At 43.3% G+C, this 63,660-nt stretch overlaps 4 protein-coding genes, 2 long non-coding RNA genes and 1 other non-coding gene across 13 annotated transcripts; 4 read left to right on the top strand and 3 right to left on the bottom strand.

The window, feature by feature from the left end:
- The first annotated feature begins 7,980 nt into the window (after positions 1-7,980).
- On the top strand, positions 7,981-8,057 carry trnaa-ugc (transfer RNA alanine (anticodon UGC)). Its single transcript has one exon. It is a non-coding gene; the product is annotated as a tRNA-Ala (tRNA).
- A 1,330-nt stretch (positions 8,058-9,387) lies between these two features.
- On the top strand, positions 9,388-15,778 carry LOC139559664 (phospholipid scramblase family member 5). Its single transcript, XM_071375860.1, has 8 exons — positions 9,388-9,501; positions 10,596-10,953; positions 11,108-11,185; positions 11,380-11,572; positions 12,646-12,757; positions 12,949-13,048; positions 13,189-13,247; positions 15,464-15,778. The coding sequence occupies exons 2-8, from the start codon at positions 10,599-10,601 to the stop codon at positions 15,488-15,490; spliced, it is 924 nt and encodes a 307-aa protein (XP_071231961.1). The 5' UTR covers positions 9,388-9,501; positions 10,596-10,598; the 3' UTR covers positions 15,491-15,778.
- Positions 15,779-15,912: 134 nt separating this feature from the next.
- Positions 15,913-26,874, bottom strand: eif4e2 (eukaryotic translation initiation factor 4E family member 2). Of its 3 annotated transcripts, none has more exons than XM_071375861.1 (8): positions 26,769-26,874; positions 24,059-24,203; positions 18,758-18,892; positions 18,534-18,638; positions 17,928-18,080; positions 17,691-17,827; positions 17,506-17,582; positions 15,913-17,282 (listed from the first exon to the last, which is right to left on the bottom strand). In XM_071375861.1, exons 1-7 carry the CDS (start codon positions 26,786-26,788, stop codon positions 17,534-17,536), a joined length of 744 nt encoding a protein of 247 aa, XP_071231962.1. In that variant the 5' UTR covers positions 26,789-26,874; the 3' UTR covers positions 15,913-17,282; positions 17,506-17,533. The 3 variants fall into 3 exon arrangements, with proteins under 3 accessions (XP_071231962.1, XP_071231964.1, XP_071231963.1); XM_071375863.1 differs by having other exon boundaries at positions 24,089-24,203; XM_071375862.1 differs by having other exon boundaries at positions 17,145-17,282; positions 17,523-17,582.
- Positions 26,875-27,151: 277 nt separating this feature from the next.
- On the bottom strand, positions 27,152-45,955 carry capn10 (calpain 10). Of its 4 annotated transcripts, XM_071375941.1 has the most exons (15): positions 45,839-45,908; positions 39,507-39,657; positions 37,577-37,698; positions 35,697-35,919; positions 35,309-35,440; positions 33,157-33,353; positions 32,706-32,938; positions 32,300-32,441; positions 31,551-31,717; positions 31,109-31,371; positions 30,762-30,964; positions 30,274-30,529; positions 29,764-29,963; positions 29,596-29,641; positions 27,152-28,298 (listed from the first exon to the last, which is right to left on the bottom strand). In XM_071375941.1, the coding sequence occupies exons 5-15, from the start codon at positions 35,315-35,317 to the stop codon at positions 28,269-28,271; spliced, it is 1,746 nt and encodes a 581-aa protein (XP_071232042.1). In that variant the 5' UTR covers positions 35,318-35,440; positions 35,697-35,919; positions 37,577-37,698; positions 39,507-39,657; positions 45,839-45,908; the 3' UTR covers positions 27,152-28,268. The 4 variants fall into 4 exon arrangements, 3 of the variants coding, with proteins under 3 accessions (XP_071232042.1, XP_071232039.1, XP_071232040.1); XM_071375938.1 differs by lacking the exon at positions 35,697-35,919 and having other exon boundaries at positions 39,507-39,617; positions 45,839-45,955; XM_071375939.1 differs by lacking the exon at positions 35,697-35,919.
- On the top strand, positions 45,398-47,358 carry LOC139559710 (uncharacterized). Its single transcript, XR_011671812.1, has 2 exons — positions 45,398-45,466; positions 46,312-47,358. It is a non-coding gene; the product is annotated as an uncharacterized lncRNA (long non-coding RNA).
- Positions 47,359-48,137: 779 nt separating this feature from the next.
- On the bottom strand, positions 48,138-49,774 carry LOC139559709 (uncharacterized). Of its 2 annotated transcripts, none has more exons than XR_011671811.1 (3): positions 49,641-49,774; positions 48,999-49,076; positions 48,138-48,881 (listed from the first exon to the last, which is right to left on the bottom strand). It is a non-coding gene; the product is annotated as an uncharacterized lncRNA (long non-coding RNA). The 2 variants fall into 2 exon arrangements; XR_011671810.1 differs by lacking the exon at positions 49,641-49,774 and adding an exon at positions 49,227-49,367.
- A 5,052-nt stretch (positions 49,775-54,826) lies between these two features.
- ccl20a.3 (chemokine (C-C motif) ligand 20a, duplicate 3) lies at positions 54,827-56,060 on the top strand. Its single transcript, XM_071376410.1, has 4 exons — positions 54,827-55,030; positions 55,176-55,290; positions 55,470-55,547; positions 55,656-56,060. The coding sequence occupies exons 1-4, from the start codon at positions 54,943-54,945 to the stop codon at positions 55,735-55,737; spliced, it is 363 nt and encodes a 120-aa protein (XP_071232511.1). The 5' UTR covers positions 54,827-54,942; the 3' UTR covers positions 55,738-56,060.
- The last annotated feature ends 7,600 nt before the right edge of the window (positions 56,061-63,660 follow it).

Below are 63,660 nucleotides of genomic sequence, written 5' to 3'. Positions count from 1 at the left end.
CAATTACTAATCATTATGAACACCAGAACTAGTTGATGGGTTGAAACAAAAGCCTGCACAGAGGGACAGCAAAAGAGGTTTGGGGCTCCTAAATCAAATCAAGTTTATTTGTCATATGCACAGGATACACAAGGTGTACACAGTACAATGAAATGCTTACTTACAGGAACACCTCTCAACTTTGCGACAGCTAAAACAGAGCTGGCAAGGAGCATAGGCAACAGCTGTATCAACATACTGTAGGCCTATAGCTCTGTACCACCACATGAAGGTATAAACGCTGGTAAGAATGTTGGCGTCTAATTTTCCTGTTGGCATGGCTGTTAATTGGAGGAAATTCAGTTGGTATTTGGGAGGAATGTCACGGTGTGGATCAGTAGCCTATAGGTTTTCTGAGAGTGTGGCAGACGCGTTATGTAATAACAATGCGTTAAACGAAGCTTCAAAAATATTGCTTTCAGACACGTTTTGCTCAGTTCAAGGTGAATGAATAGACAAATACTTAGAATGAAAAGAGCAATGTGCGCTACAGTGTGTTGCCCTCAGGGAATCTGTATTTTGAAATGAATGTTTTTGTTTTTCATGGGGGGGTAGCTGTTTTTGGGGGGGGAATACAGTATACATTAATAGATCATTTTAGTTCTGTGTATATTTCTATACCATTGGGGAAAGTATCCAAAGTATTTTTGCTTTAGCTGACAAATCAAAGCCAGTGTGTTTACCTATTGGAAGTGTGAAGGGTCCAATGCAGCTATTTTTATTTCAATATCAAATCATTTCTGGGTAACAATTAAGTATCTTAATGTGATTGTTTTCAATTAAAATGCCATCTACCGAAGCGCCCGCTCCATCATCGTCAACTACTTCCTCTTCGACTGGCAGAATTTCACCATGTTCTTCCGGTGAGGGCATCATACACACTCCCAATCAGAAAACCCAAAACATCCCCTTAGCCAAGACATACCCCCAACCTCTTCAGTGATTTGAGGCGTCGGGTTACTACCTGTAAAAGCCTCGGGGTCGATCACCACCCACTCCACAAGCTGGTTGTCCTCCTCTGTGAGAACTAGTTCTATCTCGTTAACGTTGTAGGTCTGGGAACTGAACACAGGGGAGACACAGACATCCATAGACAGTCATAGTCATCCATTACTGTTTACAAGACAGCATGCTGAAAGGAGACATTAGCATGTTTGTTAGGAGTATTGTCCCTGACCTGGCTGACAGGGAGAGATTGAAGAAAGACCGTGAATAAATCTGAATATTAAAGTACCTTCCTTTCTTAAACTGTTATTTTCTTGGACTGTTTAAAAAAAAATAGGATCAGGTGGATGAATGCAAAAACACAGACCTTACATATCAGTAAGCTGTCTATCATGTTGACCAACTTGGTCTTCCTCATGTTTGTTGTTTAAATTACTGTGTGCTCATTGGCAGGCCAGGTAGAGGCATTATCCGTATCCTCTATATATTCCATTTAAAAAAATAAAAAGTTCTCTCAACATCCATAGTAGGGTTACTAGGATATTTTCCAGGGGAATATGGGGAATTGATGGGAATTTTTGGTTACACTGTACCTACCCTGCACTTACAGTTAAGGGTTGAACAAGGATGTTGACATGAAGCTAAGGTTAGGGTTAGGGTTAAGGTTAAGGTTAGATCTAGGGTTAGGGTTACTGCTGTCAGTACAGTACAGTGTTACAATGAGCAGTGGCGGACTGTCCGTCGGGAGCACTGGCCTGAGGGTCGTTTTTGCCTGCCATGAATAGTCAACTTGACCAGCGATAATATATCAAGCAGGAATGAGTTGACAGAGAATCCACACATCATGCGTGACTCTCTCGCTGCAGTGTCCCCGCGCCAAAAATGACATCAGGTCTCTCCGCGACGCACATAGCAACCGTCTACCTGCTTCTCTAGCGATAACATTTTAAACAAGTCGCACGGCAAAATGGATGGTCAGAAAAGGAAAGGTGGAGCAGAGAGAGAGAATAAAAAAGAGAAAGGCCCTTGCCACAGACGCTGCAAAATAAGCGACATATTCGCCAGTAAGGGACCAGGTCAGTCAAAAACACACACACGACACCCAGAATGGCTAGCTAAGTAGCCTAGCTAATAATAGTGACACAGCGGCCGGTAGGCTAAACAGTTTGCACGTCTTACGTCTTCGTGGAGGAATTATATCATAGCAATGAGTGCAACATAGCGATCATAATATGACATTGAAGGCAATATGTTTCAACTAGTAAAAAATAGTAAACCTAGACTATGGACTTCCCAGCATTCGGTCATGACTCATGCCACATAAGCTGGGGAAAGTGCACCTACACTGTACAGCGAAACAGGCTACAGTAACGTAACCATAATACATCCATGAATGTAACACAGTAGCCTGTGTGACACAGCACAGGCAATGACAAAGATCATTAGCGCCATTAGTACCAGCCTTACAAGTTACTACAATAATATACAGCACTGGGAAAAGTTAAGAGGCCACTCCAAATTAAGAGACCACTTAATTTTTTACAGAGCTGTATTAATGTAGCCTACTGATACACTAATGATAGTGAGTACGATAATAGTATTTTCTTTGCAAAGGTGGAGAAGGAAGCAGCAGCAGCCCTAGAAAGGTGAAGAAGGAAGCAGCAGCAGCCCTAGAAAGGTGGAGAAGGAAGCAGCAGCAGCCCTAGAAAGGTGGAGAAGGAAGCAGCAGCAGCACTAGAAAGGTGGAGAAGGAAGCAGCAGCAGCACTAGAAAGGTGGAGAAGGAAGCAGCAGTAGCACTAGAAAGGTGGAGAAGGAAGCAGCAGCAACACTAGAAAGGTGGAGAAGGAAGCAGCAGCAGCCCTAGAACGGTGGAGAAGGAAGCAGCAGCAGCACTAGAAAGGTGGAGAAGGAAGCAGCAGCAGCACTAGAGCTTCAGGTGCTCCTGCAGAACTGGAGATGGTGGTCAGTTCAGAGTCAGACTCAGAGCAGGAACCTTCAGGTACAACTCAAGAGCACAAACCTAAACATGTAGGCCATGATTTTGGAATAAAAAGTGCTTTATTTATGAGATTATCAGTAGGACTGTAATCGGGGGGGGGGGGGGGGGGGGGGCATACAATCGATGACTGCACAGGTAATACAAGTTTACGTTTAGGTTATTTACAATGTTAATCTCATTCTGCAGAGCAACCAGATGTGCAGAGAGAGAGAGAGAGAGGTTCAGAGCCCAGTACAGAGAAAATAGAAAGGGACAGCGAAAGCACTGAAAATCCATTTGATTATTTTGCCCGTCCTCAGTCCAAGGATTTTGACTTATTTTTTCAGTACCATCCAAAACAAACCCTTCAAAGAGTACTTCCCAATGTATTCCACTCCAAAGATGGCACAAACAGAAAATGGCTGACATACAATGAAGTAACTCACTCCTTGTTCTGCTCAGTATGTCTTGCATTCGCAAAACCTTCAGCCAGTGATAGTGCATTTGTCAAAGGAGGCATGCAGGCCTAGAAACATGCCCATCAGAGAGTACAGGAACATGAGAGAAGCAAGACCCATAGAGAAAGTGCAGAAGCCTTTTTCCTCAGAGCCAGCAAAGCAGACATCCGTACCCTTCTGAGTGATAAGGAAATGTCAGTTCAACGAGACCAGGTCAGAAAGAGGAGGCAGGTCATGGAACGTGTGATTGGTAAATGTGAAGTTATTGGTAAATGTGGGCGTAGCCACAGAGGACACAGACACGAAGCTGCATATAACTTGGAAAACATGGCCGTCGATCATGGCAAGTTTCTTGAGCTTATATTGTTGCTAAGCAAATATGATGTCTGCCTACAAGAGCATGTTAGTGATCGCATTGAGAAGAGCAAGAAGCAGATGGGTAGTAAAGGAAGAGGGTTCTTGGTAACTTTGATGTCCAAAACAACAGCAAATAAAGTCATTGAAGTCATCAGAATGTTGATTCAGCAGACAATTGCTGTTGAAGTGAGAAAGGCAGGGATGTTCTCAATAGGAACGGACCCAACACAGGATTTAACATCCAAAGACCAGTGTGCAGTAGTTCTGCAATATGTCACCGATGTTGTCCACGAGAGACTCATTGAGGTCATTGACTGTGAGTCATCGACTGGACAGTACTTTGTGGACCTTGTGAAACCGACCCTTGAGAAGATTGACATAGATATCAAACAGAGTGTTGGTAATGCAACAGACGGAGCAGCTAATATGCAGGGACAACACAGGGGCTTCTCTGCATTGCTTACAGGAGAGTCTCCTAACCAAGTACACATATGGTGTCACTCACATGTCCCCAACCTTGTGCTAACTGACACCACTGGGGTTGTTGTGGCAAGTGAATCCCTTTTCTCACGACTGAATGACATTGCAGTGTTCATTCGAGATTCCTACAAGCGCATGAAGCTATGGGAGGAAACCAGTGAGGACAGGAGACACAGACGGCTTGATGTAATTGGTGAAACACACCGGTGGGCCGGAGACAAGGCCTTGAGGAAAGTACTTGGAAGCTTTGCAAAGCCTGACCGTGCACTTTACACAGATGTGGTCATCACTATGGAAAGAATTGAAAAGGATGCGACCATAAAACCTGCCATCCGAAGCAAGGCCCAAGGATACAAGGATGCTCTCCTAAAGTATGAAACCATACTTACAGCTGAGGTTTTTCTCAGGATTTTTGAGCAGATGTCCCCTCTCTCTAAATACTTGCAAACAAGTGGCATGGATATCGTAACAGCACAGCACTTGGTAGGATAAACTGAGAAAGTGTGCCCGAGACTTTGAGGGTGTGAAGAGGGCAGCATACGACTTTGTTGAGGGGGCCAATGGCATTCTGGAGGAGCAGCAGGACTGTGATGCCGAAGCTCAGACTGCTCTCCCAGAGAAGAGAACAAAAAAAAGAAGAGAAAACCAGGTGAGTTGGCAGAAGACGAGCCCATTGCTAATGCAAACATGGATTACAAAATCAAGATCCACAATCTGGTACTGGACACTGTTGTTGAAAGTATTCACCGCCGTTATGCAGCAAATGCAGTGCTGTGTGCAGATGTCTCCTGCATGAATCCGAAGCCTTTTCCTGAGATCAGAGAAAAGGGCTTTCCAAAGACAGCCATGAAGGAGCTCAGCAAATGCTTACTGGAATTTGATGAACATTCCGCTGTTGCGGCATTGCAGGCTGAACTGATCAGCCATGCACAACAGTGGGAAAGACTGAAACAGTCAGCATTGGAGGAGTACAACCCCAGGGCCACCCCCGCCAGTGATAAATCAGGGGAAGGCTTTGAAGATCCTGATGAAAGTGTGGAGTTGGTGAGCAGAAGTTGTTCCACATGTTAAAACTGCCCCCAATATGTTGCTATCTTCTCCTGTCTCAGTACAATCTGCTCACGGGTGCGTATCACATCATTGGTTTGGGCTACAAGTTCCTCCTCACCCTATCCATCACTCAGGTGGCTTGTGAGAGGACCTTCTCCACCCTGAAATTCGTGAAGAACCGCCTAAGAACCTCCCTTACTCAAGAGAACCTTGAAGTGTTCCTTTTGATGGCAACAGAGAAGGAGATTCTTATGGGACTTGACAAAGATGACATCATTGACAAGATGGCGGAGAGCAGTGAGTTAGTGCGCCACCTACTGGTTTACTAGTGGTAATTACTTACTGGTTTCTCGTAGCTATGCTACGACTCTTCCTTAACAGACTGACAAGGGTGAAAGAAAATTTGCTGTGAGTTAAAGCTTTTGTACAGAGGCACGTTTTTTGGACTTTCGTATCATACTTGCAGTTATGTAGCCAACGTTCAATTTCATTGACTCAGTGTATAGATGTGTTTATTTTTGTGTTGTTTGCTTTATGGACACCAGTGAGTGAACATTGTAATCTGAAAAAAATTGTGTAGGAGTGCTTTTTTGACTTTTGTATTATACTTACTTACATCGTTGTAGCTTATGTTCAAGTTCAGTGAATGTGTGAAGTTTGTTGATACTTTTGATATGCTTGATGCTTGAATATGAAGATAATCATTTGAACATTTGAGCTAACTCTGTATATCTCATTCTCTTTTTAAGAAGTGTAGGCTAATTGTTTTGTGCGTCTAGCCTTGTACATTTGCATGTGCTGTGATTGGTGTATTCCTAGTGAGTTTTTGAGGGTGCACCCATATCCATAGCATACCTTGAAAACTCAGTGTTCAGATAGGCTACATGTTGGTCATTCCCAAATGTTTGTATTTTGTAATGTGGATAACTTTCTCCCCAGATGAACATAGTGGCCAAATGTATAACTACTTTTGTACCCGTTACATCAACAAATAGGGTTAGCCTACAAAATGAGCGGTCTGGTGGTTTGCGTGAACAGGGTGGCTTGGGATGGAGTCAAATTCCGGGCCTGAACTATTGTTTCAGTCAGCCCCTGACAATGAGTACTTACAATACTTGTTGCACTGTACTGACAGGAATAATTACACATTAATAAGGACAGTGTAATGTAAAATGTTTCCAAATTTTCAAAAAAATTGTATCGGTTGATTCCTTATCACTATAGCTCTCTGTTTGACATTTGACCCTAGATATCGGTCTGGAGGGGGGTACGACCCAAGAATTGGGGGCTATCCTGGCCTAGGCTTCACCGGAGGTGGGCCAGTGTTTGGCATCCTACAAACATATCGCTGAGAGTGCCCGGCAACAAAATGACTTAGAGAGTGTGAGTCTCCCAAAGTGTTGCGCCCACCTGGGTGATGCACGGCTACTATTTTGTGCCAGAAGATGTGGTTCCTGGTTGGACGGGTGATTGACAGGGTGTGCTTCATCCCCATGGCGCTGTCGTTCCTCATGGGTACCATTGGAATTTTCCTGACGGGGCATTTAAACCGGCCGCCCTCCGTGTCTTTCCCTGGTGATACCAGGAAGTGCCTTCCTCCAATAGGGAATAACATCACCAATCCCTCTAGGAATGAAACTGGAACAAATCTACTGGGGTAACACTATATGAAAGGGCATGACATATGCATTAACAAGGAGGCATGTCATGAATGGGGTTTAGCACAGGTTTTTGTGGCTAGAGAATGCTTTGAAAGATCTATGGTTATGTATGCACTGGGGGTCTGAGACTGAAACTAAACCATGTGGGTCTGCCACAGGTTCTGCAGTCTATGAGTTTGCTCATTCACTGAGATGAGAAGGGTTTTGGCAGTAGATATCCGTGCTGTATACAGAGGGCTTGACCATAGGTACTGATGCCTTATATGCTAGAAGCATGATATGTGTGATTCAGAGCAATGGTTGAAAGTGTTTTTTAACAGAGATATTACCACTGAGTAATATGCAAAAATTGTATCACACTGTTACAATTCCAAGATGGCGTAGCAGTCGGACATGTGTTTGTCTTGTCCCATGTAAATAGTCTGTTTCTTCTGGGGGGGTATTTTGTATATATTTTAATCTCACTTTCCATCTACGATCTAAATATACAGTACTTTCCTGCAACCCGCCTCACCCAATGTGGTACGGATCTGCTATTTTTATACTTTATTACTGGAACCTCCATCAGCAGCTAGCCTGCTAACTAGCTACTAGCTCCTAGTCATTGTTAGTCACTGCTCGAGGTCTTCACCTTTTAGCTCGCACACCAGCCAGCCTCAGCTCGGTCAATAACTGCCAGTTTCCACAGCGCAATATCAACCCAGAGCATATCGGACTGCTTTTCTCTACCACATCACCGGATTCCTGCCGCAAGCTCTGGACCATTACACTGGATCATCGCAGCTAGCTAGCTGCAACCGAGTGGCTATTGTTGGCTAACGCCTCTGTCCCGAAGCAAGCACCAGTTAGCCTTGAGCTAGCCTTGAGCTTGGCCCATCTCCCGGCTAGCCGACGAGTATACCAGCTAATTCTTGGGCTACAATACCTCTTTTGCCAATTGGCCTGGACCCTTTATTGTCGACATGGAGCCTCGTCGATCAATCACGACTCGTCTGCCGACGTAATCGTCAGGTCCCGTGTGGCTCAGTTGGTAGAGCATGGCGCTTGCAACGCCAGGGTTGTGGGTTCAATTCCCACGGGGGGACCAGGATGAATATGTATGAACTTTCCAATTTGTAAGTCGCTCTGGATAAGAGTGTCTGCTAAATGACTTAAATGTAAATGTAAATATGTGGTTTCAACAGGCTTTTCCATTGCGATGTCGCCGAAGACCCATCTGCTATCTCCGGCCCGCTAGCTTTCTGAACGCCGTGTCTCCCGCTCGCCTAGCATAGTAGCGACTACCGAATGGCTCCCTGACTCACCTATTGCTGCTCATTGGACCCTATGATCACTCAGCTACACAGCTGATGCCTGCTGGACTGTTCACTAACAAGGTACATCATTTTGTTTATATGTGGGACCTCGAACTCAGGTCCTGTGTGTACCTAACTGACCCGCTCTGCCCATTCATCGTCATTTACCCATTGTTGTCTTAGCTCTCCTGATCAACTCCTGTGATTGCTTTATGCCTCTCTCTAATGTCAACTGCTACTACAGTTAGTTCTTATTGTTTTATTTCAGTATAAAGCACTGCTTTGCTTTATCTTGGCCAGGTCGAGTTGTAAATGAGAACTTGTTCTCAACTGGCCTACCTGGTTAAATAAAGGTGAAATAAAAAATAAAAAATAAATATGTACTTACTTATAGGCAACCATCATTCTTCATGTTTTTTGTAAAATGGTTGACTTTATGATTTTTATTTTACTTGAAATCTAGTGTGTTGAACATGCAGTGTTTTTTGTTCAAATATGAACTTTGTCTTATTAAAGGTAATGGTATAACAACTTGTTCTTATTAAAGGTAATGGTATAACAACTTGTTCTTATTAAAGGTAATGGTATAACAACTTGTTCTTATTAAAGGTAATGGTATAACAACCTGTTCATATTAAAGGTAATGGTATAACTACTTGTTCTTATTAAAGGTAATGGTATAACAACTCTTTGTGATAGGAGCCATGTTCACACTTTCAACAACATCATTTCTAGAAATCAGCCAAACCTCTATGTAAGGATCAATGCCGTTCATCATAACCAAATGCCAACCAATCACATTTGGGTTGTACAAATTCCGGAGGCATGGAGAGAGATGGGGGGTGTCTCCCTATACGCCCTCTCTCACACAGCCATCCCCCGATTCTCTCCTACCCCCCTCACCCCCACCACCCACCCCCTCTCCCAGAAGCAGGATCTCAATTACATGGGTGAGTGGTGCCTTTCTGGCCCAACAAAAGAAAAATCCGGCTGGTTGGGATGGAAACTGGACGGGGGGAGACAGAGTCAGAGAGACCAGTGGGTTGAGACCCCCCCCCCCCCCCCCACCCCTCCATAACACTCATCCTCGCAAACACACACACATACACACACCCACACACACTTGAATGCTAGATAGAAGCCTACTTCACCCATCCCTTTTTCAAAAACCCAGATGCTTGCCTACTAGACACTAGACACTTCTATCAAGAGATACCAGGGAGTGGACCTTAGACGGTAAGAGCTTGAGAAAAAGTTCCATCTATATTAATTGTAAACCACCAACACTGTACATACTTTGCTGTTATGTAACTTATCATGAAAATAATGTTGTGGAGAATTTTTGATTTATTTGATCATATGAGGAGAAAGACAGACATGGAGAGGTTGTTTCGCACGCCATTGAATAGCGTTGGAACACTTGTTGCTTCTGGAGCGGAGTACACAGAGCTTTCAAATAGAGCGTGTCACCACTACTGTTAAAGGAACAACTGTGCAATATGCTACACTTTGCTGTGAGTCCATGGAGTCAGACTATGTGCAGTAGGTTTCAGACACGGGTTCTTATACCTCTGTAGTTACACTAATTACTCAAGTAGCAACAGAAGCAATACCTTAATACAATGTTGTTACTCGAGTAACTACGGTGTAACTACACAGGTTTGAGAAACACGGAGTGTGAAGAGCAACTTAAAGTGTCACCAAATACGAATCAACGGTGACATATTACCATAGAGTTGAGTGTCTGAACCAGAGGTATTGTAGATTGCGACAGGTTTTCAATAGGAGATGGATGTAGTGGTTTCAGTGATGCTGTGGCGTGAATATGAAATAGCCAGGAGCTGGCCAGTGTGTTGCTTCCACTCCGTCTTCAGAGAGCTGAGATTGTTCCGGTGCCAGGGATGTGTTGACTGTGGAGCAAGAGGCAGACACATGTACAAAGACAGTTGTTTTTTTGTTAATTTTGGGGTCTAATCCTTTGGATTGTTTGAGAACCTGATGTAATTTGCAGATTATTGGGGTTAATAGTGTGATGATATTGCGATAAAGTGAGTGATAGACAATTCCATCTCAATTCCAGTCAATTCTGAAAGTAAACCAAATTCCAATATTTCCTCATTGAAGAGCATTGATGACAATTGGAATTGGAATTTCAGTGTACTTCCTGAATTGAGAATAGACTAAATTCAAATGTAATTGACCCAAAGAGAATGATAGAGGACTCTGTCCCATTTTGGCGTCTGTGTGCGCAGAGTCCTCTATTTATATCTATAAATTAGCCCCAACCTTGATCAGTAATTCCTGTCATTACTTCCTGCATCCTGTCCCAGACTATGTCAGCAGTGACCGCCCAGCCCCTCCCCTTCGGCCGTCTGGAGAGAGAGAAGCACATCGAGAGGTTCTTCAGAGCCTTCCACAGTCGAAGGAGGCTCTCCGCCGATCCCCAGAGTTTGCCTTGCTCCATACCCCACCACGGGCCACCTGACCTGGGCTCAGAGGACCAGCAGCTGGGCCTCGGCCCTGGAGGTCCGGGGGGTCAAGGGGAGAATGGCCACGTGAGGCCCAGGGCTTCTGGAGGGCCAGAGATAGCAGGGGAGCATTGGTTGAATGGTGCGGGTGGACAGGAGGGTCTGGCTCTCCTGGACGCAGTCAGCCAACTACGTATCACAGCTAGGCCAGAGCTGCAAGGTTTGTGCAACTTCATGTGTGACATATACAGTTACATCAGAGGAAAGAATGATTTTCTGCCAACAATTTGCCTATTGATTCTATGAGACACGGTATGATGTGTGTATTCGTGATAGTCCTTCTGACCTGGTCATGTCATGCTACTGTGTTCCAGGTCCACAATGTGTGTCCCGCAGGACCTACAGCATTGCCACCGGGGACAGCAGTGAGCAGCTCTTTGTGGCTGTAGAAGGTACAACAATAACAGTAACATGCAGCCATTACACTTATAGATCCTGAATGTGTCTGCAGACAGACAGAGCTGTGGCCATATGATAGAATAGTATCTATAGAATAGAATATAATTTTATTGCCCATCTGGGATGGACATTTTTCTAGTTACCATTTCATTATTGAAACTGGGCCCTCTGTGTTTCTCCTTCTCAGAGAGTTCCTGTATGTGTCTGCAGTGCTGCGGCCCGGCCCGGTCCTGCTCCCTACAAGGTTTTGACCGCCAGGCCCGCCAGGTCTTCCTGTTTGAAAGACCCCTCAGGGTGGACGCGTGCTGCCTTGGCTGCTGCTTGATGGAAATGAGGGTCTACACCCCCCAACGGCAGCTCTTAGGGAGCGTACGGCAGAGGTATGTCTATCCTGAAATCAACCTCCAACCTCTACCTCTCTCCCAGAATATTTCTCACATTTATCCCTACCCCCACTCACTCCAGAATCAAAACGCTGTGCAACGGACAACGAAAAGAGTGTTTGTTAATGTTCAGATAGTCCCTCCATTTCAGACTGTTTCTTCTTTTTGAGGCTTGATGAATACGACCCAGGACTGTAAATAGAATGGGTGGTGCTCCTCTCTCCTCACTCCCCACTCCTGCCCAGTCTCCAGGGAGGCTAAACTGGGGGGAGTTAGCACATAGCACAGCTGTCTGGATGGATGGAGCCAGGCTAACCTAGGTTGCTGGTGTCCTGGGTGGGGAGGAATGTGGCTTCATTCCTACTAGGAAAAACAGCTTTGTGTCTGGCGGCTGCGCCTCTTGTTTTCCCTCATTACATCACCGTTTCCACACCACTCAATCAAAATGGTGGCTAATTTAGTGGAAAAAATGGAAAAGACTAGGCCTAGTTATTTTTGACCAAATGCCCACCCCCTCTCCATCGTTTCCTCTATTTCTCTCTCTCTGAAATGCCCAAACCTCTCTCTATCGTTTCCTCTATTTCTCTCTCTCGCTCTCTCTGAAATGCCCAAACTCTCTCTTGCGTTCCCTCTCTCTTTCACTCGCTCTCTCTCTGAAATGCTGACCCTCTCTCTCCCAAGTATTTCTCTATGGTTAGAAGAGGTCTCCTTTGTGTGTTTATTTAGTAGAGCTTGCAGACAAGGCCACCAGAATCACTGTATCCAATTAACAGAGCTCAGAGCAAAGTAGAAGTTTGAATTAGATCTGTGTTGTATCTCTATTCTACAGTATGGAGGGGTCACCCCGATAGACCTCTTATGACACCAAGTGGACAATGGTCTCAGTGGTGCAATGCAATAGAAAACTGACCAGCTGAAACCTTGATCATCCATCCGACCATGCAACCAATCAACCCACGCTAGGAAATACAAAAAAACAAGAACAATCACCACCCAGGATTGGTCTCTTATCAGCGTCTGTGAGTGGGTGCAGGAGGGGTTGTGTGTTCACCAGTTGTACCTGTTAACAGATGGAGTATGTTCACCCCTCTCCTGGAAGTGTGTGATTCCGATGGAACCGCCACTGTAAGAATCCAGGGATCGTGCTGCCCCTACCGATGCCTCTCTAACCAAGAATTCCAGGTCATTATCATTTCAGGCCATTACCAGCCATTATCTGATTGACTTTGATTGGTCGGATATTTGGTTGATTATCATATTATTTCATTCATTTTCGAATAATTATTTCAGTAGGTAATTTATGCCATATGCAAATATCTGTTTCACCACTTCCATTCTACTGTATGCATTTTTATCTCTTTGTCAAACATCAGGTGGTCTCAGCCATCGGTGAGAAAATTGGCTCCATATGGAAGAAATGGCCTGGGTTTAACGAAGAATGCAACATGGATCATGAATACTTTGGGTTAGAGGGTGAGCTTTCCTTCGTTTACACCCGAAGCCATATAGCTAAACCTTGGCTTAATAGCTTTACCTTAAAAACAAATAGAAGTATCTACTGCTCGAGAACACTGCAAAAACCCCTCTCCTCCTAAAACCTCTTAATCCTGCAGTTCCACAGGATATGACATCACAGACCAAACTTCTTCTGCTGGCGGCCACGTTCCTACTGGTAAGCATGAAGAAAAACTCTCCCACAAAAAACTACCCAGATAAAATACTGTGGGAATCAATGAATACAACGTGAATCTGACCTGGGGACGCAAACTCTGTACTAGAGGTCGACCGATTAATCGGAATGGCCGATTAATTAGGGCCGATTTCAAGTTTTCATAACAATCGGAAATCGGTAATGCTGGACCCCGATTTTGCCGTTTTTTTTGTTTTTTTTACACCTTTATTTAACTAGGCAAGTCAGTTAAGAACACATTCTATTTTCAATGACGGCCTAGGAACGGTGGGTTAACTGCCTTGTTCAGGGGCAGAACGACAGATTTTTTCCTTATCAGCTCAGGGATTCAATCTTGCAACCTTACGGTTAACTAGTCCAACGCTCTAACCACCTGCCTCACGAGGAGCCCGCCTGTTACGCGAATGCAGTAAGCCAAGGTAAGTTGCTAGCTAGCATTAAACTTATCTTATAAAAAACAATCAATCAATCAATCATAATCACTAATTATAACTACACATGGTTGATGATATTACTAGTTTATCTAGCGTGTCCTGCGTTGCATATAATCGATGCAGTGCGCATTCGCGAAAAAGGACTGTCGTTGCTCCAACGTGTACCTAACCATAAACATCAATGACTTTCTTAAAGTCAATACACAGAAGTATATATTTTTAAACCTGCATATTTAGCTAAAAGAAATCCAGGTTAGCAGGCAATATTAACCAGGTGAAATTGTGTCACTTCTCTTGCGTTCATTGCACGCAGAGTCAGGGTATATGCAACAGTTTGGGCCGCTTGGCTCATTGCGAACTAATTTTCCAGAATTTTACGTAATTATGACATTACATTTACATTTACATTTAAGTCATTTAGCAGACGCTCTTATCCAGAGCGACTTACAAATTGGTGCATTCACCTTATGATATCCAGTGGAACAACCACTTTACAATAGTGCATCTAACTCTTTTAAGGGGGGGGGGGGTTAGAAGGATTACTTTATCCTATCCTAGGTATTCCTTAAAGAGGTGGGGTTTCAGGTGTCTCCGGAAGGTGGTGATTGACTCCGCTGACCTGGCGTCGTGAGGGAGTTTGTTCCACCATTGGGGTGCCAGACATAACATGACATAACATTGAAGGTTGTGCAATGTAACAGGAATATTTAGACTTATGGATGCCACCCGTTAGATAAAATACGGAACGGTTCCGTATTTCACTGAAAGAATAAACGTTTTGATTTTGAGATGATAGTTTCCGGATTCGACCATATTAATGACCTAAGGCTCGTATTTCTGTGTGTTATTATGTTATAATTAAGTCTATGATTTGATAGAGCAGTCTGACTGAGCGATGGTAGGCACCAGCAGGCTCGTAAGCATTCATTCAAACAGCACTTTCGTGCGTATTGCCAGCAGCTCTTCGCAATGCTTGCTGTTTATGACTTCAAGCCTATCAACTCCCGAGATTAGGCTGGTGTAACCGATGTGAAATGGCTAGCTAGTTAGTGAGGTGTGCGCTAATAGCGTTTCGAACGTCACTCGCTCTGAGACTTGGAGTAGTTGTTCCCCTTGCTCTGCATGGGTAACACTGCTTCGAGGGTGGCTGTTGTCGATGTGTTCCTGGTTCGAGCCCAGGTAGAGGCGAGGAGAGGGATGGAAGCTATACTGTTACACTGGCAATACTAAAGTGCCTATAAGAACATCCAATAGTCAAAGGTATATGAAATACAAATCATAAAGAGAGAAATAGTCCTATAATTCCTATAATAACTACAACCAAAAACTTCTTACCTGGGAATATTGAAGACTCATGTTAAAAGGAACCACCAGCTTTCATATGTTCTCATGTTCTGAGCAAGGAACTTAAACGTTAGCTTTCTTACATGGCACATATTGCACTTTTACTTTCTTCTCCAACACTTTGTTTTTGCATTATTTAAACCAAATTGAACATGTTTCATTATTTATTTAAGGCTAAATTGATTTTATTTATGTATTATATTAAGTTAAAATAAGTGTTCATTCAGTATTGTTGTAATTGTCATTATTACAAATAAATCTTTAAAAATCGGCCGATTAATCGGTATCGGCTTTTTTGGGTCCTCCAATAATCGGTATCAGTATCGGCGTTGAAAAATCATAATCGGTCGACCTCTACTCTCTGTACTCCCTACATTGACCATTCCATCTCTCTCTCTCATTCTCTCCCTCTCTCTTTAGAATTATATGTTCTTTGAGATGAGCTGAACTGGCACCAGACAATCAGAGATGAGAAAATGTAGGTAATCAAAAGTGGACCATGAGAACTGCAGAGATCAAATGACCATCGGCGAGTTTCACAGCTTCGCCCGATGCCACGCCGCAGCATCATCAGAGATGATGAACACCTGGACAGTTGTTTGGGGGAGGGGTGCAAATGTTAGCGACACCAAAGATGTACTAGTCTGCATGGCATGACCTCCTTTCCTTTATTTAGTTCTCATTTAGTTGTCCTAGTAGAAGAGATACATCCAATTAAACTTAATAGATACCTTGCATTGGCTTATGCTCCCATCACAACAATTTGACTGACTGACAATCAGTTCATACTATCTTTGTTTGGAAAGATACATGTTTTCCTCATCATACATATGCCACCGGTGACATCACAGAATAGAACACTGAAGCCATTGGTTAGCAGCAGATGCATAATCAACATTTATTGCTATAATCCATCAGGTGTATATCCATCAGACAGTACTTTCCTCGTTTTGACAAGACACCCTTTTTCCAGCACCACCCACCCAATCCTAGGCAGTATATCATCAGGGGGGAGAAGATAGAAGGAGCCCCAAGCTCTGGCCTGGGACCAGTTTCTGTTCTGTAGCACTAAATGGTGAGGGGGTCAGATGAGCTGATTCCAGGTCAGTGTTCAGGGACTCCTTCTACCCGGGGGAAATATCACAGCAGGGCCACCATTCTAGCCTGGTCCCAGATCTGTTTGTGATTTTGACTAACTCCATGATCATTGTCAAGCCAAACTGTTTTGCATGACAATTCCAAAAGGAGTTGGCAAGAGAGCGGAAACAGACTGACACCCAGGCTACCACCATTCCACACTGGAGAGATTATGTTGTCACAGATAACATTGTTACAACATTATTACATTGTTGTTAAAGTTGTAATGTTATGTCCATCTTCACTGTGGGATCTTGAAAGGCATTTTAAATGTTTAATCTGGGTTGGGTCCGTCTCGAGGCCAGGCACAGTGATATAGGCAGCTAGGCAGTCCATTCTAAAGAGGCCGTTTCACGTTACCCGCAGTCCCCCTTTAGGATGGTCCCCATCCTTTGGGTTGAAGACTTCCTGGTCAAAGGTAAAGAATCCTGTTCTCGATTCTCGTTAAGTAAATAGATTTCTCAAAAGGACATATCTTTTTCTATAAATATATTTTTGCACGCAATAATATTTCTAGTTTAAATGACTAGAGGCATTGTAGTTAAAATACTGCACTATAATAAAATAACTTCCACCTGCAACCCTGTTTAGTTTCAGAGTAAAAAAAAAAACAGATACATTTTCTCTGCTGTACATTTAAAACTCTACCAGAGGGAACTGTGATTGTGCTACACAATGATGAATATTCTGTATCTACCTATTTATGGGAAGGGTTTGGTTTAATATTCTGTTAGAAGAAGATTCCGTCAACAGTCATTGGCCAAAGTCTCCCTCTGTTGGCAGATCAGGGACAGTGTAGCTCGAAAAAATACACCCACTGAGGTTTCATTCATCTCTGACTGGCAGGCAGATGAAAAACCATTTTTCTTATTTGCTCCAACCAACCGACAACCGGCTTGGTTCCGTGTTCCGTAGAGTGGATTTTCTTTTTCAGTTAAGTTCAAATGGGTTCCATGAGCCATAGAAAGGAAGGAATGCTCTTTTGCCACTGTCCCCCCCTCTCTTTATCTATCTCTCCCTCGCTGTCGCCATGTAAAACAGTACTGATCCTTAAAAAGGTATTATTCCTCCGGATTTCATCCAAAAGACACTACACACAAATCTAGAGATATGAGAGAGAGACAAACATAAACAGAGACAGTTAGGTTATTGAAACACTCAGTTCCTATAATTGACTACTAGCGTACTAATACAGTAGTACTAATAATAGTACTGATCATGACTAGTGTCATGATTTCCATGCACAGAGACACAACAGAAGTAAGAACATGAGGCAAGCCAGTGTGTGCATGTAGGAATATGAATTAAGACATAGCAGCTCCTACCCTTGGCAGAAACTCACAGCTTTGGAGACTAGCGACCACCAACAGCGTTCACCAGACCATGGAAGTCCTCCCAGGCCCTGAGAACAGACAGAACCCCCCCCAGGTATCACAGACTGTGTTAGCCTACTGAGCTAAAGCCTAGTAGCTCAGGCATTAGCTCTGTGTTTGTGTGTGTGTGTATTTACTTGATGCTGTCGGTGTGTGTCTTGTACTCCATAATGGTGTTGGGGGGTAGGTTGAGGACCCTACGTAGAGTGTCTCTGATCCGGGTAATGGTGGACTGGTCACTGGCTGTCTTGTTCCAGATGGAGATTATGTCCTCCTGGAGGAAAGACATGAGGGAAGCATAGTGTTGGCAACAATAGACACTGGAACAGTGAATGTGCGTGTGTTTGCACGTCCGGCTCGATGTATGTGTGTACCTGGAAGCGTACAGACACCACAGCGCCACAGATCTCCTCCCCCACCATAAACTGTTCCCCCAGCATGGCCAGAATCAGATTCTCCCAGCAACGAGACGCCAGGCCCTTCCTCAGCCGGATGATCCACTTCCCACCTAGCTTATTAGCGTCGTCCTAGAGAGACACAGAGAGAAGATAGACACGGGCATTAGGCAGGAAACAAATATGTCATGTTCATTAGGGCACACCAAAACAAAACATTCTGCAATTGAAAAGGAAAATGAGCATTCCTTATTAGTTTAGGCAGTCCCTTTCTGATCCCGTCTGTTTTCTTCTATTTGCTTCCTAATGAATACAACCCTGGTAATGGTATAACATTATAAACAGGTGAAGACAGTGATCTAAGGTCAGCTTGAGTGAGCTCATAAAGGTAAGGATAGATCAAAAGAATACCGGAAGTGAGACATCCCACTCCCCCAATTAAAAGAAAATGAACTAAGTAGACAAGACCCAGCTGCTATCGCATTGGTGTCTATGGGAGAGCCACCCACTTAAGTAGACAGAAATGTTCAATGGTAAACGGCCTGAGTGAACTATCTCCATTTATCTACCATCTTTGCTACCCACCTCCCACATGGGTTTAATCCCTTCCTTGAAAAGGTGGAAGTCGCTGTGGCCCGTCAGGTCGCCCGGACGGATCATGTGACTGTAGAAACGCCAGAACTGCTCCACCTGGTGGACCGGAGGACAGAATTAGTCTAGAACCCTAGATCCATACTAAACTAGATCAGCTGAGTCTAGAAACTGCAAAGGTGAAAGGCAAAGAACAATGGTTCCCAATAGGGACTGACCGAGGCGAAGCTGCCGATCTGTTTGATGTTGGATTCGTAACTCTGGGTGCTGGCAGGCCGGCCGGGGGTGCGTCTGGAGTACCAGAAGGAGTAGTTATACTGGAGGGGGTGCTCCCCTACCCCTGGAACTGCAATCTGAACAACACAACAGAGCAGAGCAGAGACAAGATACGGTCATTTAGCAGGCACTTTTATCCTAAAGTAACTTATCCTTTATTTAATTAGGCAAGTCAGTTAAGAACAAATTCTTATTTACAATGAAGGCCTACCACGACCAAACCTGGACAATTGTGCACCGCTCTATGGGACTCCCAATCACGGCCGGATGTAGTACAGCCTGGATTCGAACCAGGGACTGTAGAGACGCCTCTTGCACTGAGATGCAGAGCCTTAGACCACTGTGCCACTTATTCACACTTACAGTGCCTTCAGAAAGTATTCACCCCTTGACTTTTTCCATATTTTGTTGTGTTAGAGCCTGAATTTATTAAATATATTTATATATATCACTGACCTACAAACAATATCTCCTTATTGTCAAAGTGGAATTGTCTTTTTCTAAAAGTTTGTTAATTAATAAAAAATGAAAAGCTGATATGTCTTGAGTCAATAAATATTAAACCCCTTTGTTATGGCAAGCCAAAATAAGTAAAAATGTCCTTAACAAGTCACAGAATAAGTTGCATGGATTCACTCTGTGTGCAATAATATCGTTTAACATTATTTTTTATGACTACCTCATCTCTGTACTCCACACATACAGATAATTGTCAGGTCTCTCAGTCGAGCAGTGAATTTCAAATACAGATTCAACCACAAAGACCAGGGAGGCTTTCCATTGCCTCGCAAAGAAGGGCACCTATTGGTAGATGGGGGAAAAATGAACAGACATGGAATATCCCTTGCACATGGCGAAGTTATTAATTACACTTTGGATGGTGTATCAGTACACCCAGTCACTCCAAAGATACAGGCGTCCTTCCTAACTCAGTTGCTGGAGAGGAAGGAAACCGCTCAGGGATTTCACCATGAGGCCAATGGTGACTTTAAAACAGTTACAGAGTTTAATGGCTGTGATATGAGAAAGCTGAGACTGGATCAACAACATTGTAGTTACTCCACAATACTAACCCAATTGGCAGAGTGAAAAGAAGGAAGCCTGTACAGAATACACATATTCCAAAACATGCATCTTGTTTGCAACAAGGCACTAAAGGAATCTTGCAAAAACATGGGGCAAATCCAATACAACACATTACTGAGTACCACTCTCCATATTTTCAAGCATAGTGGTGGCTGCATCATGTTATGGGTATGTTTGGAGTAAAAAAAGAAACGGAATGGAGCTAAGCACAGGCAAAATCCTAGAGTAAAACCTTGTTCAGTCTGCTTTCCACCAGACACAGAGAGATGAATTCATCTTTCAGCAGGAAAATAACCTAAAACACAAGGCCAAATCTTCACTGGAGTTGCTTACCAAGAAGACAGTGAATGTTTCTGAATGGCCGAGTTACAGTTTTGACTTAAATCAACTTGAAAATCTTTGGCAAGACCAGAAAATTGTTGTCTAACAATGATCAACAACCAATTTAACAGAGCTTGAAGAATTTTGAAAAGAATAAAGGGCAAATGTTGCACAATCCAGGTGTGGAATGCTCTTATAGACTTACCCAGAAAGACTCACAACTGTATTCACTGCCAAAGGTGCTTCTACAAAGTACTGACTCAAGGGTGTGAATACTTATGTAAATTCGATATTTATGTAGTTATTTTCGATTAATTTCCCAAAATTTATAAAAACATGTTTTCACTTTATCATTATGGGGTATTGTGTGCAGATGGGTGAGATAAAAAAAAATATTGAATAGATTTGGAATTCAGGCTGTAACACAACAAAATGTGGAATAAGTCAAGGGGTATGAATACTTTCTGAAGTCATGATAACTCCTTTATTCAGTACACCATATGAGGCAGGAATTGTACTCATAAAGCTTGAAGTTCAGATATCAACATTGTGCTCCAAACAGGGCCGGGTTACCGAAAGGACATGTACCCTGGGGCCCACAACCTCCAGGGTCATAAGCAATGGCAAAATGTGTTGAATTGCAGGAAATTTGCTTCAAAACTGTAACATTTTCTCTCAGCCTCATGGCAAAATTAATAAAATAGCAGGAAATTTGCTTTAACATTTTTAGAAAAATAGCATGAGATTAGCTATAAAACAGCAAATGTTTCACTCTGCCCCATGTGTAGAATTGCAGGAAATTTGTTTTAAAATGTAATATTTTCTGTCAGCCTCATGTCAAAATATGTAGAATAGCGTTATAAAACAGCACATTTTCAATGAAAACAACTTTCTGCCCCCCCCCCCCCCCAAAAGAAAATATATATATGTGACTTGTTTCAGGAAACCAAAATAGTTTTTTTGGCAGACATTCCTTCTAGAACATGTGAACTTTCATGTGCCTTAATAACAAATGTGTATGCCATCTGTAAATATGAAAACAATTGTAAAATTACGAGCCTAGTTTGTTTAGCCACAGAAAAAGTCAGGAACCTTCCAGCTAGCCATGATTGGCTGAGATAATGGAAACGCTGGACATGCCGAGAGATGAGTTCGGATTGGTCTGCCATGTAGCTCGTTTCTGTCTATAACATGAGCTGCTCAGCTTTTTAAAAATATATCATGAAGAACTACATAAGTGTTGCTAATGCTCTCCACTTTCTGGAGGATCGAGTTTTGAAATCAGTGGAATACCCAGTGGAAGCAGAGTATGATAGCTAAGGAGATGGAGAAAATTCTGGCGTTTGATTGCAAATAACTGAGGGATTAGAAAATAGAAAAGAAGAATGCTGTTGTATTGCATCTTCAAACTAAGGGCAACCATGGAATCCGTGACAGAGAGGGAGAAGCGTTCATCCATGTATAGCTAGCTACATGTTCAGATATTATACGGTTAATTTTTTTTCTGAAAGTTGTTTTCATTGAAGTTAAAGCGTAGTTAGCTAGCTTTCTAATGTTAGCCGGCTGTCTCGCTAGCTAACGTTACGTGTATGATCTGTGTATTGATATTATTTGTATTGCAGAGCCATTTGCATTGCTAGTTATAGCCTAATGTTAGCTAGCTAACATTGAACCTAGCTAGTTGGTTAGCTTTAGCTACCAGCAGATTCATGTAGGGTAGTAACGTTATGAGTTGGGATTATGGTTCATTGTTAAGCTAGCTAGCTATCTACATGTCTAAACAAAAGACTCCACTATGCAAGTACTGTCGACTAACCCCATTCCGTACAAATTTGCGCAACCGTGGCATTCATACGAGGCTGCAATGAAAACTATTGGGAATGTAGCGACTGTGTTGGCATCAAAATCTGGGGTGTGAACTACGTTTATATTCAAGCATTGATTGACATGGTAATGGCCCAATAGTATTGGAGAAAAGTTGAAAAAACGGACCCCTCCAACACTACTTTAAATGGTGACGTGTCATGACGTAACGTACAGCACGCATAAACCAACTCATTCTGTGTCGTACAGCTCTCCAACAGGTGTGTAGCGCTTCTCACGCAGTTTAAAATTAAGAAAGGGACAGGGACAGGGTAATGAGGGATCACTAGTCAATTGTACAACTGAATGCTTTCATTTTTTTGCATCATTACCGCAAGCCATCATGACTCTCAAAAGCCGCAACAGCCGCTGTTTACTTCTGAAGATAACTTTAGCGCAGCCCTAAAAACCTGATTCAAATTCGACACAAACCCTCAAATAGGTATGCAATGACACATTATATAAACTCCTTATAGTGTTTTATTTACATTTTAGAGGTGATAAGTTGGACAGATCGGGTGAAAAAAGCTGTTTCCCCACACGGCTTATCTCCCCCTTTCCCTATCACGCAGTAGGTTTCACTTCCCCACCCGTCATTTTTTGGGGCGCTAAAATAAGGTCAATTGTACATTACAGCGCTATGTACAGACGTGCATTAGCTTACAGTAACCATTTCATTGTACCGTTTACACCTACTGTATCCTGTGCATGTTACAAATAAACTTTGATTTTATTTGATATAATGTGTGTTTTCCAGAGACGGTAATGTGAAGAACAACATGACCTACACCAAAGTCAAATTAGGGTATAACGTTAGGCCAACGAGACAGTGACCATGTTCTAAAATTCTCCGGTAGAATGCCATGCTTATATTTCGTCACACTCACAACCGTAAGCTATTTTCTGTAATTCGCTCGCCATTAACTTGTAAATAATGATCTTGTTGAGAGTTTATTTTCCTGTAATAACGAATACAAATTAGCTAAAGCTAAGATGTTGTCAGCTATATGATGTGGTTAATGTTAGCTAGCTAACAAGCTAGAAACTAAACATTGTTTATAAAGTTGCTTTTAGTTGCCTGGTTTGCTAGATTGACATATACTAAATTTATTTTTAAACTAATGAGTTTATTGGTGTTAAAATACACCAGTTAAGTATTTTGGACCATCATGCAGCCTGTCATTTTTTGTATTTATACTTTTTCATAACGACAAGTTTGATCTCGGACGACAATAGAACATTCATGATGTCATTGTGACAACTGTCTACAGACATGACGATAGACGTAGTATAAACCAGCCTTAAATCTTGAAATCTTTGGTTGTTTAGTACAGTACCATACTCACTCTGTATAGCACATGGCCTCACGTGATTCCTTAAAGAGATGGGTGGGGTTAAGGCTTAATAAGAGGGTGTGAACGATGCTAAATGGGTGTAGACATTAGAAGAGCTCTCCAGTAGGTGTACCAAAACATTTTCTCAAATGTACCAAGAGACATTTTCTCAAAAGTGGGGTTTAAGCTTTATCAACTTTCAAAGCAGAATTACTTTCCATTGTTCCTCGACTGTAGTGTATGATATACAATTGTTTTGCTCTGAGTCTCTTCTTTTATCCAATGTTAAAAACACCATTTCAAATTTTGCTACATAAGACTGAATCGAGCCGGTCGGTCACATATATATATTTTCTTTTTGGGGTTGTGGGGTGGTGCCCCGTGGCCCCAAATGCAGTAGTCCGGCCTTGGCTCTAACAAACTGAGCCATCACATCTATAATGTATCTAATTTAGAAAGCATAACAAATATATATGTATGCGCAGATATGTGTAGGCGGGTGCCGTATTTTTTTATTATTATTATTATTTTTTGCCTTGTCTCTGTTGTTGTATCTCTTTAATATGGGTGAAAATTGTGAAATTCCAATAAAAATACTGTTAAAAAAAAAAAAAAAAAAGCATAACAAACAATACATACTGTAGCATTATATTTGGGCGACACACACACCTTCTTCTTGGCAGTGTTCTGATCATTGTCCTCATCATTGTCATTTTTTTCCTTCTCACAGTCTTTCTGTGAGCCTTGATCCTGGTCGTGGTCCCCACTGTCATCATCTTTCAGACTGAACACACAGAATCAAAATCAGGATTGCCTTTATTTGCCAGGTGCACTTATATATACCAGGAATTTGACCTTGTGAGATAATAAACTGAATGCAGACAAAACATATGGAGGATAAACAGTACACAGACAGAATATATAGAGGATAAACAGCATAGATAGAATATATCGAGGAGAGGAAAGGGAAAGGGGATATCTAGTCAGTGAGGAGAATAAGACCATAAGATACTGTACAGAACCTTGTAAAAAAATACAATGAGGCATCATGACAAGACTAATCCATCCATCCACACAAATTCTGTACTCATACACACAAGCAAAGTATGATATTGAACTGTAATTACTTACAACAATGAAGGTCCTTGTTGAGTACACACTTTGAATAGTCTTATCTAACTAGGTTATTGTAAAATACTAGTATTAGTAAAGTGTTGGTCCCATGTTTCATGAGCTGAAATAAAAGACCCCAGACATTTTCCATACACATAAAAAGCTTATTTCTCGAAAATGTTTGTTTACAAATTTGTTTACATCCCTGTTAGTGAGCATTTCTCCTTTGCCAAGATAATCCATCCACTTAACAGGTGTGGCAGATCAAGAAGCTGATTAAACAGCATGATAATTACACAGATGCACCTTGTGCTGGGGGACAATAAAAGGCCACTCTAAAATGTGCAGTTTTGTCACGCAATACAATGCCACAGATGTCTCAAGTTTTGAGGGAGCGTACAATTGGCATGCTGTCTGCAGGAATGTCCACCAGAGCTGTTGCCAGAGAATTTAAGGTGAATTACTCCACGATAAGCCGCCTCCAACGTCGTTGTATAAAATGTTGCAGTACGTCAAACCGGCATCACAACTCCAAACCACGTGTGACCACGCCAGCCCAGGACCTCCACATCCGGCTTCTTCAACTGCGAGCCACCCGGACAGCTGATGAAACTGTGGGTTTGCACATCTGAAGAATTTCTGTCAGAAACCATCTCAGGGAAGCTCATCTGAGTGCTCATCGTCCTCACCAGGGTCTTGACCTGACTGCAGTTCGGCATCATAACCGACTTCAGTGGGCAAATGCTCACCTTTGATGGCCACTGGCATGCTGGAGAAGTGTGCTCTTCGGTGTCAACTTTACCGGGCAGATGACAGACATCATGTACTGTATGGTGTCGTGTGGGCGAGCGGTTTAGTGATGTCAACGTGTGCCCCATGGTGGAGGTGTGGTTATGCTATGAATAGGCTTAAGCTACGTACAACGAACACAATTGCATTTTATCGATGGCAATTTGAATGCATAGATCCTGAGGCCCATTGTCGTGCCGTTCATCTGCCGCCATCACCTCATGTCGCAAGGATCTGTACACAATTCCTAGAAGCTGAAAATGTCCCAGTCCGTCTACGGCCTGCATACTCACCTGACATGTTACCCATTGAGCATGTTTGGGGTGCTCTGGATCAACGTGTACAACAGCGTGTTCCAGTTCAAGACAACATTCAGCATTTTCTAACAGTCATTGAAAAGGAGCGGGACAACATTCAACAGTCATTGAAAAGGAGCGGGACATTTTACAGGCCACAATCAATAGCCTGATCAACTCTATGCGAAGGAGAGGTGTAGCGCTGCATGAGGCAAATGGTGGTCACACCAGATACTGACTGGTTTTCTGATCCACACCCCTACATTTTTTTAAAGGTATCTGTGACCAACATATGCATATCTGTATTCCCAAATCCATAGATTAGGGCCCAATGAATTTATTTAAATTGACTGATTTCCTTATATCAACTGTAACTCAGTAAAAACTTTGAAATTGTTGCATGTTGCATTTATATTTTTGTTCAGTGTACATGTACTATGTTATTACATTGTAATAATCACTATATAAATGTGAATACTATGGTGGGTCACAGTTGTCAGCTGAAAGTGATTGGCTTTTCATTGCTTGGTATTTGTGTATAGTAACAGGGTCTTGTCAACATCTCTCACTAGCAATGTGGTCGAATGTGCAGTGTTGACAGTTATAAGCATGCACTCACCAGTGCAACATTGTAGCCTCGCCAGTGGCCACTTTAGTGGTTCCAATATACACATAACACGCGGTTGCTTGTCGCTGTCAACGTTTCCATGCGGAATAGCGTATTAACATTTGCTAAATAAAAACCTTTCCCCACCTGTCTCTCCTAAAATAACTAAATGTGATCAGGGGCATGGGGGATAGTTTTAGCCGACTCTGCGCGCACCTGCCGCTGACTTTCAACCACTTGCAAGCCGAGGATTCAGCCACGGCCCGCGGGGCTCGACGCTAAAAGGGCTATCGCAAGAAGGGGCAAGCATTCCCTATTAAACGATTGATTCGTTGTCACCATGAATCTTGTTATGTGAAATGCGTAACTACGATGAGACATGACAAGCACTCGCGTGTCCCCCAGTCCCTGCAAGGCATGCAGACCAGACCGGACACACCTCTTTTTCTCCAAGCAAGGCATAGGCCTAATTGCTCAACGAATTTGCATTCACAGCGGGGCGCCCATTGTCCACCAAATATTCAAAATAGCTTTGATTACTCACGCATCAAATTTGTTGTTCATTATTCTCTAGGTGGGGTGGGAGTCTTCAGTCCGACCACAGCTCCTTGAATTCCGCAGGAACGGCGGCGCGCACGACCGAAGCGGGGGACGCGCGCGTAGGCTACAGTATCGTGCGATGTTGACGTGCCCCAGAGCGCATATTGCTTACAGATTAATGAGTAGATAGCCCTACAGTAGCAGAATACAGTTTGTGTGTTGCAGAAAAAGTACTGTCCCTCATCCGTGGACACTAGAGTATACGGAGTAGTTATTGTGATCCTCAAGACATGTTGTGTGTAAAGCATTGTGTGGTATTTTGATATGGTCCAAAAATCATCATTAGATAAACACAAAATAGTTCAATCATGATGGTCACAGCTGAAGTGTGGTTTGCAGGAAACAACTTTATTGTAGTAACATCAGCACCTGCACCTTCTGTATAATTAAAAACACAAACACACTGAAAACAAAAGTACAATAACACAGTAATACTCTCAGATAATGAAACCATTGTCATCAGTCAACAGTTGGAGTGGCAGTGGTACCCAAGTTACCCCACCAGCAACACACAAACACAAACAAACACACACACACCCTGCCTTTTCAGCCACTGCGTGCAGAGCCAAAACACTGGCGGCTTCTTCCAAAGAATCTGTTGCCTAAGTAGTGCCGCCTCGCCCCATATCGCCTCCTGTACTTCCCCCTCAGCCTCATCTGTTCATCATGCAGCCACTTCAAACAGCAGTCCGGGTCAGGTCCAGTTCTAAGGGTGTGAGATGGATAGGGACGGGGGCTGCAGCAGAGTCTCAGGTGTGGGGGTGAGGGGGCAAGGGGCTACTCTGTTTTTGGTCGGAGGGCAAGGGTTTGATGTTAAAGCTGTCCTTAGCCACATATTTATAATCACATTCACCATACCCTTAATCCTAAACTCAAACATTAAGGGGCTGACAAAATATCAATGGTTCGGGGACACTTCTACCTACTCTGGGGGCATGGATGAAGGCAAAGTTCAGTCACAGGCAGCCCTGGGGTTTGGGTCTGAGGCTGGGTGGGTGCACTGCAGTGTGGTGAGGTCCGACCCCTTGCTTCTGCCCTCTCTGCCCCAGCAAGGAGCTCCATGAGTGGGCCCTTTGTCCCAGGCCGACGGGCCAGCGAGTGAGCATAGTGAGCGGGCCTCTTCAATGGCGGCTGTTTGTTTACACCGGCCAGCCCCGTCAGCTCCCATTAGCGCCTGGCCCAACGACAACCTGTGATGTGCTAATCGCAGCCGGGAGAGAGAGAAAGGGAGAGAGAGAGAGAGACGGAAAGAAGAGATGCCGATCGGCTCCCTGAGCCTCGCCAGGCTGGGGATAAAGGCCCTGAGCCCAGGCCGTGCGTGCGCACACAAACACACACAGTGTTCGGCATGGGGAGGAGGGGGTAGACCCGCTCCTTTCATCTGTGGCCAAGGGCCGAAGTGATGTGAGCCCACGTCAGCAGAGCGGCAGCACAGCTCCCAGAGCTAACTACGCATCACAGATATGTGAGAGACCTGTCGCCAGAGAGAGAGAGAGAGACCTTATAAAATCCATCAATGTATCATTCTTGTGCAATTTATATCTACAGGCTACATTGAGGCTTTCCTTGAATTATTTGAGGTCATCTGGTATTAGTGTGTTATAATGAGCTTTAGAGCCGAACTGCACACTCGCAAAATAGCCGACACGCCAATCGCCAAATGCCTTTGGGAACATGCAAAAAGGAAACGTCTGAGTTCAATTCAATTAGGGAAAATCTGCAAAATGGAGAGTTGAAAATAAAGAGGAGGGTATGTTTGGGAAAGACTTGGTGATGTGGTGAAAGAGGATGATAGTGCCGGCGATGTTATGTGTGATGATTGTGAAGCGCAGTCACAAGATGGGGACTTCATATAGGCCTACGGCACGTCAAGGGAACTATAGCCTACTGTTCAGATGGTAGAGGGTTAAATGGAAACTGACTGGGCACTGACTGTAGGTCTATAACCTCTCACATAGCCTTCATATTAACTCCTGCAGAACTAAGAATGTCTCGCAACAAAATGTTGACTGGGGAACAGCAGTAGAGAAATAGAATTACTTTCTTTCAGCATCTTGAGAGAATGCGAAATGCGCAGTTACCACCTCTACAGATGATATCTATCTGTATCTGCATCGTAAAATAGTATTTCAACCAGATGAAATATGCACCAAACTCGAACTAAAATCTCATCAGAAACATGTTGGGTCGTTTTCACAGATTTCTATTTCCCTACAATCGGTCAAACTGATGTCATTTGGACAATTTCGCTCTGCGAAAGAAGCAGAGATGACGGAGAACTTTAGATTCTATCGATGATTCTGGTGAGCAAAGGGTTTATTTTGTCTTCTAGGGCAACATATAATTAACAGAAGAGAAGCTGCAGTAATCGAATTAGAGTTGAAAAACAAATAGCCTACCAAAAATGTCGTAAATTAAAAACAGAAACATTTCAAATCAGGCTAAATAAATCCTGCACCTTGTCAAAACACCGTTCCGCCGTCTCTGAATGTAGCCTACAGCACATGTTCTATATTAGCGGGTTAGGGTCGGGTTAGGGTCGGGTGCGGGCCTCAGATGTTCACTTTATCACATATAGTCGGGCGGTTGCGGATGGGTTATTAGCAATTGCTAACACACAACTGACCCGCGCACCACTAACACACATTGATTAAATACTGCCATTCAACACAGGTGAAAAGTGTTTGTGCACTATGGTACACTAAAACGGTTTAGGAAGTGTGTTTGTTGCAAAGTATAGGTCTTGTGCACACAGCCCAACACTCACTCACCTCTTGAATGGCTCTGCCCAGACGTTCCTGACTCTTCACCACTCTCCTGAAACACATGTACAACACACCATCATATTATTCCCCCAAATAAAATGAACACAATCACAAGGGCATAGGGCCTAGGAGAAGGTATTAAGGGGGTGGGGAGTGGAATAGAACCAGGTCTACCTGTGTATTTTGCGAGCCACAGTGAGGGTGAACTGGCCTGGGGAGTCAGGCTGGTAGGTGGAGGGCACTATGACATAGGCCCCTGGAGGAAGGCAGCAGGCCAGACTGACAGCCTGGGTGTAGCAGTGAGGAATGCAGCTGGCCACCGGTTCCTCCTCCCTGGGTACTGGCGACTCGGCCTGCTCCTGTCCCTCTGGAGCCTGGATACACAGAGAGGTTCACATGTAACTAGTCACAACATAATCATCTTCATATAGACAGATTTTAAAGGAGGATTAAAACAACATATCAACAGGCTAAACCATAGATTCTACATTAAGGACATCTTTTAGATAGGCTAACCACATACTGTTAATAAACCAGGGTCATATTTTATTTGGCACCAAACAGAAGAAAATGGACTAAAACAAGGAGGGACTAATTGGACTTCTTCAATAATAAACTAATTTAGTTTTTTTCATTCCAAAACGTTTTGCTAGAGTATTCCCTAATGAATACAACTCAGCTCACCTTGTACAGGTGAAAGCCGATGGCCTGGAGGTCAGTGTCAGGGCAGTTCTGGTGAAGGGTGACCCTAACATTGACCCCTGTAGACCCCGCTAAGTTGTCACCCATGGTGACCGGGAACCTGGGATTCTGCCAGTGAGACAGGAAGTTCCTGCTCCCCCCGGCCGATGACCCCGTGACCCATGCGCCCCGTAAGTAGCTTGTCTCCCACTCCCCCTCTGTTACCAATGGCAAAGAGGGCCCCGGGGTCTTCACGGCACTGCAGGAGGATGGGGGAACATAAAGATCCAGTTTCCTAGACTTGTAAGACAACATGATCTACAAAACAAATGGAATGATACATGAACCACTTTTGATGAATGAAAAGCAAAACTTCTGATACATTCTGATTAATCCTATGCGTATTTGGTCCCGCCTCCCCGTTTGACCCATCTCTTTATGGTCACAGTCTTCTGCTAAATGACTCAAATGTCAATGTTAGTCCCACTGACCTGAGTGAGGTGGGGGAAGAGGAGAAGACCCTGAGCAGGAAGCTCCCCTCGCCCCCCTGGAGGAAGGTACTGGGGATGAGCAGGTGGCAGCCAGGGTCCAGGTGTGTGTGTAGCACCACCTCGCGCTCGTAGGCGTGGCAGTGTGTGGAGGCACAGGGAGGACTGTTCAGAGTCCAAGACAGGTTCAAACACTTCTTCTCTACCTGGGGATTGACAGACAGACAGATGTATGCATTGCATGCATGCACGCACACACACACAGATAAAGATGAAATAATTAAAAGCCATACACACACACATTCTTATTTTAACATCTATCAGCTACAAGGCCACAGTGCAGTACCAACCTTCCACATGTGCAAAGCGATGGCCTGGTAGTGCTGGTGTCGTGTGGTGCTGCTGCCCTCTTCTGGTGACTGTGCGTAGTGATGTCCTGTGTTCCTGCTATACCTTCTGTGCTGTAGCAGAGACACCAGCACCTCTCCCCTCTCAAACACCCGCAGCCAGAACTGAGGGTTGCTGCCAAAGCTACTGTTGTTACGGCAACCACCTGCTGAGTGACCTTTGACCCAGCGATCGCCAGTCTGGTGGCTGTGAGTCAGCAGCTCTCCTATTGGACAGATAGGGGCTGTGAGTCACACAATCACAACAACACTGGCTTTGCTTAGCTTTCCTTTTATGAAGGGATAGTTCACCCCCAAACCAAAGATCGTCAGACGTTCTCATACATTCAAAACTATTCAACTTTGTCTAATGCTTGTATAATGAGGAAGTATTGAGTGAGTATACCAGAATAGATGCTCTGCAGGTGTCCCTCCTCATTGACAGGATACCCCACTGTGACATCATCAAACTGCAACAGGAATTCAGTCTCGTCCACCCAGAACTCTGCCTCCTGGGCCCGGCCCAGCAAGTTCAGAGTACAGGCCGGGTCCAGAGAGTTCCAGCCTTCTCCACTGCCAGGCGAGAATGGCCAGTTTATTACTGAGACAGAGGTTCTTAAGAAAATAATTATAGATGGATCCAGGCTCAAAATGACACAAAAGAACACACACACACACGCGTGAGCCATGCACGGGCATGAATTTTAAGCCCTACTCATGCCCGTGGTGTTCAGGCCCTACCCAGGTCCGATTGCTTCTGCCAAATTTAAGGCCCAGCCCTGCCCAAAATAACATAATTAGTACCCAATTAGCTGTTTGTCTGTCTGTTCCTCGCTCCCTGCGCAGCATACGCTGTGTGCGTGGCTCTGCTCTGCTTGTAGTTCTGCAGTGTTGCCAACTTAGAGCCTTTGTAATTATATCTAGTGAGTTTTTTCAGACCCTTCCAGCGACTTCAAATCGGTAAAGGATTCTAGCTACACATTTCCCACTAAATTCTGCTGCAAACGAGAGTGGGAGAAGCTGTCTGTGCAACAGAAGTCACAGCAATGGCGCACACACAGGCAGAGAAGCAGAAGGGGAGGGGGGAACACTACCGCTGGGACCGCAGCTGTGCGGGCTCGGGTAGTACAGCTCTAACACACACACACACCCTACCTCTCTCTCCATGCTCCCTCCCAGCAGCGTCTGCCCCAGGGGTTTCTGATCCTGATTAGACGTACTCCTCCCCGTTCCACCGTCCTCACGTCCACCCACTCCATTACACTCAGGGCATGGAACTGCCCCAACTCACTGGCACCTAGGGTGTAAGGGGGCAGTGGGGGTAAATATAGCCCTAAACAATATTTTAGCTACTGGCCTATTAGCAGACTTGGGGGTGTGCCAGTACCTTACTTTGAAAGGTCAGTCACAAGATGTCAATGGAAGGCTTTCAGTAAGATTCTTAGAAAACTGCATTCCTTCTCCATTGGAGAACGATGGTCTGCACAGCCCCAGAGCTATTTTTGTGTTTAAAATGTGAAAACAGCAGAATATTCCCAGACCAGTCATTTTTCCTCCTCACCTCCAGGGGCACTGTGTACAGAGCAGCTGACTGAACAGCCCTCTCTGACCGCATGCAGCAGGTCCAGATCCAGCCTCCTCCTCCTGACCAAGTCACTGTCAGATGACCCCCGACCCTGGTCCTCCTCTGTCCCACAATCCCCCAGGCTCCAGCGCTCCGCCAGCCCCCCTGTCAGGTCTACCAGGGCCTCAGAGACCTGCCCTGCCCATAGGCGCTCATATGACCCCTGCAGCCTGGAGGAGGAGTAGGGACAGGAGACAACATGGGGGTATCAGAGAATATCACAAAACCTAACTACAGTATTGTATGGTGTGGAATGGAATGGATCAGTATGGAATGGTATGTGATTGGAACAGTATAGAATATTTGGAGACCCAATTTAATGACTAGATGCAGAAACGCTGCTAGTACTTTTTTTGAGGTCACTTTCAACCTTCCACCTGTCACTCACTTGGCGTAGGCCTTCTCCAGCAGAGCAACCCAAAAAGCAGTGGGGGATTGGCAGCGCGAGAAGCAGAGCTTGCCGCTGAGGCAGGGCAGCCGGTCGTCAACGGTTACCTCTGTCCAGCAGCCATGCTGCCAGAGACGGAAGAGGAAGGAGCCCCGGTACCCCCTCTCCCCCCACTGGGGCTGGGCAGGGGGTACCACCTGGGGGACAGAAAGGGTACAGGGCACTGGGTTTTTCACAGTATTTTGGTATTGATAAAAGTCACCAAGTACTTAATGGACTAGGTCAGTGACAGAAGCATAGTGTATTTGCTGTAAGACTTGAATTTGTGGTAGTAACCTACAGTTGTAGTTTTACTGTTCACAGCAAAACCAAAAAGCAAAAAAATACTTCAACGCAATAACATACGTGACTCGTTTCAGGAAACTAGACGTATGTCGCTGCTTCACAGGAGCGCCATTTGAACGTAACCTTCTTTTTTTTTATCAAAATGTGTTTTTTGGCAGAAATGCCTTCTGAAACATGTGAACGTTCATGTGCCTTAATAACAAAACTTGTATGCCATCTGTAAATACAAAAAAAAAGTTAAATTACAAGCCTAGTTGGTTTAGCCATGGAAAGAGACAGGGACCTTCCCGCTAGCCATGATTGGCTGAGATAATGAGTGGGCTGGACAATCCAAGAGATGAGTTTGGATTGGTCTGCCATGTAGCACGCTTCTGCCTATAATATGAGCTGGTCAGAATGTGTAGGTAATCGTTTCTAACGCTGCTTTTTTTGGAAGACATCACATAGTAGAACTGCATCAGTGTTGCTCTCCACTTTCTGGATGACCAAGTTTTGAAATCAGTGGAATTAGAGTATGATAGCTAACAAGATGGAGAAAATACTGCCGTTTGATAGCAAATAAGCAGACAGAGTCAAAAAGAGAACACAGAAGGCTCCGGATTACATCTTCAAGCTAAGGGCAATCATGGCATCCGTGACAGAGAGGGAGAAGAGTCCATCCATGTATACGGGTATGAGAGTCTAGCTAGCTACATTTTCAGATATTACACGTTTCAAATTTGGTCAGAAAGTTATTTTCATTTCAAGTTAAAGTGTACTGTTAGCTAGCTAGCTAACGTTAGCTGGCTGGCTAGTTAGCTAACGTTACGTGTATGATCTGTGTAGTAATGTTATTCGTATCACAGAGCCATTTGCATTGCTAGATATAGCCTAATGTTAGCTAGCTAACATTGAACCTGGTTAACTACCTGCAGATTCATGCAGGGAAGTAACGTTATGACTTGGGTTTATGGTTCATTGTTTAGCTAGCTAGCTACATGTCTAAACAAAAGACTCCGCTATGCAAGTAACTATTCCAATAGAATTTGTGTGATGTCACTGCAACAACCGTTGCTAGACGTAGCTGGTAAATTCGCTCTGGCTATCTACTCCGATATCAGAGCACACTCAGACGAGTGTCAGAGCGCAGAATAACTGACGAATTTAGGAACGCTCAACACCCGTTGAATATGGCCGGTGTCAGTAAACGTTGGCAAAAAAAGCGTAATTAAATTGTTGCCAGCAGCACAGTTGCATTCACCAACGCTCGGGATAACATGTAAACAGCCTAACCAGCTCTGCTAGGGCGAGTAAAATGGTCAGAGTGAGCTGTTCTTTCATTTGTGTCTGGAAGTAGCTAGCAAGCTAGCCAACATTAGCCAGTTAGCTTGGGTGCTTGACTGCTGTTGGTAGGACAGAACGTTCGGATCAACCCTACTTTTCGGCCAGAGTGTCCAGTGTACACTTCGAGAGCGAAACGCTCTGAATTTACGAACGGCCAATCTTACAACGCTCTGAGTTTACGAACGCCCAGAGCAAACTCTGGCACTCCAGATAAAATGTACGAACACACCCGTAGTATAAACCAGCCTTTAGTGTTGAAATCTTTGGTTGTTTAGTACATAGCCTCACATGTGGGGCTAAAGCTTAAAAGGGTGTGAACGATGCTGATTGGGTGCAGACAAAGAACAGCTCTCCAGTAGGTACCAAAACATTCAAGGGCCATTTTCTCAAAAGTGTTGGTTAAAAACACCATTTCAAATTTTGCTACGTAAGACCGAATCGAGCCGGTCGGTCACATATACGTTACAAATTTGTGGAGCTTTACTTTGTTCATCAAATGCTGGTACTTCAGTAAGATTGTGCAGGCACAGAGGAACCAGCAGTCTCCCAGGAGGCCTTGCTTTGCATGGCCGTCATTGGTGTTGTCAGGGAAGAGTGCAGGAGACGGGCAGATCTCCTGGAGGGACAGAGAAAGAAATATGTCACCATTAACAGACACACAGAATCATTGTGAGAAGATTACACATGCTTGCTTCCATTATGTGATCAAGTGTTCACAAGGTGTTGAGGAAAAAAGAACATGTATTGGAAGGAACACAGAATATAAATCGCATATACAGTGCCTTCGGGAAAGTATTCAGAACCCTTTTCACTAACGAAAAAAGGTTTTTATACATTTTAGCAAATTTATTACAAATAAAAAACAGAAATACCTTATTTACACAAGTATTCAGTAGGAAAAAAGTCCGTTCTGAGTTTGAAGCCTCAGTCACTGTCAGAGCCAGAGCCGTGGTTGGAGGCCTCGTTGGCAGAGCCCCCAGGTTCTGATCCGTTGTCGGAGCGGCCCCTTTGCTATGAGACTTGAAATTGAGCTCAGGTGCATCCTGCTTCCATTGACCATCCTTGGGATGTTCCTACAACTTGATTGGAGTCCACCTGTGGTAAATTCAATTGATTGGACATGTTTTGGAAAGGCACACACCTGTCTATATAAAGGTCCCACAGTGCATGTCAGAGCAAAAACCAAGACATGAGGTCGAAGGAATTGTCCGTAGAGCTCCGAGACAGGATTGTGTCGAGGCACAGATCTGGGGAAGTGTACTAAAAAATGTCTGCAGCATTGAAGGTCCCCAAGAACACAGTGGCCTCCATCATTCTTAAATGGAAGAAGTTTGGAACCACCAAGACTCTTCCTAGAGCTGGCCGCCCAGGCAAACTGAGCAATCAGGGGAGAAGGGCCTTGGTCAGGGAGGTGACCAAGAATGTGATGGTCACTCTGACAGAGCTCTAGAGTTCCTCTGTGGAGATGGGAGAACCTTCCAGAAGGACAACCATCTCTGCAGCACTCCATCAATCAGGCCTTTATGTTACAGTGGCCAGATGGAAGCCACTCCTCAGTAAAAGGCACATGACAGCCCGCTTGGAGTTTGCTAAAAGGCACCTAAAGACTCTCAAGATTCTCTGGTCTGATGAAACCAAAATGTAACTCTTTGGCCTGAATGCCAAGCTTCACGTCTGGAGGAAACCTGGCACCATCCCTACCGCGAAGCATGGTGGTGGCAGCATCATGCTGTGGGGATGTTTTTCAGCGGCAGGGACTGGGAGACAAGTCAGGATTCCTTGACATTTACTCCTGAGGTGCTGACCTGTTGCACCCTCGACAGCTACTGTGATTATTATTATTTGACCATGCTGGTCATTTATGAACATTTGAACATCTTGGCCATGTTCTGTTATAATCTCCACCCGGCACAGCCAGAAGAGGACTGGCCACCCCTCATAGCCTGGTTCCTCTCTAGGTTTCTTACTAGGTTTTGGCCTTTCTAGGGAGTTTTTCCTAGCCACTGTGATTCTACACCTGCATTGCTTGCTGTTTGGGGTTTTAGGCTGGGTTTCTGTATAGCGCTTTGAGATATCAGCTGATGTAAGAAGGGCTATATAAATAAATTTGATTTGATTGAGGCAAAGATGATTAGAGCAAAGTACAGCGAGATCCTTGCTCCAGAGCACTCAGGACTTCAGAATGGGGCGACAGGACAACGACCCTAAGCACACAGCCAAGACAACGCAAGAGTGGCTTTGGGACAAGTCTCTGAATGTCCTTGAGTGGCCCAGCCAGAGCCTGGACTTGAACCCGATCGAACATCTCTGGAGAGACCTGAAAATAGCTGTTCAGCAATGCTCCCCATCCAACCTGACAGAGCTTGAGAGGATCTGCAGAGAAGAATGGGAGAAACTCCCCAAATACGGGTGTGCCAAGCTTGTTGTGTCATACCCAAGAAGAGTTGCTGTAATCATTGCCAAAGGTGCTTCAACAACGTACTGAGCAAAGGGTCAGAATACTTATGTAAATGTGATTCCATTTTTTTTTATTTTTTTTATATAAATCAGTCAATTATGGGGTATTGTGTGTATATTGACGAGGGGGAAAAAACGATTTAATCAATTTCAGAAAAAAGTCTGTAAAGTAGCAAAAAAAAATTAAAGTCAAGGGGTCTGAATACTTTCAGAAGGCACTCTATATTTTATTATGACATATTATTAGTGACCTAAGGCCAATTCTGATTAGATAAGTTGTAGGCCCAGGTCTCACCTGTGGCCGGAGCCATGTGATGTCATCCTGGAACCTGGCGATAGGGGTGGAGTAGTCTGAGAACAGGGAGGAGTCCTCACAGATGAAGGCAGGGTCCTCAAACAGACCCTTGTATTCTACAGCTAAAACAGTGATGGAGATGTTATCAACACTAGAAGGGATATTCAAATCTATTTTATAAAATGTAATTTCCTGCAACATATACAGTTGAAGTCGGAAGTTTACATACACATAGGTTGAAGTCATTAAAACGGGTTTTTCAAACACTTCACAAATTTCTTGTTAACAAACTATAGTTTTGGCAAGTCGGTTAGGACATCTACTTTGTGCATGACACAAGTAATTTTTCCAACAATTGTTTACAGAGATTATTTCACTTATAATTCACTGTATCACAATTCCAGTGGGTCAGAAGTTTACATACACTAAGTTGACTGTGCCTTTAAATGGCTTGGAAAATTCCAGAAAATTATGTCATGGCTTTAGAAGCTTCTGACATCATTTGAGTCAATTGGAGGTGTACCTGTGGATGTATTTCTAGGCCTACCTTCAAACTCAGTGCCTCTTTGCTTGACATCATGGGAAAATCTAAAGAAATCAGCCAAGACCTCAGAAAAAAAGTCTGGTTCATCCTTGGGAGCAATTTCCAAATGCCAGAAGGTACCATGTTCATCTGTACAAACAATAGTACGCAAGTATAAACACCATGGGACCATATAGCCGTCATACCGCTCAGGAAGGAGATGCATTCTGTCTCTGAACGTACTTTGGTGCGAAAACTGCAAATCAATCCCAGAACAACAGCAAAGGACCTTGTGAAGATGCTGGAGGAAACAGGTACAAAAGTATCTATATCCACAGTAAAACAAGTCTTATATTGACATAACCTGAAATTCCGCTCAGCAAGGAAGAAGTCACTGCTCCAAAACCACCATAAAAAAGCCAGACTACGGTTTGCAACTGCACATGGGGCAAAGCTTGTACTTTTTGGAGAAATGTCCTCTGTTCTGATGAAACAAAAATAGAACTATTTGGCCATAATGACCATCATTATGTTTGGAGGAAAAAGGGGGAGGCTTGCAAGCCGAAGAACACCATCCCAACCGTGAAGCACGGGGGTGGAAGCATCATGTTGTGGGGGTGCTTTGCAGCAGGAGGGACTGGTGCACTTCACAAAATAGATGGCATCATGAGGCAGGAAAATTATGTACATATATTGAAGCAACATCAAGACATCAGTCAGGAAGTTAAAGCTTGGTCGCAAATGGGTCTTTCAAATGAACAATGACCCCAAGCATACTTCCAAAGTTGTGGCAAAATGGCTTAAGGACAACAAAGTCAAGGTATTGGAGTGGCCATCACAAATCCCTGACCTCAATCCTATAGAACATTTGTGGGCAGAACTGAAAAAGCGTGTGCGAGCAAGGAGGCCTACAAACCTGACTCAGTTACACCAGCTCTGTCAGGACGATTGGGCCAAAATTCACCCAACTTATTGTGGGAAGCTTGTAGAAGGCTACCCAAAACATTTGACCCAAGTTAAACAATTTGAAGGCTATGCTACCAAATACGAATTGAGTGTATGTAAACTTCTGACCCACTGGGAATTTGATGAAAGAAATAAAAGCTGAAATAAATCATTCTCCCTACTATTATTCTGACATTTCATATTCTTAAAATAAAGTGGTGATCCTAACTGACCTAAGACAGGGAATTTTTACTATGATTAAAAGTCAGGAATTGTGAGTTTAAATGTATTTGGCTAAGGTGTATGTAAACTTCCGACTTCAACTGTAATTGATCCTTCAACATAGCAGTAAAGCGAAATAAATACATAGGCTAATAGCAGCAGTACACAGGTTTAGGGGCAACGTAATGTCAAGTTACCAACAGTTGTTTACTAAAAAGAGACTGTCACCCTCAAACTTACCCCGCTCATCTTCCTCCATTGCCTCCCTGTCTTGTCTGGGAATCACCCACGATGCACTACTTCTCCTCTACTCCACAACCAAGGAGCTGGGTTTTTCATGACCCCACCATTCTTGAAAATACAGCATTATGTTTTCTTCAAAATAATCAGACTGTAATGGCAAGATAAATTGGTAGCCAGCATTTGCATATCAAAACAAACAGCCCAGATAAACAGATGGGCTTTGATGCAAATATAGACTATTAGCTAGATTCACCATTGCTCAATTTAAACCATGCTCCTGTACTCTTTAATTACCATATCCTATAGTGATTCCCTTTATCATTGGTTATGGCCATAGGCTAAAGGGGTCTACACAGCATACGCAAACGGAGCCGATGAAGCGTTTTATGTATTTAATGTAACCCTTATGATGGTGAGAGGAAGCCCAGTGGCCGGTAGTGGGAGAAGATAGAGCGAGATAGATTTTGGCCGACATTCGGCAACTTTTATCATCGATTAAACATTTGAGCTCAATACAGTTTTCTGTTTCCAAAACTAGAACTGTTCCGAACAGAGTGGACTAAGTTTTGTAGACTTTACCCTTTGCCAAAGTAAAAATATAAGTAGTTGTTTAGGAGTGCAAGGGCAAATGTAGTTATTGCACACGCGCACTTCACAGACTAGGCGTTCCCTAATGGTAATATGCAAATATATACTAGAACGTGCCAATAGGCTCTCGCTAGCTCGTGCTTGGTTCTGCCCACCTCCTTGCTGGTTCTGCCCACTATGATTAATTTGCTCGCATTGGAAACGGCAGGCTATGGTCATTATTGGGTTAGTTTTAAAGGCTTTTTTAAAGGCTGTAGCGCAGTATCGCAATGTCGTTTTTTTCGGCCATAAAAGGGGCGCGACTCCATGAAGTGCGCGCCGACATTCGATGTAACCCCGTGCCACATGCAAATTGTAACGCGCAATATCGTCCCGTCAGTAGCCGCGGGGACAGTGTTGTGTAGGCAATGGAGCTTGCTTGGTTCCTTGATCTGATCTATAGGCTATGCATCGAAGTACTCTATTTGACATTGATAAGCAAACATAATCTCAGCGACTGTAGCCTTATTAGAATCCCCTCCAAAATGTATTTGTTTAGAAGGAATAACTAGTGATTCCAGGTTACAGCTGCGAGGCATATTTTTTTTCCTCCATGACCAAAACATGATGACATTCTATTATTTTTTAGCTGATATAGGTGTGAATACCTTCAAACAGCATATCAAACTGGGACAACATTGTAGGTTACACCAGCAAATATAAGAATATTTGCCTGGTGCAGATTCACAAAGAATTGAAAGCAAATCCAATTTTGATAAACTCCCATATCTACTGGGTGAAATACCACACAGTGTGCCATCTCAGCAGCAAGATTTGTGACCTGTTGCCACAAGAAAAGGGCAACCAGTTAAGAACAAACACCATTGTAAATACAACCCATATTTATGTTGATGTATTTTCCCTTTTGTACTTTAACTATTTACACATCGTTATAACACTGTACATAGAGATAATGACATTTGAAATGCCCCTACTCCATTTGTGAGTGTAACATTTACTGTTCATTTTTTATGTTTATTTCTCTTTTGCTTATTATCTATTTCATTTGCTTTGGCAATGTAAACATATGTTTCTCATGGCAATTGAGTGGTGTGGAGGGAGAGAGCCGGAGGGGTGTGTTTGCGTTGAGCATAGTCATTGGTGTTGAGAGAGCGCAGCAGTCACCTGAGTGACAGGAGAGCAGCACAACTTGTATCCTGACCGCCCCCAGTCCTACCAATCATTAGCCTACCAGAGCCAACACAGCAAGGGAGAGATACAGGTAAATAATCATCCAAACAGATTAAGAGAGAGGGAGAGAGAGGATGAACAATGTGCTTTGTCTCTGGGTCGGCTATATAGCTAGGGCTCGAAATGAAGGGCGTCCCGTCGTCAATAAATATATATGTCTGGGACAGTTCAAGCAGACTCTGGGACAGTTCTGGGAAGATGGAGCCACGACGACACGGATAATATAGAGCTGGCTGGGTTTTCCATGCATCGGCAGGACAGAGCAGCTACATCTGGTAAAACGAGGGGCGGGGGGGGGGGGGGGGGTCTATATGTCAATAACAGCTGGTACGCGATGTCTAATATTAAAGAAGACTCAAGGTATTGCTCGCCTGAGGTAAAGTACCTCATGATAAGCTGTAGACCACACTATCTACCAAGAGAGTTCTCATCTATATTATTCGTCGCCGTCTATTACCACCACAAACCGATGCTGGCACTAAGGCCGCACTCAACAAGCTATATAAGGCCATGAGCAAACAAGAAAATGCTCATCCAGAAATGGTTCTCCTAGTGGCCGGGGACTTTAATCCAGGCAAACTTACATCCATTCTACCTCATTTCTACCAGCAACTATGTGCAACCAGAGAAAAAAGAAAAGACCACCTTTACAAACACACACGCATACAAATCTCTCCTTCGCCCTCCATTTGGCAAATCTGACCATAATTCTATCCTCCTGATTCCGGCTTACAAGCAGAAACTAAAGCAGGTAGTACCAGTGACTTGTTTAATACGGAAGTGGTCAGATGACGCGGATGCTACGCTACAGGACTGTTTTGCTAGCACAGACTGGAATATGTTCCGGGATTCATCCAATGGCATTGAGGAGTATACCACCTCAGTCACAGGCTTCATCAAATAAGTGAATCGAAGACGTCGTCCCAACAGCGACAGTACGTACATATTCCAACCAGAAGCCATGGATTACAGGCAACATCCGCACCGAGATAAAGGCTAGAGCTGCCATTTTCAAGGAGCAGGACACTAATCCGGACGCTTATAAGAAATCCCGCTGTGCTATCAGACGAACCATCAAACAGGAAAAGCGTCAATACAGGACTAAGATTGAATCCTACTACACCGGCTCCCTCAAGGGTGCGTGCTTAGTCCCCTCCTGTACTCCCTGTTCACCCACGACTGTGTGGCCAAGCACCACTCAAACGCCATCATTAAGTTTGCTGACGAAACAACGGTGGTAGGCCTGATCAATGAAAACGATGAGACAGCCTATTGGGAGGAGCTCAGAGATCTGGCAGTGTGGTGCCAGGACAACAACCTCTCCCTCAATCTGAGCAAGACAAAGAAGCTGATTGTGGACTACAGGAAAGGGAGGGCCGAACAGGCCCCCATTAACAACAACAACAGGGCTGTAGTGGAGCGGGTCGAGAGTTTCAAGTTCCTTGGTGTCCACATCCCCAACAAACTATCTTGGTCCAAACACACCAAGACAGTCGTGAAGTGGGCACGACAAAAACCTTTTCCCTCTCAGGAGACTGAAAAGATTTGGCAGGGGTCCCCAGATCCGTATTCGGTATTGTGTGTAGGTATTGTGTGTAGATTACTGAGGATTTAATTTAAACCATTTTAGAATAAGGCTGTAACGTAACAAAATGTGGGAAAAATCAAGGGGTCTGAATACTTTCCGAAGGCACTGTATATGGCCAATATACCGCGGCTAGGGGCTGTGTCCAGGCACTCCATGATGCGTCGTGCATAAGAACAGCCTTAGCCGTCGTATATTGGCCATATACCACACCCCCTCTGGCCTTATTGCTTAAATAACCTAGGCTACACTTTTACATGTAGGCTAATTATTTATGTATATTTATGCATAATATATGTAAATATTATTGTTGTCCATTTTAGAGGCAATTTTATGTTAATATCTGGCTCAGTTGACAGTTCCATTTATTTATTTTAGTAGTAGGCTAATCTTATTAGCCGTTTAAATCACTATGAATGAATGACCTATATGTTATAGAGTAGACCCATGTTGGCATATAACAACAAAAACACGTATTTGAATTTGGGAAGTTCATCTTCAGTTTGGGACTATTTAAATTGCACTTCAGGACAATTCTGGGACGGTGATGGAAAAAAAAGTTAGTCTACATACATGTAGCAAGCTAGCTAGCTAACATTGGCTAGAAAGTTGAAGTCAGAGGAGAGAGAGAGCGGCGTGCAGCAGTGCGGCGTGCAGCAGTGCGGAGCACAGTGGAGGTGAGGACAGAGAGGAGCCAATTAACTGAATTACTGACTACTAAATAGTCAGGGGTGGCAGGTAGCCTAGTGGTTAGAGCGTTGGACTAGTAACCGAAAGGTTGCAAGATCGAATCCCAGAGCTCACAAGGTAAAAATCTGTCGTTCTGCCCCTGAACAAGGCAGTTAACCTTGTTCCTAGGTTGTCATTGAAAATAAGAATTTGTTTTTAACGGTAAAGGTAAAATAAAATAAAAATGATAATAGTTGTTCGTTTATTGATTAATAGTAGAATACAACTATTGATGTACTGGACTCGCTCTTTCCTTTCCATCTTACTCCAGAGGGATGGATGACTGGGACATCAGGCTGCCTGCAGCCACATATTCATTTAAATGTTGTATTAAATAAAAGACAAATAGCAAAATGTTGGGGCTTTTCGGTTTTTCACTTCTATAGTTCATATTAAATAATTTGGTGTAAACCAATAACAAAGGGAGATATGCAGAGAACAGTTTAAAGTTAGAGCAATTTTACCAGTTGTATTTACATAGATTGTCATTATAGAGACACCTGTTGGAAACATGTGCCAACTCCACCTGCTGCGTAAAAATTGGGTGCTAGTTTTCAAGCCTTGTGGGCGGGTTGAGTTGTCATAAGCTACTTGAAACGCTGAAATCACATATTGAGAGTGAATAAATACAATTGAGAAAACTGCAAAGAAACGTAGCAGGTAATTACCTGAATATTGTCCTGCCAAATCTCTCCCGGAAGGACAGTGACAGCAAGCTGCCCATTCATAATGCGAATCGTTCCATCTTGCCTATGCCGTTCTGTACCATCACTCATTCATATATCTTGATTTACATATTCTTTATCCCTTTACACTTGTGTGTATAAGGTAGTAGTTGTGGAATTGTTAGGTTAGATTACTTGTTGGTTATTACTGCATTGTCGGAACTAGAAGCACAAGCATTTCGCTACACTCGCATTAACATCTGCTAACCATGTGTATGTGACAAATAAAATTTGATTTGATTAATTATTTTTCGACCTGGCAACCCTGCTGCTACTCCAAAAATCACACGTGTACGCACGCACGTAGATCAACAGAGTGGAGTTTGTCTCAAGAGAACAGTAGTAACACAGATAGAACAAAGAGACAGATATTTCACCGGATGTATTAAATGTGAATCATTCAATTGGCGTTTCCACTCAATACCAAATACGGTGACGGGAGGAAGCCCAGTGGCCACACAGTTTTACATTACCAAAACTAGAATGTGTAACAAGCAGAGTGGACTGCGATTTGTAGACTTTACCCCTTTCCAAAGTTTCAAAAAATTGCGTTGTTTAGGAGTGCAAGCACAGACAAAGGGGGAAACCGAGACACGTCACAGGGGCTATAAAGATGAAGCATCGTTCAGAACGTTTTCTAACCACCGAATATGGTAGTGGGAGGCAGTCCAGTCGCGGGTATTGGACGAGAATAGAACTAGGTGAAACTGGCCGACATTCTGCACATTTTCTCTCCGAGGAAACATCTTCTCAATCTTTTTTCCCAAAACTACAAATATGTTACCAACACAGTGCACTACGTTTTATAGACTTGGCACTTTGCCAAAGTTTAGTTATGTTTTTTATTGCGTTGTTTAGGAGTGCAAGGTCGAATTAAGTGTGTGCACACACGCATTTCACAGGTGAGGCGTTCCCTAGCGGATATATGCAAATAAATGATTGAACGCGCCAATAGGATCTCACTAGCTCACGCTTGGCTCTGCCCACCTCCTTGTTTGTTCTGCCCACTACTATGATTAATCTGCTCCCATGGGAAACGACAGGCTCTGGTCTATCTTGGGTTGGTTATAAACATCTTTGGTAGTATGCTAGCTATAAAGGTAATCCCATGCAGAAACAATAGAGAACAAACACAATGGCACGCGTATCAGACTAGTCATTAAAGAACCCTGGTTTACAGCCTCAGAGTGAGAGATCTAGCTAGCTACTTGCCAAAGTCGTGCATCGTTCTATGCACTGCAGTCAGCGTTTTTAAAATAATGTGGATGATGGCTAGCTAGCTAACGTTAGTTAGCTTTAGCAAACCAGCTAGCTAGCTAACGTTAGTAAACTAGGCATGTTAGCTAACTACGTTATTACATCGTTATTAGACAATGATAAAATCTACTTGAAACGCTGAAATCACACATTGTTACTATAAGAGTGCATAAATACAATTGAGAAAACTGCAAAGAAACGTAGTTGGTAATTACCTGAATATAGTCCTGCCAAATCTCTCCCGGAAGGACAGTGACAGCAAGCTGCCCATTCATAATGCGAATCCTTCCAGTTCGCGAGTTTTTGGTATTATGGTGCCACCCCGTGGCTATACATTGCATTACACAAGGTTTATCTGGAATGGACAGGCATCGCGTCACATGACATAACAACTTTCGCTTGCTTGGATGGAAGTTTGGATATAAGAAAACAGGTTGAGGTTAGGAGGGTTACTGCTGTAGGCTACTTCGAATAATATTTAGCCAACTTTTAGCAGACGCTCTTATCCAAACCAAATTACAGGAGCAATCACGGTTAAGTGCTTAATGATCTTGAGATCAATGCCCTCTCCTGTTTCTTAATATGTGTTTGCACACGATCCGGCTACTGCCCTACACAGGATATTTCATTCTGATTTGTATTCTGAATCTGATTTGGACTTGTCCTTTTGTTTTTGTGTTTTCTTTAGACAGGTTCCTTCAGTGAAGGCCTAAGTGCCCTAGACAAGACATGCTCAACAGAGACCAACGACTGCTTGCTCACACCAAAGGAAATTACTCTAACACCCCCTACCAGAGACCAGAACAAAGAAAACATGGGTCAATCAAAGAGTACAGAATAAAAGATAAAGGAAGAAAGGCAAATGATATCAGATGAACTCAAAAATCAGATGAGCTCAAAATACTTTCCAGATGTGGGCATAGACTAAGCTCTGCTGCAATTCTCAGGTCCTAGGTCCTTGGAGAAGCTGATCCAACACTACAAACAAAGAGAGATGGAATTGAATGAAAATGCTAAAGCACGGATAAAGGACCTTACTGAAAAGCTTGTCGGCTTGATTCCGATACCTGATGCTGCAGGCTTGGGGTCCCTGGTTATCTCTATAGTAATAGACAGATTTGTAGCTGCCATAGAGCCCCCTAAGGATAGCACAGATTATCTGCTGCGTCGTATCTTTGCAGAGGAGAAGGCCTCCGCTGTGAGAGACCAAATGGATGAGTACCTCAAGAGGCACCTCATGCACATACGCAACAAGGCAGAGCTTGAAGAGTGACATCCAGCACGTGGAGCGTAACCTGAGCTTTGCCCTGACTCAGTTGAAGAACTCCATGCTGCTGGACAGACAGATGAGCTCGTGGGCTCTGAGGATGTGGGCTCTGAGGATGTGGGTCAACGGAGCGTCCTTCCATGTCCAGATGCTGATTCACCTGGCCAGACTGGATGGGGCCAAAGACAGTGGCCCAGTACAAGGAATTAGTCAAACAGCATCCTTCACAGTGCCACAGTGGTTCCTATGAGACAGTTTCAGTAAAGTTCTGGTTTTGCTAGGGCTCTGCGATTACTAAATTACATCCAGAATATAGTGGTTTTTAGATATTACCCTATGGTGTGTGTTGAGGTTGGTTATAACCCTGTAGATCCATTTTGATCCCAAGGTGTACTGTCTATGTTCTGTATCATTGTTTGTGTGTCCAGCATAAAACAAGTAATGGTCAATTGCAACCAACAGGCAGAACTTTTAGCGCTGGATTTCTTAAAACGTTACTAATGGGAGATTACATGCACCTGCGTGTTAAAACAAACTAGCTTGCAACCAAAAACCCACAAGAATAAACCAGCAGATCAGTTGATCTCCCATTGTTACTGTGTCAAACGAGTTTGATATCAGACAGCTGTGTCTAGGTTCTCTACTCCAGGCCCCAATGAAATACGACCTATCTGGACCATTGAAAAAAGCAAGGCTGGTATTTAATTCAAACTATTTATTGTAAGAATATAGACCCCGTGAATTGTAAGAAACTATAGTACAGTAAACTGTAGTACAGTATAGTTCAGTATAGCTCCTAAATTCTTGTGTATTTTATTGTATTCCTCGTGTTACTATTTTATTTTTAAACTGCATTGTTGGGAAGGGCTCGTAAGCAAGCATTTCACAGTAAAGTCTACACCGGTTGTATTCGGCGCATGTAACAAAATAATTTTGATTTGATTTTACAGGAAAGTAGAGTATAGTACAGTACAGTTTAAATCAGTATAGAAAAGTAGAGTACCGTACTGTACTGAACTATACTGCACTGATCTGTACTGTACTTTCCTGTACTGCACTGCACAGAACTATACTTGAGTTTACTGTCAAGTACAATACAGTGCATTATAGACATCTATGTTTGGGCCACATTAGAATATACTAATATGTCATTTGACATACCTTGATTCAATTTTAATTGAATGAAAACAGATTTAACAGTATTAACTCAATCATAATTGTCTTCATTAAGTTACCAATTTTAGATGTAGACAGTACAGGAATACTTTATTTTTCCCTTTTGATAAGAAATGACCATACTGTATTAAGGTTTTATTCATGGGTTAAATGATTTGGAAATTACAAGTAAGTATACCAACATAAGCTTTACATTAACAAAATGTGTAGAGTACATTGTCACAGTAGATTCTCTCTGGTAAATGAGGAAATACCTTATTTCAATTGTATGAAATGATGTGAAATAGTTCAATTTGGACTTAGTCTGCTCAAATATTAGGTTTCATTTATACTGAACATAATACCCACCAGAGGCATAAATAGTCTTGAAAAATGTTGGCAGCAACCAGGACTTAAAGTTAAACACGACATCAAATGTAGGGAGCGATAATATGGTGGCCAGTAATGGCTGCAATTGAGATCAGCTGTGCGGGTGATTTTTGCGCATATTGATGTTTTAACGAGAGATTATCTTGTGTTGAGCTGGTGCTCAGTGTTGGTTTCCATTGACCTGTAGTATTCAGTGAACCACACCACGATTCCAAAAATATAGCTATGTTATAACTTCTTGTACTGAACATTTACATCTTGACATTGCAGTACTTTCTCCAGCCACAACTACACATTCAATAACAAATTAAACGTAATTCAAATGTTGTTCTTAACAGTGGACAGACAGACACCATAACTGGGAAAGAGACTTGTGTCATATCTGTCATCACCCAACAGATTGTTTGTGTGGGTGCCATCATGTTCAGGCTGCAGTCCTTTTGTTCCTTGGGAAGAAAAAAAGAGTGTTTGGTCATTTACAACATCATATACAATTCAAACATTTTTGTGTTACTGTTTAATAAAATGGGAAAAGTGTTGCTACTGTGATGGGTTTATCTTACTTTATGTGCTAAATGGCGTCCTCTACCCACTTGCTGTCGGGGTCAGCACAGACATGTCTGTCCTTCACGGTGGTGGACCTGTTATAAAAGAGAGGAGAGGTGGATTTAGAAATTGTAACGGCAGCCTTCCTCCTCTTCACGAGAAGAGAAGGTGTAGCAGGGATCGGACCAACACGCAGTGTAGCCAGTGCTCAACATGTTTAATAAAACGAAACTGTGAACACTTACAACAATACAAAATAACAAATGTGGCAAACCGATACAGCCCTATCTGGTGCAGAGAAAACACAAAGACAGGAAACAACCACCCACAAAATCCCAACACAAAACAAGCCACCTAAATATGATTCCCAATCAGAGACAACACCAAACACCTGCCTCTGATTGAGAACCATATTAGGCCAAACATAGAAACAGACAAACTAGACACACAACATAGAATGCCCACCCAGCTCACGTCCTGACCAAACACTAAAACAAGAAAAACACACAAGAACTATGGTCAGAACGTGACAGAGATGTTACATCAGATTCAACAATCAATCCAATAATGTCACTTGAACATTCTAAAAAACTATTTTCCTGTTTCTATGTCCTGAAGCTGTTTAAAGACAATATAATATACAGTAGCTATACGCTTACATCACAGCATTGATGTCGCAGATCCCAGTCTCATGTTGGATTCTGTACTCTTTCAGGTTTCGTCACAGGGATAGCCTTCTCTGTGTATTCTGTGCAGCTTCGAGTGGACCTGCACAAGACAGACAGCATCCCAGATATTTAGACGTATTGGTAGAAAAGACATCGTAAAAATAGATTGCCGTTTTCAGGGTAAAAACAAACAAACAAAGCATAGCTCAAAACAGAAGCAATGCACAACCTTTTCTCTGCTAAAATATGACTAAACCCACAATAAATGACAGTTCATGTCCTACTTACTACTTTCGCACAGAGTCATCAGTGCCACCGGCAGCACATGCAGTGTCGAGAGAGTCACCAGAAGCTTTGTCATCTTGTCAGGTTCAGAGTTCTAGGCGGGCAGTAAAGTTGGATAGATACATGTAACTCTATTGTCCGAATAAGATACAAAGATAATCTGATACAATGATCTGGCATTGTAATGTAGTTTAAATACGTACATAGTTGGAAATATACTGCCTTCTCTGGACCGCAGACTCTTATAAACTTGAATTAGCTAACACCACGTGCCATTGGAACACAGGAGTGATGGTTGCTGATAATGGGCCTCTGTACGCCTATGTAGATATTCCATTAAAAATCTGCCGTTTCCAGCTACAATAGTCATTTGCAACATTAACAATGTCTACACTGTATTTCTGATCAATTTGATGTTATTTTAATGGACAAAAAATTTGCTTTTCTTTCAAAAACAAGGGACATTTATAAGTGACCCCAAACTTTTGAACGGTACTGTAAGTAGCCTTCTGTCTTATGTAACCATACCGAACATAACATATCATACTAATTTCAGTGTCCTGGATTTACATTTACTATGTTACGTCTAGTCATTGAGACCAGGCTGAGTTTTCATATGGTAGTTGTTTAAGGTTAAGTTGTATGTAACAACAGCTTAACTGCAGTTTTCACATTGTACCTACCATTGTAATAACCATGCAAATACATGTTTGTAGTGCTAAAGCAACACCAACATTTTAAATGTTTCAATATTCATATGAACATGATCAAATGTCCCAATTAAAGCGCTGTGACATATGCATGGGTAAAAAGGTTGTGGTTGTCACAGGGACAGCTATGATGCAACAAATGAAGAAGAACTCAAAACCACTTCATAATGACCTATTTAGTTGTCACATTATCACTTCTATGTGTTCCTCTGACCTAGAAAATAACCATATTATAACCTCAAGACAACCTATATGCAACAGCCCACATCCATGCAAGTCACACACACACACACAGACATGACTATTGGATTGAACAGATAAGATATTACTTTTCTTTGTCTTTCAGTGTATTGTATTTCAGTGCTGTGTAGATTTACAGCACTACCCAAACAAAGTTACACATGAAAGTTCCCCTCATAACTCCCCCATTCTCCACAGGTTCTAGGAGGGATCCTATAGTGTGGACAATTATTGTTATTTGTATTTGTTTATTTTTGTAATTTTTTTAATCTCTTTTTCTCCCCAAATTCATGGCATCCAATTGGTAGTTACAGTCTTGTCCCATCGCTGCAACTCCCGTACGGACTCGGGAGAGGCGAAGGTCGAGAGCCGCGCGTCCTCCAAAACACAACCCAGCCAACCTCACTGCTTCTTGACACAATGCCCGCTTAACCCGGAAGCCAGCCGCACCAATGTGTCAGAGGAAACACCATGCACCTGGCGACTGTGTCAGCGTGCATTGTGCCCGGCCCAGCACAGGGGTCGCTAGTGCACGATGGGACAAGAACATCCCTGCCGGCCAAACCGTCCCGTAACCTGGACGACGCTGGGCCAATTGTGCGCCACCCCATGGGTCTCCCAGTTGCGGTCGACTGCGACAGATCCTGGACTCGAACCAGGATCTCTAGTAGCACAGCTAGCAGTGCGCCACTCGGGAGGCGGTAGTGTGGAATTTTGACCATACATCAGAGCTCTGAGGTCATTATGTAATATTGTCTATGTAAACAGTTCAATAGTTGTCATACGTTTTGTAAGCTTATAGTTTTTGATCATCGTCAGTGCAACACTCAACCTGAATTCCTAGTTTTCTTACGGATTCTGTGGTGCCATTATGGTTTATTTGCTATCTTACAGATCACGTGAACTCAGCAAAAAAAGAAACGTCCTCTCACTATCAACTGTGTTTATTTTCAGCAAACTTAACATGTGTAAATATTTGTATGAACATAACAAGATTCAACAACTGAGACATAAACTGAACAAGTTCCACAGACATGTGACTGACAGAAATGGAAAAATGTGTCCCTGAACAAAGCGGGGGGCAAAATCGAAAGTAACAGTCAGTATCTGGTGTGGCCACCCGCTGCATTAAGTACTGCAGTGCATCTCCTCCTCATGGACTGCACCAGATTTGCCAGTTCTTACTGTGAGATGTTACCCCCCTCTTCCACCAAGGCACCTGCAAGTTCTCGGACATTTCAGGGGGGAATAGCCCTAGCCCTCACACTCCGATCCAACAGGTCCCAGACGTGCTCAATGGGATTGAGATCCGGGCTCTTCGCTGGCCATGGCAGAACACTGACATTCCTGTCTTGCAGGAAATCACGCACAGAACGAGCAGTATGGCTGGTGGCATTGTCATGCTGGAGGATCATGTCAGGATGAGCCTGCAGGTACCACATGAGGGAGGAGGATGTCTTCCTTGTAACGCACAGCGTTGAGATTGCCTGCAATGACAACAAGCTCAGTCCGATGATGCTGTGACACACCGCCCCAGACCATGACGGACCCTCCACCTCCAAATCGGTCCCGCTCCAGAGTACAGGCCTCGGTGTAACGCTCATTCCTTCGACGATAATTGCGAATCTGACCATCAACCCTGGTGAGACAAAACCACGACTCATCAGTGAAGATAACTTTTTGCCAGTCCTGTCTGGTCCAGCGATGGTGGGTTTTTGCCCATAGGCGATGATGTTGCTGGTGATGTCTGATGAGGACCTGCCTTACAACAGGCCTACAAGCCCTCAGTCCAGCATCTCTCAGCTTATTGTGGACAGTCTGAGCACTGATGGAGGGATTATGCGTTCCTGGTGTAAGTCGGCCAGTTGTTGTTGCCATCCTGTACCTGTCCCGCAGGTGTGATGTTCAAATGTGACCGATCCTGTGCAGGTGTTGTTACACGTGGTCTGCCACAGCGAGGACGATCAGCTGTCCGTTCTGTCTCCCTGTAGCGCTGCCTTAGGCATCTCACAGTAAGGACATTGCAATTTATTGCCCTGGCCACATCTGCAGTCCTCATGCCTCCTTGCAGCCTGCCTACGGCACGTTCACGCAGATGAGCAGGGACTCTGGGCATCTTTCTTTTGGTGTTTTTCAGAGTCAGTTGAATGGTCTCTTTAATGTCCTAAATTTTCATAACTGACCTTAATTGCCTACCGTCTGTAAACTGTTAGTGTCTTAACGAGGTGCATGTTCATTAATTGTTCATGGTTCATTGAACAAGCATGGGAAACAGTGTTTAAACCCTTTACAATGAAGATCTGTGGAGTTATTTGGATTTTTACGAATTATCTTTGAAAGACAGGGTCCTGAAAAAGTGACGTATCTTTTTTTGCTACGTTTATTATCTGATCAATATCACAATCTCAAATGTGCCATTCACCAGGCCACAAAGGCCACAAACAGTGGCAATCCCTTGGTATGACTGTATAGCCTTACCCACTGGGGTAGATCAACTGAAAAATCTGATAACTGTATATACACACTTTTAGAAAAAAAAGTGTGTATATATAAAAGAAAAAGTGTGCTATCTAGAACCTTAAACAGTTCTTCGGCTGTCCCTATAGGAGAACCCTTTGAAGAAACCTTTTTGGTTCCAGATAAAACCCTTTTTGCTTATGGTGGAAAAAATACTTATTTTCCACCATAATTTGCAAATAAATTCATAAAAAATCCTACAATGTGATTTCCTGGATTTTTTTTTCTCATTTTGTCTGTCATAGTTGAAGTGTACCTATGATGAAAATTACAGGCCTCTCTCATCTTTTTAAGTGGGAGAACTTGCACAATTGGTGGCTGACTAAATACTTTTTTGCCCCACTGTATTTGACAATATCTACATTGGCCAATCCAAAATTGCTTTTTAAAGCTGTCATGGAAATACATGTATTTCCTATTACCAAGTCATTTACGGTTTCTATGCCTATAGTTTTCCATGTGGTCCAATTTAACTGTGAATTCTGAAAAACTATTCAAGGATTATTCCATAAGGTTGTGTTTTTAGGGAGTGATATTGGTTCTTGTAAAATAAAAAAATGTCTCCACGTATTCTGAAAATATTTTTAGCAAAGGGGGCATTGAGTTTTCAGTATTGGTCAGGTATATCAGGAGATCATCTCTAAATAAGTTTAGTTTATATTCACTTTTACCAATACTGATACTTTGGTTTGGGTGCTGTCTAATTCTTTCTGCAAGCGGTTCAATTGCCAGTGCAAACAGGAGGGGGGAGAGGGGACTTCCCTGTCTTGTGCCCCTTTCCAAAACAATTTTATCAGATAATGTATTATTTGTGTATATTTTAGCTTTAGGACATGTATATCATATTTTTATCAAATGTATTATTTCAGCTGGAAAGTTGAAAGCTTCCAAAGTTATTTAAACTTTATTTAACTGTTCTTAAGTCAGTTAAGAACAAATTCTTATTTACAATGACGGCCTACCCCGGCCAAACCCTAACCCCGGACGGCACTGGGCCAATTGTGCGCCGCCCTATGGGACTCCCAATTACAGGCAGTTGTGATACAGCCTGGAATCAAACCAGGGTCTGTAGTGATGCTTCTAGTCCTGAGATGCAGTGCCTTAGACCGCTGCGCCACTCGATAGTCTATACTGTAAAAATGTTAAATTGACAATTGGAAATATGTTTGAGTAGCTCATAAAGGATCATAGGACAGAGTATCAACTCATTGTACTTTGTAGTACATTTTAACCATCTGAGGATAAATGTTTGAATAAACAAATAACATTTGTGTTAAAACATCCCTTGTTGTCCGTCTTTTGAGTAATGTTGTTCGCTTTCTTGCTCAATGTGGGTTAGTGATGGGGAAATTCTTTCGTGGGACGTTGCCATTAAGTGGTGGGTAAGAAAGCCTATTTCAACTCTCAAAGCAGACGTTTCCACCTGCAGAAGGAGTATATATAGAGAGTAGGACCTCACACAGCCACTGAAGCTTTCTCTTTGAAGACAAGACAGCAGCTCAACTCAGCTCATCCCTAACCACAGCATCACAGAAGAAGAAATGGCCCAGATGAGAGCCCCTGTGATTGTACTGCTGGTGCTACTGGCTTTGGGGCTCTTTGCTACGGAAACTTCTGCAGCTAAACGACGTAAATATTGTGCTGTGAAAGTTTTGTCTTAGTCTGTGTCTCTGTGTTTATTACTGAATACAGAAATAAACAACTGGACAATTAGGGTAATATTTTGTGTTTCTCAACATTCCTCGTAAATCCTTCATTTGTTCCTTTTTAACAGCACGTCGTAGGAGAGGATGCTGTGAGAGTTATACTCTTCGTAAAACACCTTTCGCAGTTATCGAAGGCTATACACTACAGACCATATCAGAAACCTGCCGTATCTTTGCCATCAGGTGAGTTTCTTTGGAGTATCTGATTGCATTGTATGGCAAGTAATAAAGCCAGAAAAATTCCATTAAAGCTACTATAAATAGCCTACTGTACTGTAGTTTTAGCAATCAAACAATTATACAATGCTGTAAGTGTAAAAACAGAGAGTTGAAAATGAACTTATGCTTTATGTCTCTTCCAGGTTCCACACTGAAAAGGGTAAGGATGTGTGTGCAGACCCTGACAAGAACTGGGTGAAAGAGCACGTCAGCCGACTGGGGTAAGAATCATTCTCATGAACAGAGACTAAAAGTGAGACTAAAAGTGTGGTTGTAGCCGTGACAATACAAATGAATGATATCCATTTGACATTTTATATCCGTTTTAGGACCAAAGCGGCTCACATCAAGACCTCACAGGCCAAATCCAACAATGTCATCACAACTATCAGAGGGGGACTCAGGATATAAAGGAACAGTACGCAGTCAAAAACTGAACACAACACCCACTGTTAATCTTTCCTCTCAGCACCAAGAATAAAATCAATGACAAGGGTGTCACAAGGCCTGTTTCTTCTTAGTTCTATATTTTCTGGGATGATTTTATGTGAATATATTTTGTAAATATGAAGGATGTTGTTATAATACAACACATTTTTTATATACAAGAGGGTTATGCTCTCATTGTGAGACCATCAGAAAAGTTATACTTTGTATGTTTTTATTCATAAACTTTTGTTACTTCTGTTACATTTTGTCATCTGTAATAAATGTGTTATATTTTACTAAGAATACTTACCTGTGTTTTCATCTTGTGTGTGGTGAAAGGAAGAGGTACCATTAGAAAGCACAGTGACAGATAACAGATAAAGCAGATAGAGAAGATATTGTGTAGGCCTAGTTACTGTGTGAAGTGCACTACACCATGAACGTTCGCCAGTGGATGGATCACTTATAGAGCTTCTTATAAAAGTAATCCTTGTATGCACTGTTAAAACAGAAAGACTGAAAACACCATGATCGTGTAGTGAAACCATGAAAAGTAGTGCATCCTTAGCTGAGATCTGGTGTTTGGAGGGTGTTTGAATGTCACCCCAATGTAAGTGTTATAATACACTGAATGTATTTCAAAACAGAATGGAAGTACTCGGAAACACCGAAAGTGGTCCTTCAATCGGAATATTGGTGGGTTCTTGTTAGTACTGTGAAAACCGTTGTTGGTGTTTTAAGTGCATGTAAAAGGCATCATCAAAACACAAAAAGTATGTTTTCGCAGTCTGTCATACAATCAAATGGTTTTAAATTGCAAAGGGTTTATAGCGTTAATATTGATTGATGATTTTTCAGAGAATATTTTAATTAATTGTGGAGTACAACAGGTCAGCCACCAGGGGAAGACTCGTCGAGGCCTGGTGACAGACGGAGTCTACATCACGAGGCGATGGCTCCCTCTGCTGGACATGCCAGGTCTCAACGGGCTCTCCGGCCAGGACTAATTGGGGCTGATTGTGGTTAGTGAGTAATCAAGGGGCTGATCGCTCACCAGCTGGACGAGTCCCATAAAGGACTCGTCCAGGACTCGTCCATAAAGCTGCCGGAAGGGCAGCACACGGGAGAGGGGACAGGGGGAAGAGAGGTTGCTACTGTATAGTCGTGCTCAGTCTCAGGGATAACGGAGGGAGCTCAGTATTGTTCCCCACAGGAGACAGCAAGACCCGGAGCCCAGAAGACGGTATTCCGGAGAAGGTCTCCTGGGGGGGACCTATTATTTTCTTTTTGTTTGTTATTTAAATAAACACCCTTGAAACTGAGCTAACCCAACTCTGTCCGTGTCTGATCTGTGTAAACGTCTTGACCAAACCCCCTGGTCTGCCACAAGTGGTGGTGAATGCGGGCATTCTGATAACGTGGTCAGATCAGGGTTGACGTTTATGCAGCATCAGCATGGACGAGTTGATAGCTCAGTTCGTCCGGGCCAACAAGCACAACAGGCGGTTCAGGAACGAACGTTGGAGGAACAGGGGCTACAAAATGTTCGCCACGTTGAGGAAATCCGGAAGTTACAAGGAGGAGCTCCTACTGAATCGCATCCAAACCAGTTTTTAATCAAGCTAACGGAAGACGACGACATCGAAACATACCTCTGTACGTTTGAACGGACAGCACTATGGGAAGGATGGCCAAGGCCGAAGTGGGTAAGACTGCTGGCCCCGTTCCTCTCCGGGAATGCCCAAAAGGGACCTTAACGACGAACAAGCGGCTAACTACGATGGACTCAAATGGGAGATACTCAGCCACTATGGGTACAGCCTGGCACGTCGGGCCCAACTGTTCCACAACTGGAGGTTCGTGGCTGACGCATCCCCCTGAGCCCAGATGAGCAGCCTACTGCGCGTCACCAGGGCATGGCTCCTAACCAACGTATCCACCCTCTCCATCCTAGACAAAGTGGTCCCGCACCACGAACCAACGGCACCCATGGTCCCGGTGAAGGTTGACGGACACGACACGGAAGCTCTATTAGACTCCGGAAGTATGGTTACGCTCGCAACCACGAGCCTGCTGAATCAGGAGACCGAATGTGGTAGGGAGATGTCCATTTCCTGTGTTCACGGTGACACAAAGCGTTATCCAACCGTACGGGCTAATATCGTGACACCACAAGGGAGCTGCAAGATGGTGGGTGCCGTATCGGTGATGCCGGTACACCTCCTCGTGGGACGAGATTATCCGCTGTTCGCGGCACTGTGGAGGCACGAACTGAGGAAAAAGGTACGACCCGGCCGAAGACAAGAGCGAGGACAACCCGTCGCCTGCGCGGTCCGGAAGCAAGCGGTTGACAAACCCAGATCTACGTGTCCAGAGTCGGAGTCGGAAGGGGCGCCGGAACCCGACCCCCCTGGTGAACCACTGGAGGAAAAGCCCATCCTCCCCATCCTCAATTTCGAGGGACCAGTCGAGACACCCACTGGGGGCCAACTGAGGGGACAATTCGGGACTTCCGAGTGGGAGGATACGAACTTGAAAGCTGCCGCTGCCTAAGTGTTAGATGGACAGCTACTTCTGGGGGTGAGTGACTGGCGATACCCCCGTTTCCAAATCAAGAATAACCTTTTGTATCAGCTGTCGCGCCAACAGGGGAATTTCAAGAGGTACTGTTGCTTCCCCAATGGTACGTGGGAACCGTTCTTCAGCTGGCCCACACCCACCTGTTGGGTGCGTACCTGGGAATAGAGAAGACCCGGAAACAGATCGCCGCCCGGTTCCACTGGCCTGGGATGAGGAGGGCCGTGGAAGACTATTGTCGCAGCTGCCCGGAGTTTCAAATCACAGCGAGAATCCAGAGCGTTGTCAGATTGTCCGTTTGTAAGTTCAGAGTGTTTTGCTCTCAGAGCATTCATAGCACACAATGGACGCTCTGGCCAAGGAGTTATGGTAACCCAAAAAGTTCAAATCGTCTTACCCGGAAAACATTAAATTTATAATTTCTCACTTGCTTTTTTCAAGTGTCAAATGTCATTTTCTTTACATGTGTTTTTTTCACTTGTCCATTGTGTGTTTACATGTGATTTAAACACTAGTAATGCAAATGTTTCACTTGCTTTATTCACGTGTCAAATGTTTTTATTTATTTATTTAAACTTTATTTAACTAGGCAAGTCACAAATTCTTATTTACAATGACAGCCTACCCCGGCCAAACCTTAACTCGGACGAAGCTGGGCCAATTGTGCGCCGCCCTATGGGACTCCCAATCACGGCCAGTTAAAAAAAATGTGCACGTGATTTTTTCACCTGTCAAGTGTGTGTTTACAGGGGATTAGAACGCTTGTTATGATCATTTTACACATGTTCATTACACCTGTACAGTGTGCATTTACAGGTGATTAGAACGCTTATGGTCATTATATCCACCTAGCTCCCTGCACTAGGGAGATCGAGGGATGGGAACGACCCAGGGAGAAGGGGGGCCAACACCCAGAGAGTGGGCCCGACCCTCGCCAGCGGCCAGTACTCAGTACTTTGTTGAAGCAATTACAGCCTCGAGTCTACTTGGGTATGACGCTACAAGCTTGGCACACTTGTATTTGTAGATCCTCTCAAGCTCTGTCAGGTTGGATGGGGAGCGTTGCTGCACAGCTATTTTCAGGTCTCTATTTTCAAGTCCGGGCTCTGGCTGAGCCACTCAAGGACATTCAGAGACTTGTCCTGAAGCCACTCCTGCGTTGTCTTGGCTGTGTGCTTAGAGTCATTGTCTTATTGGAAGGTGAACCTTCGCCCCAGTCTGAGGTCCTGAGCGCTCTGGAGCAGGTTTTCATCAAGGATCTCTCTGTACTTTGCTCAATTCATCTTTGCCTCGATCCTGACAAGTCTCCCAGTCCCTGCCGCTGAAAAACATCCCCACAGCATGATGCTGTCACCACCATGCTTCCCCGTAGGGATGGTGACAGGTTTCATCCAGACGTGACGCTTGGCATTCAGGCCAAAGAGTTCAAGCTTCGTTTCATCAGATCAGAGAATTTTGTTTCTCATGGTCTGAGAGTCTTTAGGTGCCTTTGGACAAACTCCAAGCCGTATGTCATGTGCCTTTTACTGACAATTGGCCTCTGTCTTGCCACTCTACCATAAAGGCCTGATTGGTGGAGTGCCACAGAGATGGTTGACCTTCTGGAAGGTTCTCCCATCTCCACAGAGGAACTCTAGAGCTCTGTCAGAGTGACTATAGGGTTCTTGGTCACCTCCCTGACCAAGGCCCTTCTCCCCCGATTGCTCAGTTTGGCCGGGCGGCCAGCTCTAGGAAGAGTCTTGGTGGTCGCAAACTTCTTCCATTTAAGATTGATGGAGGCCACTGTGTTCTTTGGGACCTTCAATGTTGCAGACATTTTTTGGTATCCTTCCCCAGATCTGTGCCTCGACACAATCCTGACTCGGAGCTCTAAGGACAATTCCTTTGACATCATGGCTTGATTTTTGCTCTGACATGCATTGTCAACTGTGGGACCTTAGATAGACAGGTGTGTGCCTTTCCAAATCATGTCCAATCAATTGAATTTACCACAGGTGGACTCCAATGATGTTGTAGAAACATCTCAAGGATGATCAATGGAAACAGGATGCACATAAAGGCTTCGTCATTCATAAAGGTCATAAAGGATATTATCTCATAGAAGAAAACGTATAAGATCTCCTAAGCCCGGCTTAACCTCAGACCTATATCTCTACCATTGTAACATTTACATTTTAGTAATTTAGCAGACACGCTGGTAATATTTAGCTAAATACATATAACTCACATCTCTGGGCCATCTTTTAGCATTTTCTTCACATTAACACACATTTTCAACTCTTGTTGGTCTTATTAAACCAATTCAATTCCTCCACATTGAAATGAATGGTGGCCAAATTGAAAATGGGCTGCTGTGACTGATTTTACACTAAATCTACGTATGATGACTCTATGAAACTTTTCCAATGGGAACGTTGGTGTAGTTATCATCTTGGCTACCATGTGATAATGAAGCACATCCCAATACTGGCCATTCTGCCTCAATATATCCCAAAATGCATAGAGGTATGACTTTTGATCTCCATTAACGTTTCAATTATTTCATACCTTCATTTGTGTTGTATTATCCAATGAATAACATATCAATTGCCTTATTTTGGTACTGGTACTCCTTGTATATATCTTGTTATTGTTTTTATTGTGTTACTATTTCCTTTTTATTTAGCAAATATTTTTCTTACTTTTTAGCTCTGCCTTGGTGGGAAATGGTATGCATTTCACAGTAAAGTCTACACCTGTCGTATTCAACACATAATAATATTTTATTTTGCGACGATTGTTCCCTTATAATACAAAATTACATTTCATACCCTCTGTCCTCTTGACCCAAATAACCAATGCCCCATTTAGATTAGTCACATGCACAGGGTCTCAGGTGTAGTTGCAGGGTACAGTGAAATACTTCAACGCCGCGCTCCAACAGAGTGAAACAATTAAAAAATATATGCCTACCCTGGTTTGACCAGGGTAGGCCATCATTGTAAATAAGAATTTGTTCTTAACTTACTTGCCTAGTTAAATAAAGGTTAAAAAATGTTTAATGGATGCCAGGACCTACCAGAAGGAGCAGGTGGGTATCATAACATGTCTAGCAATGGTTTAGAAACCTCCAAAAATCATTACATTTACTATTGTCACAGCTTGTCAGGCAAGACCTCAGAATAAAAGTGTATGATTTGACACAAGTACCCCTATGACACCACCTCCATTGTTGCCAGAGTCTCCCGCAACTCCTATGAAAAGGACACGCCATCATGAGGCCTCTGATAGTGACCCCGATCTTTTCTCAAAAGAACCCCATCAGGTGGATGGAAAGTGTCATTAAAATGGACGTATGACTTGATACTTCAGACAAGGAAAAATGATGGATAGCTAATTCAAATTAAAAACAATCAACTCAAATCTTAGCATGAAGCTCTAGAATTGCATTGTTGTCATCACTGGGAGTCTGTAGAGCTTTTTGTCAGTCAGTCATTCAACTAGTCAGCTAACCACTAGCACACTTTTATGATATCAATGACAATAGACTTTGTATTGCTCACATTATGCATAAACTGAATGGACTCTGATTTAACAGCAGAAAAATGCATATTAAACACACTTAGAGAAAAATATGGACTACACAATGCAGGACAAGGACATACATAACAAAAATAATTTTCTTAATTTGAGTCACTGTAAGCATCCCAAAACGTGTACGCTAATAGTCGGGAAGCATGTACAGGGAGTGAATTTTATAAATAAACAAACATGAACAAAACAAGAAACACGAGTAGCGTACAGACATGAAACAGAAACAATAACGCCTCAGGTAAGAACCAAGGGGAGTGACATATATAGGGGAGGTAATCAGGAAGGTGATGGAGTCCAGGTGAGTCTCATGAGGCGCAGGTGCATGTAACGATGGTGGCAGGTGTGTGTTTTGCTATGGCCCTCGGGTTGGTTTGAATTTGTTGCTGCTAGTTGTAGTCAGACATGAGTTAGCTATACCGCCATTCAGTAGCTGCATCCAATATTTATTTGTGCCCTAGACATGGTTACACCTCAGAGGCTAATGACTGTTTAATCTAAATTACACTAATGCAGCGTGGTATGGAAATACAGTATGATGACATTGCTAAAGTAGGCAAATAATTTGTAGGAAACAACTTTGCCATATTATGATGTTGTCAAATTTACTTTAGAGAGATTTCAATCTTGCCATAACTGTTACTAGCAAATTTGATAAAAAATAGCTAGCAATATTAATACGGTGGTCCCCACAATCTTAGTTAGCTGGCGTAAGGTATACTGCATCTAAAGTTAATCTGGTGACATCACAATCATGAGAAAAGGTTTTCCTACTAACTATTTGCATTCTTGTGAAATGTTATCGTGTTTCCAAGCCAAATCTAAGTCATATTGAGGCAGGTTAACGTTAGCCAGCTAGCTAGTCTCAAATGTCCGTGATCCTTTGAACGCGTTGGATGGGGGCGATGAAAGAAAGGATCCCCATTCAATGAAGGGAAGCGAGGTGGCAGATTGGCGATTTGCACTTGGAGCTTGGCAAAAGGAAGCATGATTTTTTGACACAATTGTAATCCAAACCCAACCTTAATTTACTTGTTGTGACACACTGAGGTTCCAAACTCCATTTCAGACAATACTGACTTTATGACTATAATGATCCTATTTAAACTTTGTAATCAATTTTGACTCGTGAATAAATGTTTCTGACTCATATCGATGCCACGTAGGCCATTTCAAAAGGATTAATTGATTTGTAGGGGCAGTCGCTCCTAAACATTGGTGGCAGCTCAGTTGCCACTAGTTCCATTTCAGTCAGTCAACTTCATTACAACATATTATGGGGAGTCGCACTCTTGCGACTTCGGTCGTGTTACGTTCCCCAGTTTCTGTGTTCTGTTTTGTATTTGAGTGTGTGTGTTTCAGGAGATGGCTTCCTGAAGTACTCCCCAAGCAGCTGATTGGTCGACCCCAGGCTAATTGATGATTGGAGCTGACCCCGCCCCCTCGTCAAGAAGCAGCTGACTCTAATCACCATTGCCACCTGAAGATAAAAGCCAGTGTTCTGCTCAGGAAGAGGAGAGTAGAGATTTGGAGATCAGAGATAGAATTGAATATTTTGGAGAAAGATTAGAGGGAGATTGAATGTTTTGGAGAAAAGATTAGAGGGAGATTGAATGTTTTGGAGAAAAGATTAGAGGGAGATTGAATGTTTTGGAGAAATCATTAGAGAGAGTTTTGTGTTTGTTGCTTTGTCAAAGCTTCTTTAGTGGCCTGAGTTAGTTTACTCAGTTTTGTTGTAAAGTGTTTGTGAAATTGTTA

This window comes from Salvelinus alpinus, chromosome 30 (genome assembly GCF_045679555.1).
Source record: "Salvelinus alpinus chromosome 30, SLU_Salpinus.1, whole genome shotgun sequence".
In the NCBI taxonomy this organism is placed as follows: domain Eukaryota; kingdom Metazoa; phylum Chordata; class Actinopteri; order Salmoniformes; family Salmonidae; genus Salvelinus; species Salvelinus alpinus.
The sequence above is the reverse complement of the archived record's forward strand: the minus strand, read 5'-3'. Positions and strand labels throughout refer to the sequence as shown.

Bases quoted from the DNA above. Each gene is read 5' to 3' on its own strand.
- LOC139559664 (XM_071375860.1), top strand. From the start codon at position 10,599: ATGTCAGCAGTGACCGCCCAGCCCCTCCCCTTCGGCCGTCTGGAGAGA. The intron at 10,954-11,107 runs GTTTGTGCAACT...ACTGTGTTCCAG, and splicing joins AGCTAGGCCAGAGCTGCAAG to GTCCACAATGTGTGTCCCGC. The intron at 12,758-12,948 runs GTCATTATCATT...GTCAAACATCAG, and splicing joins TCTCTAACCAAGAATTCCAG to GTGGTCTCAGCCATCGGTGA.
- eif4e2 (XM_071375861.1), bottom strand. From the start codon at position 26,788: ATGAACAACAAATTTGATGC. The intron at 18,639-18,757 runs GTCAGTCCCTAT...CCGGTCCACCAG, and splicing joins AGATCGGCAGCTTCGCCTCG to GTGGAGCAGTTCTGGCGTTT. The intron at 18,081-18,533 runs GTGGGTAGCAAA...GTGTCTCTCTAG, and splicing joins GGATTAAACCCATGTGGGAG to GACGACGCTAATAAGCTAGG.
- capn10 (XM_071375938.1), bottom strand. The intron at 33,354-35,308 runs GTAAAGCTCCAC...TCTGTCCCCCAG, and splicing joins ACCAGCATTTGATGAACAAA to GTGGTACCCCCTGCCCAGCC. The intron at 28,299-29,595 runs GTGAGTGAGTGT...CTCTGGCGACAG, and splicing joins TGGGCAGAGCCATTCAAGAG to GTCTCTCACATATCTGTGAT.
- ccl20a.3 (XM_071376410.1), top strand. From the start codon at position 54,943: ATGGCCCAGATGAGAGCCCCTGTGATTGTACTGCTGGTGCTACTGGCT. The intron at 55,291-55,469 runs GTGAGTTTCTTT...TGTCTCTTCCAG, and splicing joins TGCCGTATCTTTGCCATCAG to GTTCCACACTGAAAAGGGTA. The intron at 55,548-55,655 runs GTAAGAATCATT...TATCCGTTTTAG, and splicing joins GAGCACGTCAGCCGACTGGG to GACCAAAGCGGCTCACATCA.